The sequence below is a fragment of the Brachyhypopomus gauderio genome, chromosome 20, assembly GCF_052324685.1.
Source record: "Brachyhypopomus gauderio isolate BG-103 chromosome 20, BGAUD_0.2, whole genome shotgun sequence".
Taxonomy (NCBI): domain Eukaryota; kingdom Metazoa; phylum Chordata; class Actinopteri; order Gymnotiformes; family Hypopomidae; genus Brachyhypopomus; species Brachyhypopomus gauderio.
In genome coordinates, this window is record NC_135230.1 from 6,774,686 (window position 1) to 6,845,875 (window position 71,190).

The window sequence follows — 71,190 nt, forward strand, 5'->3', positions numbered from 1 at the left end:
AGGGTTTGGAGCAGGCCGTGGAATTGATGATCAGATGTTTGAAGAGAGGCTATTGTGTCTCCGATAGCTTTAGATAGTTTGCTACATTCGTCACTGCATGACACTTTAAAGGTGTGGTCTACTCCACTCAGGAAACTGGTTATGTCCCATGATTTAGCAATTACTGCATTTGATCTCTTGATTTCTCAAAAAATGTATCAGTGCTCTGCGGTTTCTGTGCGGGCCAGAACACAGTCCTTCTGAAAACCAGGCTGACCTGAAGACCCGGCTGACCTCAAGACCCGGCTGACCTCCAAACCCCAAGCCGTAGTTTCATGCCGCCATGGCCGTCCACAGAGTCGCGGTCCATGGTGGCATGAAACGATGGCTTCGCACTGTGTCCGCTTTAGACATGTGGGATGCCTGGTTGGGCCGGGGGCGTCGTCGGTGTGGAGGGTGGAGTTGCCAGGCGACGGCCCACTGGCCACGAAGGGTAACAGAGGGGAGCTGTCAAGATGAACGCAGCGGAGAGAGGCTCTCAGTAAGGAGCTCACCCAGCGCTGGCTATTCAGACGCAGGGATGTTATTATCCAAAAGGCTGTTGCAGTTGGAGGTACGTGTGAAGTTGAATGACTCATATTGTGGCTTTTATTTCCAGTGGAAGGCATGTGGGAGGACGTTTATGAACACCTGCGTTTGTTAGTCTGGTCTGAGACGCGCAGTGTTATGGACTAAGTTGTTAGGGCCACCTCTGTAGAGGTAGATAGATTCATTATTGCTGGATATTGTTTTCTACATGGTTCTGCCATTCGAGCACTTCCGCGGTCTAATGACTCGGTCATTAGAACAGCCGTCATCAACGACAGCAGGAGAGGGCAAACACTCAGCCTTGATGCACACCTCCAGACAGACAATTACATGCAGTGTCACAAAACATCTCGTATTTGTCCAGACATCATCCAGAGATCGATTCATCGGTTGGCGTAAAGCCAGTTGGGAAAGAGTTAGGATGAAGAGTTTGGGTTGTTATGAACTAAGCTGGACACACAATGGATCCTGGCAAATGTGATGTATGAATGGAGTCCAGAGGTTTTATTACCTTATGAAGATGCGTTTTAATGCATCCACAACAGAGTGATTTATGTAGCGAAATTTAAAACTTTCAGAGGTTGTAATAATCAATCATGTGAGGTCAGCTGGCTTATAGCCATGGCAAGAAGATTTTTGACCCTTTAAAATATCTATATAAAATATAGTAGGAAAGGCTGAGGTAAGGGGATGAGGGGGAGACTGTGGTTAGGGGATGAGGGGGTGTCTGTGGTTAGGGGATGAGGGGGTGTCTGTGGTTAGGGGATGAGGGGGAGACTGTGGTAAGGGGATGAGGGGGAGACTGTGGTTAGGGGATGAGGGGGTGACTGTGGTTAGGGGATGAGGGGGAGACTGTGGTTAGGGGATAAGGGGGAGACTGTGGTTAGGGGATGAGGGGGAGACTGTGGTTAGGGGATGAGGGGGAGACTGTGGTTAAGGGATGAGGGGGTGTCTGTGGTTAGGGGATGAGGGGGTGACCGTGGTTAGGGGATGAGGGGGAGACCGTGGTTAGGGGATGAGGGGGAGACCGTGGTAAGGGGATGAGGGGGTGACTGTGGTTAGGGGATGAGGGGGAGACTGTGGTTAGGGGATGAGGGGGAGACCGTGGTAAGGGGATGAGGGGGAGACTGTGGTTAGGGGATGAGGGGGAGACTGTGGTTAGGGGATGAGGGGGTGACCGTGGTTAGGGGATGAGGGGGAGACCGTGGTTAGGGGATGAGGGGGTGACTGTGGTTAGGGGATGAGGGGGAGACTGTGGTTAGGGGATGAGGGGGAGACTGTGGTTAGGGGATGAGGGGGAGACTGTGGTAAGGGGATGAGGGGGAGACTGTGGTAAGGGGATGAGGGGGAGACTGTGGTTAGGGGATGAGGGGGAGACTGTGGTAAGGGGATGAGGGGGTGACTGTGGTTAGGGGATGAGGGGGAGACTGTGGTTAGGGGATGAGGGGGAGACTGTGGTTAGGGGATGAGGGGGAGACTGTGGTTAGGGGATGAGGGGGAGACTGTGGTTAGGGGATGAGGGGGAGACTGTGGTTAGGGGATGAGGGGGTGACCGTGGTTAGGGGATGAGGGGGTGACCGTGGTTAGGGGATGAGGGGGAGACTGTGGTTAGGGGATGAGGGGGAGACTGTGGTTAGGGGATGAGGGGGAGACTGTGGTTAGGGGATGAGGGGGAGACTGTGGTTAGGGGATGAGGGGGAGACTGTGGTTAGGGGATGAGGGGGAGACTGTGGTTAGGGGATGAGGGGGAGAATGTGGTTAGGGGATGAGGGGGTGACTGTGGTTAGGGGATGAGGGGGAGACTGTGGTAAGGGGATGAGGGGGAGACTGTGGTTAGGGGATGAGGGGGTGACTGTGGTAAGGGGATGAGGGGGAGACTGTGGTTAGGGGATGAGGGGGTGACTGTGGTTAGGGGATGAGGGGGAGAATGTGGTTAGGGGATGAGGGGGTGTCTGTGGTAAGGGGATGAGGGGGAGACTGTGGAGTCTATGCAGGAGCTACATGGAGTTGCTCCTCCTCTCATTCCCAGTTCCAGAAGAGCTTGTGAACCTCTCCGGTAAATCAGACCACCACCACCCCAGCCCCCCCCCCCCCCCCCCCCCCCCCCAAACTGTGGTGCCAGTGCTAGCACACTTAACTCCAGCACTATTACATCCAGCACACTTAACTCCAGCACTATTACATCCAGCACACTCAACTCCAGCACTATTACATCCAGCACACTTAAATCCAGCACTATTACATCCAGCACACTTAACTCCAGCACTATTACATCCAGCACACTTAAATCCAGCACTATTACATCCAGCACACTTAACTCCAGCACTATTACATCCAGCACACTTAACTCCAGCACTATTACATCCAGCACACTTAACTCCAGCACTATTACATCCAGCACACTTAAATCCAGCACTATTACATCCAGCACACTTAACTCCAGCACTATTACATCCAGCACACTTAAATCCAGCACTATTACATCCAGCACACTTAACTCCAGCACTATTACATCCAGCACACTTAACTCCAGCACTATTACATCCAGCACACTTAAATCCAGCACTATTACATCCAGCACACTTAACTCCAGCACTATTACATCCAGCACACTTAACTCCAGCACTATTACATCCAGCACACTTAATTCTAAGTCAGATAAAACCAAAGAAAAAAAAACAAGTTGCTATGCAAAACAGAACATTTAATTTGAACCTGACATTGATAGATTAAAAAGCATTTTTAAAATATATTTAGTTTACTTAGTTCTCTCACTGTGGTTGCATATTTAATTTGTAACCTTTAGGTATAATGTAGAGTTGATCACCTTTGGATTAGTGAGACAGTGTTTCAATAGCTATTATATCGTGATAAAATAGTTTGACTTTCAAGTGCGCACAGGTGTTCTGGGAAAGAATTCAAGACCGATGTGTTTACTCTATTGTGGTCAGTCTCTTGTGTTCGCTCTCTTGGGAGTTCCCTGAAAGACACAAGGTAAAGAAACAAATCAAATCCTCAGATCTGTCTGTATCAATTATCTTCTTTCTCACACCCTCTCTAATTTTGTTCCACAACTGTCACTTTGTTTCAACTAAAAATTGTCCACAAGCTCCACTCTGGCAGTCACATCACGTTAGATATGTCACAACTTGATCGGGTTCCTCACAAAAGCCTCCCTGGAGAAAAGTCCTAAATTCGACTCTGTGTTCATCCTGTTCTTGCTTGAAAAGAATATTTTTTTGTTCATGCATTCATACATTTCTAATTTTTAGCACATCCATTGCGCAGACACACACACACACACACACACACACACAGAATGAGATTACGCTGTGTTTGTGTAATGCATAACATTTGTGATATGCATAATCACCTGATGTGTTGCATATATAACAGGACATGAATCAACGTGCTGTTTTCCTCCCTGGAGAGAGAGGACAAAAACGCTTAAGCCGTCAGGCACCTTGTCAGGGACTCTGGGAATCTTGTTAAGATGAGGGAGGTGGCAGTCTGGTCCACTCCTCAACACACCTCCTCAAAGACACACAGGACCCGTCCACTGCTTACAGGCAGATACACACTCATTTACAAATCAGCACATCCCTCTCTCTGGTTCTCTCTCTCTCTCTGTGTGTGTATGTGTGTGTGTGTGTGTGTGTGTGTGTGTGTGTGTGTGTGTGTGTGTGTGTGTGCAATTTGAAATTCAGCCAGAAATTGAAAAATAGAAGACAGGAGTGTGGAGGAACGATTCACACTCAGCGCCCAAAGCCCATCTCTGCTCTTCCAACTGGAAATGACTGCAGGCCACATCATCTTACAGAATCTCTCAACAAAGGCACATGCGACACTCCGCAGACGTTTGACTGACTGCGCATGCGTACGAGAGGTTGAACGTGCACCGTGAATCCTGATTAACGCAGGCACGGGTCGCTTCCATCTCCATCCAGAGAAGATGCCCCGTAGCACTTGAGACTCTTTGAGAAACCTGACTAGCCTTCTGACTCAGTTTCTGCGGCGCAGTGCACGTGTGACATGGCAGCACTGTGAATAAGTCCGTGGCCATGGCTCACCCTACACGGGCGGGCTCTCTCAGGATATAAATCTCAGAAAACGGGCTGTCCGCTGCCATGTGAATTTCTCCACTGCCGAGTGTGGAACGATGGATCCTGTGCCTCGCTGAAAATATGCGGACATTAAATAAATAAATTGTGTCGTCTCGGGGTAAATGATTCTCTCTCGTTCGTTTTACGGTCTCCGCTGGGCCTGACTCGGCCCTGGAGGTGCTGACTGCGCTCGGCGCGAGTGGTAATGTGCTGTGATTTGGCTCAGACATGATTTAGCACAGACGAGAGCTAAACCGGCTTTTTATATGTTCCTATATAACGGGGGGGGTGGTGGACGTATTCTGTGCACTCGATACAGAAAAGCACACTGCTGCATGATAAATAACTGTCCTCGAAACACAGCGGGAAGAAATCAAAGCATGGCAGAGATCAGCCAGATGCACCGTGTTCTGTGCAACGTGCATAATGATTTGGTGAGGGAGTTTAGTCCAGCCCCAGGCTTGCCCTGATGGCCATTAAACATGCACTACATAATCACGATAATGGGGCTGTGCTTCAAGCACCTCTCGCAGCCTTATCATCACATTATTACGAACAGACCGCAATGAAAAAAACGGCAATCTGATAAAGCACATCGAGATGAGAAATCCGCTAGGCCGCTAATCCGGACCGCAAATGACGTTGGGCTTAGGCGGTTTGTCATCACTCATTTGCCAGATGAAATGTTTCTTCTGTCAAAAGCGGGTTGTTTGTAGAACCAGCACCTTGTCGTGAAGTGGATCAGGGTGGGACAGGGACAGTGTTTTGTTGCAGTACTGAGCAAGGGCTCGTGTGAAGAACTGGTGAAACTGAAGACCAGTCTGAAGATGCAATTTTACGCGAGGAGTCCACAAAGAAAAAAGCAAACTATTTACCACTAACTGCTCAGTTTCTGTTATCTGATGAGATACAGTATAGGTTGTTGGTTTAAAGTAGGAAGTGATCCAGTGCTAGTCTCTCGTGGACTGCTTCTGGGGACGTGGGGAATGCTTGATGGACTACGGTGCTTATCTCTGTTGCTAGCACGCTAATCCATTGTCTTCGCAGGTGACAGTGTCCCGAGAGTTGCTTCTTAACGATCGTGGCAGTGTGCACTTTGCCCGAGGCACTGTTGTAGTGCTCTCGTTAGATCATTGTGCTGCTCAGCTGGTAAGTCCACTAGTGCTTGGAGCTTTTTCTCTTCTAGGACCAAACGCAGTTGTAGCACTGTCTCTGCGGTTGACCGTTTGCAGAATCCCGCCACCACACATGTGGTATGGTGCCCATACAGTTTTGCCGTCGTAGCGAGGAATCCGGATCGTTATGACCCGGCTTGCAGCGATGTTGATGGCGGTTGCTCTCTCAAAGGAGGGGCTAGCAGAGCGCCTCGCTTTGCTGAAGCTGTCGAAGTGTAGCTTGTTCTTCTGTTTTTCTCTGCCTTTTATCCAGTCTTCCTTTTTAAGGGTTCGGACATCTTCAATCAGATCTTGGAATTCACATTCTGGACATCCCACTGCAGACACGGAACAGTGAGTTGGGGGTTATGAGAATAAGCCATTTCCACAACAACAACTCCTTTGAACCACTTTTATTTAGGAAGTCATGCCAACAAGGAGATGAATATATGGAGGCAAAAGGAGTTTCTGAAGTGAGAGAGAAGACCTGGGGGGGGGGGGGGGGGGGGGGGAGGAGCAGCAACAAGTACACTTTTCACCTTGAGGGTAACACAACTGCAGAAACCCCACCCAGAGGTTGTTCAGTGGCAGACACCACAGTATCATGTTTTTCTGTCTAGCTTTGCCTCATGTATCCAAAGGAAAAAATGGCTACTTTTGAGAATTTCTCTTGACATATCAAATGTGTGCATACCTCTGTTTGCTTATGTTTCACTCTAACATTACACAGGTGTGGATTATACTGCTACAGGAACATTTACCCCATCTAGAATCCAACTGCTCCTTCGACGTCTTCAGAGACGTGCTCACATAGGCGGGGCACTGACTCATGTCTGACTGGTAACTCATTGACCTTCTGACAACTTAGAACATCTTGTTTTGCCTGAGACCTTTTTCGGTTTTTGTCTGACCTGAGTAAGTATCGACTGTTGGAACTCTTCTTGAAGATCAGTGTCTTCAAGCAGACTCCAAGGGTCTTCATGTAGTCTCCAATAGGCAAAAACAGTGCCTTTGTAACCCCAAGCCTGAATGACATGTTCCAGTAGATCTTTTAAATAAGCTCCATTTTGTCCATAATGGAGAAGATAGAGAGATGTTCCATCGACTAGTCTGGCAATATTAGTCTAACATGGTGATGGCTAGGAGTGTATTACAAAAATACCATTTCAGTTTTACTCCTACCTCAAAATACCATTCAGTATTGGTGGGGGCTCGTAAGCTACAATGCGGATACTTCAATCACAAAAGACAGACTCATTACCAGACCTTATTATTATTAAGATACAGGGACTTATGACATATCCAGTGCATTTTCTGTAGGGTGACAAATGGACTAAACAGTACAACTGTACAACATCATTCCAGTGTTTAGGACTTGGACAGGCAAGATACAAACCTCTGATCCTGATAAAGAATGGTAGCTATACGTGTGATATCGGAACAGTTGGTATGAACCGTTTGTTGATGTTTTGGGAATTGAAACATACGGATCTGTTATCAAATCAAATCAAATATATTATCCGTCGTTCATGAAAGACCAACTGGTAATTCGCGGGAAGTAAGAAAAAAAATCATCCATGCATGGTTTATTGTGAGAAATATTGAGAGAGAAAAAACCTATTAAAAACCTTGTAAAAGAAATTACAGGATAAACAACAGTTACACAGTGTGATGGTGTGACATTGATGGTGGTGTGATTGACCATGACACACAACATTGTCTTCCTAAAGCAATAATAATAACACATATAATAAATTTAGTACATTTTAATGATCATCCCAAGATGATTCACAGTCATAAGTTAAACAGATGATAAAAATAATAATAAAAAAGTCAAATGAATTCAATAAAAAACACTGAGGTGAACAAGGCCAATAAAATCCAATAAACACAATGAAAAAAAATAATAATAAGTGTGATAAATAATGAAATGTCAAATAACACTGTAACTAAAATTAGAATCCACTCACTGTAGAAAGAGTCACTTATTGGATTGTCTTTCGTAAAAGTGTTGTCTTGTTTATATACTCAGTCCAAGGCCAGGGCCATGATGCCAAGTCTTAGTGTAAACAAGTAAGAAGATTTTCAGAATTGGGTGAACTATTTTCATTGAGCTCTTGCAAGGCTTGGGAAGTCCAGACATAATAGTAATTTAACCCAATGTAATGGACGCAAATGTAAACGTTTCTGCGTGAGGAAAGAAGACAGATCACATCATCATATCAGCAGCACACGAATAGCACAACAACAATGTAGCAGGTCAGTGACTAATTTTTTAAAACAATATAATTCTATGTTCGATAGTATCAAAGCAGCACTCAAGTCAAAGAGCACAGGAAGAATAACCAGTCAGCTGCCTTGCAAACAATATTCTCCAAATCCCATTTAGCTCATTATCTATATCGAAGGAATAACAGGAAGACACAGAAAGTTTGTCCATTGCCGTCAACTTTAGCTTTTGAAAAGTCCCGATAATGACAGCCAAGGTCCACAGAAGGTCCACTCTTGAGTTCATTTGGTTCTGAGCCTATGACTGTGTGGCAGAAATGCACCATATCTATATCATCACTGTTTCTCTCAGTCAGTGAGTAATCATATCTCAATTTAGCCTCTGGCAATATTTTTTGACTTCCTATAAACTTGCTGATGACCAATTACGTGAGCCCATTACCTCCTCAACTCCGCCTCCACCAAACCCCTCCTACAGCTCCCCTGCCCCCCCCCCCCCCTCTCCTCTCAAGCCTTTATTACCTGTTCTCAGTCATGGACTTATTTTCTTACCCATATAAATCTCGCTCTGTCTTCGCTTTGCTTCTTGCTAATGGCCGCTATAATCTCCCTGGACGTTCTCTGTTTCTAAGCCTATATGTTTTATCTATGATCTGTTTATGCCTCATGCCTCATTTTATCTTATGGTTTTGCCATTTTGCACCATTTGCCAAAGGCTGTCATGTCATGTCATTGTATAGAATGGCAAATCCATATGGGCTGAGTATTTACTGAGGACACATTAACATCACCAGCAGGGCTGGACACAGCCGTAGTCACTGGAGAGGCCAATATGGATTTTACAAGTTAGAAAGTGATTGGCTGTGTGTGAGTAGCACAGTCAGTAAATATCGGGTTCTTATCTCAGTGTTTGCTGTTGGTGTAGTGCGTAAAGCCCTTCTGGAACCCGGTGGCATTATCAGTGTCAATGAGGATGGATATGGCCTTAGTCATTAGGGAGGTCGATGCGGGTTTATGTCTAAAGAGGTTTTTATGTCTTTGGTTTAAAAATGGTCTTTGAAGGCAGTGAGTTCTGGGACGAAGGACCTCACTGCACCTCTGGAGGTGTTGTGTGGTTAGCACAGATGAGGGGAGGAGCCCACCTGGCGACCCCTGTGAAGAGTTGTGGTTTCAGGATGAAGTGACTCGGCTGGGGCTTACGTGAAACTATAACGGTTAAGCACAGCATAGATGACATCTGGTCCTATGCACATTTACATTTGACTGATGGTGTGAGAGTGTTGTGTGTGCGATATACATTTGCAGTAACGTTTGAAACAACATCTGCTACCAGTTCCTCCAGGCCACAGTGGCCTCTCACAAACATTGATCCACCTCAGATTGCAGGTCAACCAGCCAACCATGAAGGTCATGAGTCCACTTCTTTTTACAGTGTTTGTAAGTAACTTTCTTTTTCACTATAACGTCATCACTGTGATATCATGGCCCACTCAAGCATAAAACACACAAAGTTTGACAGAACCAGCCAAAATATAAAAAAGATTACAAAACAGTCCAGATGGAGGACGAGGACAAGGACAAAAACAGACAGATGGAGTAAATGAACTGAGGAAGGAGACAGATAGAGAAACAAAAGCAACAGATTAGAGATTTGAAGTTAGATCAGTTATGTCTTTGTTTTCATGTTCCATGTGCTTTTGTTATTTTTTCAGTTGTCATGCCTCATTGTTTGTAACTCTTCCCTTCGTTATTGGTCAGTTCTTAGATTATCTGTGTATTTAAACCCTGTATGTTTCAGTTCATGCTTTTTGTGTTTGCATTAGATCATTATGTCTCTTTGTTTCGGTTACGTGTCTGTCTCAAATTGCCCTCAAAAAATGAACCTGGACTGTGACCTTGAGTGTGACCTTGAGTGTGGATTTTGCCCTTAATAAATCCCACTCTTCTCAACACATGCGTCCGCCTCACAATTGCTCCAAAACACTCTCGCCGTTACAAGTGGAGGTTAGAAGATGGTTAGAAGATAACACACTAGCCAAGGAGGACCCAAGAACACAGTTTGGTGTGCAAAGTGTGTGTGTGTGGAGTGTGTGTGTGTGTCTGTGTGTGGAGTGTGTGTGTGTGTGTGTGTGTGTGTGTGTGTGTGTGTGTGTGTGTGTGTATTTATATATATACAGTATATATATATATATATATATATATATATATATATATATATATATATATATATATATATATATATATATATATATATATATATGTTGGCTATTGCCATAAATGAAACATAAATTTAGCTCTTAATGAAAATATATACGCTTACTAGAACATGTACATTCCCTTTTTTACTAGTGTTGTACATGGTGGTGCATGTAGAGCTCCTACAGGTCTTTTCTGTAGGAAGTCACATTTATTCAACTATTCCACCACCATCTGCCTGCACATGCTCTTTGGGGAAATAGGAGCTGCAGGGCTCTGTTCTCTTTGTAAGTATGGTGTGCTAACACTTACACAGCATGACTGGAGCCTTTCTGGGCATTAGGGGACCCTGGACAGATGAAAAGAAGCCCTCTGCTGATTTACCCGCAGGACATCCGTGAGATGGAGGAGATGCCACTATAGCACTGACACCCTCTTCTGAAGCAAGACCAAACCAATGCTCCAAACATGGAGTCTGTTGTCCAGGCTGATGAATATTACCCAGTGTCATTGACATGGGATATTAATATGCACAGCCATGTTCTGATTGGCAGGAGCTAGAACACATAGTTAGGACAGCTAGGAGAACAACAACAACAATATCAGAACAATGCAGTTGAGTTTTTGGTTTGTGTCGGATCTGCTCTCTGTGATGATAGTCACATTTGCAATATGCCTCTGATGTCATCTACAGAATAGGTAAGAACAGCTGGCAGTGTGTGTCGAGAAGTAAATGTGCCATATTTTGTCAATTGTGATTTTTTTCACCACAATCGAAATTTGTCCTCCGCTTTTTACCCATCTGTGCATTTAGAACACACACACACACACATACATACACATACACATACACACTAGTGACTACTATGGGGCTGTGGTGCATACATGCCCAGAGCGGTGGGCAGCCCTAGCCCGGCACCCGGGGAGCAGTTGGTGTTAGGTGCCTTGCTCAAGGGCGTCTCAGTCATCCTCAATCTCACGGCCTGGGAATCGAACACACAACCGTTTGGTCACAAGACCAGTTCTCTAACCACCCGACCATGACTGCCCCAAGTAGTTTTCCCTGCTGTGATTCCCTGGATCGTGAACTGAGATCCTACAAAAGATGAACTTTGTATGGTCAGTCTTCATGCACCTCGGCCTGTCCTGCAACATCAGGTAAAATTATTCACTTAAATCAGGAATTATTCGATTATATATATATATATATTATATGTAGGCCTATACGTCCAAAGAGGATTCCATGTGAGTAACTTTAGTGAAGTCAAAAATAAATGAGCAATTATGTCTTATATTACGGGGGGCTATGAAGTGAATAATTGTTAACGGACGGTGCAGAGAATTAGTGCTGGATGGCTTGTTAGGGAAAATAACTCTATGAATAACTCTTTTTACTTATTTTAACCACATTTCTTTGAATCACTTCCTCGCATCACTTTGCACGTTACTGAGTCATTATCATATTAATCGAATCGTGTTTTAGGAAATCCTGAAAACATATTCGTAAACAGCTCTCCTAAATTACAAAAGGAGAAGCTATATTGAGTTTTTGCGTTTCCACAACGCTCTAAGGCACAGGTAGCGGGTCTTTGTTACAGCATCACAGAGCAATTCGCTCCCAATAATCAATGCACGGACGCGCGCCGTTGCACTGCGCCAATCAGCGGACGTGTGACCGCGAGCCATTAAAACAACATTACGCAACAATGGGCGAACCCGCGGGGCATCCTGCGCTGTTGCTAGGCCACCACAGAGAGCGCGAGCGCGCGGGTGAACGGCCGCGTGTCGCGCAGGGAATCGTGAATCAATAATCAGCGGCGTCGCCGCAGAACACGGCGAATGATATCAGCCTGACCCCCTCACACCGATATGTTGCCCTTTACGGAGTCTGGCACAGGCAATAACCGCGTGATCTGTGTTTGCTGTGGTGTTTGTCACACCAGGCTGCTCTAAACCCATATTCAAACACACCAGCCACTGTGGGACTATTATAACCCTCCACATTATAAATCAATGGGGGTATTTTTTCTGACAGAATGTAACTGATCAGCATCGAAATAGGGCCAATGTTTTGTTTGACCCAAGGATCAAGCTGATAAATTGCAGTACTGCTTAATTAACTGTCTGGTTCACTGTGTTGTTTCTGCTGAACTATGAAACACATCCCCAGTCATTTTTAGCTATAATGTGGCCAGAAACACTGACCAGAAGCAGGAGAGATTTATTGGCAGCATCACATATTGCAGGTGGAAATATTTATATCTCTTCACTCTTTTGTGTGACAAGGAGGCCGTTAGGATGGTTGGCCTTTGTCTGGATCCTTGAGTGGATATGAGCTAGCAGTTTGTATTCCTTAAGGTGCTTTCAGCTGCCTTTAACTTCATGGTGCTCAGCACCCAGAGAAAGCCTTTCATACGATGAAGCAAATCATAGTGGTGGAGAAGTAGAGGAACATAAGAAGACACACACACACACACACACACACACACACCAACGCACACACACAAACAAACCAAACATACTAGAGGGAATATCTTATATGTATATGTAGTGTGTGTGTGTGTGTGTGTGTGTGTGTGTTGGTGTGGTACTGGAGATCCAACTTTGAAGTTCTTGCTGTCATCTGCATCTCTACTGATAGGAGAAGGCACACAGGTACAGTCAGCTTTCGTTGTAGAATTCGGCCTTGGAAGACCTGGGAGATATGAAGAAAAACATATGGTCAGTTATTATAGACATAAATCAAAACATTCTTACCAGCAGCACAGCCAAACCTACTGTGTTGGGTGTGTTTGATGCAGTCTGGAGGTGTATTAATCCGCTTCCATTTTCAAAAAGCTGCACTCTGGACTGTGAAATCTGGCTCAGACAGATAATTAGATCTGGAACCATTGGGCAGGCATAACAGCAACTCTCTGCCCGATTTAGCTGATTTAGCTTAGCGCTGGAGCCAAAATCTTTTTTTAAAATTTTTTAAGATAAGCATTTTGTGTTTACCTTAAACTGCAAAGTTTGTAGTTACCCAGTTTATATGCAAACACGGCATTAGGATAAGATCTAATGAAAACAGACCTCAGCTTTCTAGTGAGGGTGGTACTGATATACATGAAGATAAAACATGATTTGATTGAAAAATGTACTTTTAACCGATGTCATTTAGCTTATCACGGGTTTTATTGAGAAATCAGGACACTGTTTAAATGAGATTTGCACAAAGTGAATGTGTACACGTGTGCTGTTTGATACAGGTTACATTTCAGAGGATGGGCTGCAGTTCATCTTGAAATGATACTGAGGAAACTGGATTTTTTTTATATTTAAATGTAATTTGACAAACACGTTAACGTGTTTGAAAGACAACGTGAGTTTCCTGTTTTTGTAAAACCCCTTTAGACTATGGACTGTTAAATGAGCACCTGTCTGTTAACATATGAAGAATCCTGTGATTATTTTTATATGCATTCAGAAAAATATCAGTTATACAGTATAAGTTCAACATCAAAGCAATGCAACTTTGGTGTATATATATATATATATATATATATATATATATATATATATATATATATATATATATATATATATATTATATTTATATATATATATATATATATACATATATATATATATATATATTTATATATATATATATATATATATATATATATATATATATATATATATATATATATATATATATATATATATATATATATATATATATATATACACACACACACACACACACACACACAAACACACACACATACTTTTGTACTAATGAAGCACTGTCTGTGGTCACTTGCGTAGGCTTGACTCACACTGCCATCTACTGGTTGCGTCTTTCCAGCAAGTTTAGTTCACACCTATAGGGTCTGACACCAAAATAAATGTGAATATTTCAAATCCATCTGTTTATTTAAGCACAAACATTATACACTTGCAGATAAGTCCCTTTAAAACACATCAGCAGTAGTTTTTGATTATTTCAGTTTCTTTAAACCTATTTTATTACTTGTGCTGTGGTTTCAAGCTTTGTGATAGTGCCAAGGACGTTCTTGCAGTTCAGACTGGGCCCTGATACAGTTCAGTATCTGTTATACTGATGTCACCCAGACAATTTTGACAGAGACAAGATCTTGATAAACATTTACCTCAGAGTCATTGCCTATTTCAGACCTAATCTTTGTTGCATTAAATCTTTCCTTGCTAAGGAGGCTAAGATTCACAGTATATTTACCTGTATAATAATAATTAACCAAATGTTTGAATACAGATGGGGCAGCAATACGGATCCGGGCAGTGTGGACTGGGTAATGGCCGCAGGCAAGGGCCTTCATCTTCAGATAAATAGTATGTAAATTCGTTTGAAAGCAGTCGGTGGTGTTATAAGTATTCATTTTGATGTGATGTGAAATCCATTTTAATGTGTTATTCATTTTGCATGCATGTCATGTTTGTGTGTATACTGTTCACACTTATAAAACATGTGTTTATAGTCACATAGTCACACAGATAATACTAAAATGTTTATCAGAGTTGTTGCTTCATGTTTAATATTAGTATTTTAAAACAAAGAAAATACATCCTATATCTTATGACATATTGGGAAGTTATTATGATGAAGACATGCGTCTACAGACATGTCTTCTAGACATGCATTCATTTCTTAACATGCCTCAAGAAGCATTAATATGTCTTCATGAATACATCTTCAGAAATGTCTTAAGACATGGTTATCTCTGGCTATGTTATTGTCTGTTCATCCATGGGCTTATTTCTTTATTCTCTTTTATTCATGTATGTATGTATGTACATTATCACAACACTAATTATCACACACTACGGAGAGCGGCCACTGTGGGGCAGTAGTGAGGACGGTCCGCTGCTTCTATGGTACATGGCAACAGAGTCACGTTTCCTCTTCTAAAGATGGCGGTCCACGGCCCGTTTGTGAAGATCCACCCGGTGGTTCTAGCTTCTATTGCTGACTCCTACGAACGAAGAAACGAAGGAGCGAGTCGCGTGATCGGCACGTTATTAGGTGAAGTATTTAAATATGTGTTGAAACTATAGAAGAATTAAGTCCCGTAAAGTGAACGGAGCGGTGTTCCCGTGACGCACGCGTTACCGGCCACTGTAAACGCTCTTCTCGTGGCGAGCACATCAGTGAGCCGAGTTGATCCTACACACACACTTGTTTAGATTCATTTTTCTGTCCACAGGAACGATAGATAAACATTCTGTGGAGGTCACCAACTGTTTCTCTGTCCCTCACAACGAATCTGAAGATGAGGTAAGGAGATTGGGTTACGGGCTAGACTCGCATGTTGGTGGTTTGACTGCTGGATGATCTCCACTCTGTTCATAATGTCTCAATTCACTTCAAGTGCACTTCATAATTACACCAGCGTGTTAGACAAGACGCTAAAACGACAAACTAGAACATAATGACTGCTGTGTGATGCTGTTTCTGCCTTGTCAATATGTCCTAGGTGGCTGTGGATATGGAATTTGCGAAGAACATGTATGAGCTTCATAAGAAGGTGTCCCCCAGTGAAGTCATCATCGGCTGGTGGGCGACCTAACAGCTCTTGACCTTTACCTCATTGACATTAACTTCTTGTATCGTTCAGTGCTGCATCTTGCTTGACCTTTCTTCATACCTGCAGGTATGCTACAGGATATGACATCACGGAGCATTCTGTTCTGATCCATGAGTACTACAGTCGGGAGGCCCAGAACCCGATTCACCTCACCGTGGACACGGCGCTGCAGAGTAACAAAATGAGCATCCGTGCTTATGCTAGGTCAGCCTGCCGGTCCTCAGCTGAGCCGCAGGGCACTAACATACCGCATATTAACAGTTATAAAAGCATCGTAAACGCGTTTCATATGTCTTTTTCAGTGACGTCTTTTGCTTAACGCTTGTTTTTGCTCGTGTGTTGGTTTGATCTTTCAGTGCACAGATGGGAGTTCCAGGAAAGACAGTTGGCGTGATGTTCACCCCTTTAACGGTGAAGTACATTTATTATGACACAGAGCGCATTGGAGGCAAGTCACTGCTTCATCTTCAGTGAGAGTTTATGATTCAAACACACCATGTGTAATCATGGACAGTAGGGTGTTTACCTTTAGCAGATGCTTCAAGATCTGATAGTTTTTCACATTTAGCTAATAAGATGGAACAGAACTAAAAGACATCTGAGTCTAATCAGTTTTTCTTTGTTCATTTGTTTTCTCCTGATATATAATTCATTATGTATGGTAACCCATTTGCCTCAAAAACATTAACTTAAACAAAATGTAGCTCCTACTTTTTAAGGCATTACATGTTTAAAATTAGCGATTAGATAGCTTGGATGACTGCATGGGCGCAGATGGAAATTCTGAAGTGAGGGGGACCAAGCTGTACAATATATACGTTTATGCTTGTAGATGCTAGATTTCGGGTGGGGTCAATATAAATCTGGAGGGGACATGTCCCCCCCCCCCTTGTCCCCAGTGCCATCTGCGCCCCTGGATGGCTGGGATGGTGTTTGGGTGACTGAGATAACCGAGGTGGTGGTTTGATGATAACAGTTTAGGTCATTGGTTTATTTACTTATAATTATTATGCCCAGACTACAGATTGTTTTTAAATAGTAAAGCCAGACCAACAATCTAACAACCTTGATACTAGGTCAACCTGCCAGTCCTCCACTGAGCCCCAGGGCACTAACATACCGCATATTAATGCTTATAAAAGCATCGTAAAGGCGTTTCACATGCGTGTCATGACACACAAGCCAAATGCATTCACATTTGAGGAAAGTGGTTGCAGTAAAGGTTTGCCTCATCACATGGGCTGTGTTTCTCTCTAGTTGATCTCCTACAAAGGACTCGTGCATCGCCCAACCGCACCAACGGACTCACCTCAGACTTGGCCCAGGTGGGCTGTGCAGCAGGACGCATACAGGACATGCTGACCACAGTGCTCTCGTACATAGAGGACGTGCTGGTGAGTGTCTCGTCTGTTCTCATGTTTACTTGGTGCTCTACGGAAATGAATTTACAGAAGAAATGTACATTTTGATCAGTGACCATCAAAGTTTTGCAGATTTCTATTGTAACCTTAAGGATCGTTGGAGTGCATCACTGCTAATGTAATTATTACTGAAGAATTACCTCTTAAAAGTCATTTATCCCTCGTCTGTATCTACGTCCAGTCTGGGAAAGTGGTGGCGGATAACCACGTTGGACGATTCCTGATGGATCTCGTCAACAAAGTGCCCAAGATCTCCGCGGAGGACTTTGAAAGCATGCTGAACTCCAACATCAATGTGAGGAACCCGGCACACTCACCGACCCCTTGCCTCTTTGTTGGTGTGTTTTGGCGTGTCGACTTTGCTAACGCTACATCATCTTTGTCTGGTTTCCTGCAGGATCTCCTGATGGTGACGTACCTGGCCAACCTCACTCAGGCTCAGATCGCTCTTAACGAGAAGCTTGTTGTTCTGTAATTGACAAATAAAAGTCATGTTTATCATTCCACCAGAGGGCCTGTGTGTGGATTAAGCAACATCCTCTACTGATTTGTTGAACACTTCACTGTTACAAAAGAAAAAGTGCAAAAGAAACAATGTATGTGTTGATTTTATAAGTAGTTGGCACAGAGTTGTTTCATTTTACACTTCTGTTAACCCTAAAGTAAAAAAATTAGGAATTAAGATATTCAGTATGTAAGGAAAACCGTGCGTTTACCATTACATTAATCAAAAGCTTGAGGAAAAACTGTTTTGGTAATTATTATTTCTGTTTGAAACTTTGTTTTGATAAATATGTAATGAAATCTTTACATACAATTGCAAAGACCAATTTTAAACAGTGATTAGCACAATCTAATGACACTGTTACCTAATCATTAATTAATCTCGCTAATGTGCCAAATTGTTACTACAGACACCATTTCCATTGTTGGTCCAACGGAAAGTTTGGGTTAGATAATGAAGTATGAACATGGCTCATTGGTTTTCTTTCAGTTGCTGAAGAAAGTCCGTTACAACGCTATTTCTAATCTTTAAATGTAATTTTTAATAGTGTTTCAAGAAAGAAAATGGTCACTGGCTTTGCTGCGAAATGCCGGTTGTTTCTGTGTTAAGAGCGCCTCCTTCTGGTGTATTGTGTTAAACGTGAGACTATATGAGTGAATTACCGGGTTAGTTAGTACACGCCTGCATAAGGTGCCGCGCATCTAAAAGGCACCGTTCCCTAGAAACTGATAGCGGATATACTACCAGTCAAAAGTTTAGACAAACATTGTTTATCTTTAATATTGTTTGCATTTAATAAAAACTGAAGTTATCACAATAATGAAATTACACATGACTGCAATTTTAAACCAAAATAGATGGTTTAATGGATAATGCTCTCTGGAAGTTAACCAACTTCATGAGGCAGCACCTGCGATGCCCTGAACACATTCTCATGTACGCTGAGCACTTGTAGGATGAGGAGATACATTTTTTTTTGAGGAGGCAATAAAATTCAATTGAAATATTATTATTATATACTGTACACTACATTTTGGGGGAAAATCATATATAGGCTTTTGACAATAATTCATGTAAGTGTAGTGTATGTGAAACACGGTATCTATCTATCTATCTATCTATCTATCTATCCATCCATCCATCCATCCATCCAGACCTCCAACATCAGGTCTTTCCTCCACGAATATGGTTGGGCGACATAATTGCGTCACGCTGCCAGTTCTCCAGTGACGTCGTGCGGAAGGTCGGAGATCCTAAGATGGCTTCACTTCGCTGTCGGCGGGATCCGTGCGGTTTTATCTGTATTATTCTGACCTATTTCAGCGTCTTTTACGCCGACTACGTGGTTATTCAGTATGTGCTGATCCCCGCATACTCAGGAAGGTAAGGGAATGTGTTGCTACGTTGTAGCTCATGAAAACCCGAGATTAAGTGCGGTGGCCCTAGGATGTTGTAACCTGTGGTTATAATCAGTGCAGTATCGCATCACTTCACTGTTCTTTAGAAACAGTCATTTCTCCGAGTGTTCGGTCAGGTATTTGTGATAAACGTATTTCTCGTTTGTGGAATAAACCAGACTTTGTTTCAGTCTTGTTGCAAAATGACCCACAACTAATGTAATATTTCCCGACGTCAACAAATTAGAATATCATAATCATGCGTTTCTGTAAGCAGTCGTGTAATGCTGAAGTGTATTTTTTCCACTTTATTTCAGTGTATGGTGCTCTCTTCATGGGTCTGTATTTAACGTCATATTGCTGCTGTTACTGGCATGTCATTCAAAAGCGGTGTTCTCTGACCCTGGTGAGTCTCTCATACACACCGACCTCGTCAATGTAAACAAAGCCAAATACGTAAATGCCTTAATGTGAAATTAACTATTTCAACGGACTGAAATGCAACAAAGTCAATGCACATCAACTCTGACACACACGTCTGTGGCGTGCACGCGCTTATTTAGCAGCGAAGAGTCACGGAATGCGAAGGCACGAGCGCTTGTGTCATCCTTGTTTATTGTTGCTCACACACATTAGTGACTGACTCTTAACATTAGTAACTCACTCTTAACATTAGTGACTGACTCTTATTAGTAACCGACTCTTAACATTAGTGACTGACTCTTATTAGTAACTGACTCTTAACATTAGTAACTGACTCTTAACATTAGTGACTGACTTATTAGTAACTGACTCTTAACATTAGTAACCGACACTTATTAGTAACTGACTCTTAACATTAGTGACTGACTCTTAACATTAGTAACTGACTCTTAACATTAGTAACTGACTCTTAACATTAGTGACTGACTCTTAACATTAGTGACTGACTCTTAACATTAGTGACCGATTCTTAACATTAGTGACTGACTCAGCATTGGTGAGTGACTCGTAACCAGCCTCAGACTGACACAGCCTACAGTCAACATGTACGCAGGCAGAAGAAACACTTTAATTTGCCTGGAGCTTTCAGAAACCTGATCGACTCCTTTATCACACATGAACTTCTCGAGAGAAGCGAGGCCTCCTGTCAGATCTTGTCCACACAGAGATTCTTCTGAACCCTAACATGCATGAAACAACCGCAGTAGATTATTGGTGCGCTAATAAACAGATAAAAGATAAGCAGATCAAGAGGAATAGACTAAAATAAAAAAAATTGTTTCACTATTAAAAATCCAAAAAACAAAGTAAAAGCAGGTGGCTGCAGTAATAGTTTTTGTGTGTTTGTTGTTCTCTGATGTAAACAACAAGCCATAGCAAAGTGTGTTTATCTCAGGCATGGTGCCCCTACCTGAGACGGCCATCGACTTTTCAGACCTGAGGTCTCAGACGAGTCGCATGAACGACAGGGTGAGCTCACAGCACACGGTGTCGTGTTTATGGCAGTGATCTTCATGAATTCTGCGGCGGTTAGTGTGTGTTAAGGGGTTTCAAACGCGCTGGTGGTGTTTGCAGGGCTGCGAGGGCTGGACGGTGTGTAGCCGCTGTGAAACGTATCGACCGCCCCGCGCACATCACTGCCGTGTGTGTCAACGCTGCATCAGACGCATGGACCACCACTGTCCGTGGTTAGTGACACACTCACACACACACACACATACTCACACCTTGAAAAGCTTCTGTTCTGTCTTGGGTCAAGCGTTTGTGTGCTTTAGTGAATTATTGTTGTATTTATTCGTTTAGGATCAATAATTGTGTCGGGGAGCTCAATCAGAAATACTTCATACAGTTTCTCTTCTACACTGGTGAGTAAACCCGTTGAATATTTACATACATTTATTCAGCCAAAAAAGATACCACTGCTTCCTTTTCCTCCTGTACTTTAGCAATGCTCAATTATAGAGAAAAATAAACATTCAGATTTAGCTTTTTTTTCTTAGAATTGTATTTAGACAAACTGTATAACTGTAACCAACACAGTTCTTTAATCAATCACTTGTTTGTAGGTGCTGATGAATGTATTTGATCATTCTATCATGCAAACTGTGGGCTATGGGGACTGTAAATAGGAAACTGAGTTTTACCCTAAAGACATCTTATTCAGTTTCACAGTGGAGAGAGATGTGGTGTCTGTAAAAGATCTGACATTTCACTGTTAACTGAGCACAGCAGTGCTGCTGAATGTGGATGCAATATTATCCTCTCTCTCTCTCTCTCTCTCTCTCTCTCTCTCTCTCTCTCTCTCTCTCCCCACCCCTCCCCCTCTCCACCCTCTCTCTCTCTCCTCTCCCCTCCCTCTCACCCATCCCCCTCCCTGTCTCTTCCCCCCCCCCCCCCCCCCCCCCACCCCCCCCTCTCTCTAGGTATGGCCAGTCTGTACTCCATGGCTCTGGTGGTGTCTGCATGGGTGTGGAGGATACAGAGTGAGCGAGAAGGTCATGGAGATAAAGAAGGAGAGGAATCTCCTAACAAACATCTGATTGTGTACGTATGAGCCAGAGGTCTGCAGCAGAAAATGCATTACGTGGCCAAAAGTATGTGGACACCCTTCCTAATGATTGAGTTCAGGTGTTTCAGCCACACCCATTGTGACCAGGTGTATAAAATAGAGAACCCAGCAGTCTCATTTGCACAGACCTACAGCAGCAGTAGTATGGATGGTACCGAAAGGCTTGGAGACTTTAAACTGGGCTCTGTCATAGGATTAGACTAGTTCGTGAAACTTCTGCTCTGCCTGGTCCAGTCCAAGTGTAAGTGTTGTGTAAATGGAAGAGTCTATGAGCAGGAACATCTCAAGTTCGAAGCAGAAGACCTTGCAAACGGACGTGGCGAGCACTGAATCGTGCGTCCTGAAAATGGGCTGTCCTTTCCCCAATCTCTCTCTGCAGAGGTCCGTCCTGTATCTGGAAAGCAATAAGCAACGAGGTGCAAGAACTGGGAGTTTCAGGAGGTGGGCTTCCACGGCTGAGCAGCTGCACGCCAGCCCAAGATCACCATGTGCGGTGTAAAAATGCCACCACTGGAATCTAAACATGTTCTCTGGAGCTATGAGTGAAAGTTTGATAGACACAGAGCCAGAGCAACTCTACTGTGATCCATGGGGCCTGCAGGAAGGTTTGGTGTAGAAGAGATAGCGGTCTAGGGCAGCAGGGACTCAACTCTGCTGGGGCTCACAGCCCACAACTTTGACTCGGGTGTTCAGAAAGCTCCATTTAGGTGTGGTGGTCAGTTGTCCACATACTTTTGGGCATACATTGTGGTAAATTTAATACCACTACCTTGACATTTGAAATGAAAGAAAAATACAAGGTGTATAGAGCACATCATTTGTAATAATAAAAAAGGTCCTTTCTCCTTTTTTTTGGTTCTCACAGTGCCTAATGTTTTTCCTTTATGACAGGGCACACTACATCATTTTGTTAGTGGAGTCCATTGTGTTTGGCGTTTTTGTCTTGGTGATATTTTATGACCAGGTATGTACCTATAGAATTTTGTGGTATGGGCAAGGCAAAAGGCGGTTCACCACCCTATCACACACCCATAAGTTCACCGAAGATAACGGCAGGTAGGTTTTCACGTAGTTGTTTTTTGCTCCTTCCTCCAGCTGGTGTCCATCATAACAGACGAGACCCCCATAGAGCAGATGAGAAACAGGCTGATGATGGACCGAAATAGTGGCGGGCAGCCCGTGGCCCCACCCCACACACGGAAACCCAAAATCGCCCTGCTCCGGGAAGTATTCGGGCGAGGTGAGTACGTCTCCGGGAGTCAGTTCTGGAGGTTTGCCATCCTACAGCTGACAAGGGCTCGCTCGTTCAACCCCTCCCACTTTTGCAGGCTCCGTACTGTGTTGGCTATTCCCTCTCCACTCCTCTCCCCCCTCCGCCGGAGGGATCAGTTACTCGGCCGTTCCGGACTACGACGTATAGACCTGGTGGAAGGATGACGACCTTAACAGTGGTTTACATTGACTACAGATGGGCGGGTGTATGAAGACCGCTATGAAGCTTCATCATCTTCGCTGCACTAAACACTTGAACACATCACGTACCGTATTCTGTGTACTCGGCACTTCTGAGCGTGCAATGTTCTCGCAGGTCCTACGAGCCACTAAGCAGCAAATTTGTTACTTGTTGCACTTTCCTTTCTCTCTTCCTCTATCTCTGAGTGATTTGACTTCATTTACCCCATCAAGTTGGGATACTGTCGATTAATTATTTCTGCAAGCAGCAATTTTAATGCACCAGTTTAGGCTGTGCAGTGCAGATTCCGATCTACATGTATTTTAAATTATTCAATAGGTGAGGCGACAGCTGTTCTAATCAGGCTGTTCTGGGCAGGCTACAGTTCTACGTTGGCCTGAGACGCAGCGACACCATCTAGGGTGAGCAGCTCTGACCTGAACTCAGGATTTGGGACTGAGTAAAGCTGTTTCTGTTTGGTTCACGTCGCACCAGGTGCAGCAGGTAGTGCCTTCTCATTTTCCCACGCTTAACTGGTGTTGCTAACAGAGAATGCTCTGCCACACGCTTCTGCTTTTGCTGCGTTCACACTTGGAAAATGAACCTGAAGTATCTCTGTAGTTAAAAGTGCTGCTGACAAGAAAACCAGAGAGAGTTTGTGAATACAGATGCTGCTGTGTCTTCAAGAGCTTTTCCCCGAGGAAGCTTTAACCAAGTACAAAGCATAAACAGCAGTATAACACCATTAACTACACTATCACAGTATGAAAAAGTATGAAAATGATCAGTCATTAAGCTTTCCGTGACAGCAGGTATTGTGTAAACCGCATATCCTCTAACCAATGTGCAGCTCTTTACCTGAATACCTGTTGTTTTTTCTCTTGATTAACTGGTTGGGGTGGCTGTGGCCATTTTTGTAATTCCTGTTTGATTCCTTTGAAGACCTTACGAGGCCGATGTTGTACACCCACATGGACAACACTTCTGGAATAATGTCTGGCTTTCAGTTAAGGTGTTTTTCTTTCCAAATAATCATACCACTTTTTTTTTCATTGTATTTATTTTTTGACGTTGTCTCATTGTTGTTGTTTTTTTGTTTAATTTTCTAATGCAAAGATTTTGTATAGTATTGTATATAAACATGTATTTTATAGCTTTCATTTCAGAAGAAGTATTGCAGCATTTTGGGGTACAGGGTTAATTTCACAGACGTTTTTTTGTGTAAAATATATGTTTGGCTGCTCATTCATTCATAGCTTGAAGGATGTGTGTACATATGTTTTATGATGTTTACATCTATATTTATTGTACTTTTCCGTGAAACTGCTGCTCAGATTCGTGAAGTAAAGGACGTCTTTTAACACGACTGCGTTCTGTTGGAGTTGTGTTAATGTTTGGATAATACCTATATTGTTTTGTACTGAGGCCAAGCGCAGCAGTGAAACTCTCTCTCTCTATATATATATATCACCAAAGCAAAAGTTATAGTTATACAATTATTAACTGAATGTTAAACGAATGAACGTGTTTTCGGGCACTAAAGTCTATGACATGAGAAGCGAGAGTGGGTTGGACGCACCATTGAGATCATTGGGACGCACCGGTCCAGTCCGCAGAGCCCCGTCACATGACCGTGTTGATATTGTTGTTTTGCACTTCCTGGTGTTTCAATTCATGTGATCTTGTGACGCTTCCTGGAGTATTTCGTGTTATGAATCAGTTGAGTCCTCGGTGAAAATACTTGGTAGAAAGGCCAGGACGACATCGCAACTTTGTCCACGCCGCGCAGTGCAGGGTATGGCGGACGGAGAGAGATCCCCGTTACTGTCGGATAATAAGGGGGCGAGTGGGCTGTCAGCTGGAGATGAGCCCTACAGCGCACCCAAAACACACGGTAAGACGATAATGTTGGTCATTTTATAACTTCTCCCGGGGAGAAATGAGTAGTCCAGTAAGTATATGTGGAGCGCGTCTAACAAAACAATATTTATTTTATTTTAGCAATATTTATTCAGCCGCATGTGCCATCACGCCGCACCTTTGTCGTCATGCCCAACACACACAGCTCACCTCACTCTTGGACTTGTTCCGCATTTTCAGATGTGACTAGTTCAAGCTCCTGTGAAATCTGAATCTCTGCAGTGATCCGTCATACAAGACGCTAGTAACTATTTTTTCAACAGTGTATTGCGAAATCTGGCAACTACTTTGCTCTTATATTGTCTTTGTCACTATTTCTCCCACACCCACTCTCTTCCCGCTCTCTGCCCTACTCTCTCATTCCTTTATTTCTCCCCTTCCTCTTTCCTCCCTCACTTTCTCTTTCTCCTCTCTCTCTCCCTCCCTCCCTCACCCATCCCCAAGGCTTCTCTGACTTCTCCAGTCCTCCGGAGCCACCCGGGTTCCTGGGCGAGGCTCCCCCACCGTACTCCCTTCTGGTGTCCTCAGAGACCAGCAGCGCCCCGGTCATCAGCTGTCGGGTCTGTCAGTCCCTCATCAGCGTGGAGGGCAAGTTGCACCAGCACGTGGTCAAGTGTGGCGTCTGCAGCGAGGCCACGGTAGATAACCACATCACCCCACCCTCCCACCCTGAGTAACAAAACAATAAACTTGTACGTCAACTTATACCCCCCCCCCCACCTGAAAACATACAGTATGTCTGCCTGAGTCACAGGTCACACACAGTGAACGATGTCTGTCTCTCGTCAGCCCATAAAGAACGCTCCGGCTGGGAAGAAGTATGTGCGCTGTCCCTGTAACTGCCTCCTGATCTGTAAGGTCACCTCACGGAGGATCGCCTGTCCTCGTCCCGTGTGGTGAGACATGTGGGAGGAGCTCCGAGGAGGAGGGCGGGGCTACGGCAGAATGTGTCCTCTGATTTCACTGATGCTGAATCTGTCTAACTAAAGCTGCGCTTAAGCTGGCACTTTCTACGCTTCTTGTGCACTGAACGGAGCTTCACGTTGCAAGATCATCTCGGTATACTATGCAAAGCGTGCAAATCTACGACTACCGTTTCTATGGAGATCTCGCCTCCAGTCACAACTTCTCTGGTGGTCTTCGCTGATGCATCTTGAAGTTCTGTGTTGAGCTTGAGTTCTGCTTGATTGTTTAATGGAGTCTGTGGTCTAAAACTGAAAATGTGTTGCCTGTACTCACACATTGGTGTGTGTGTGTGTGTGTGTATCAGTAAGCGTGTTATTAATTTAGGTCCGGTGAATCCTGGTGTATTGAGTCCAGCCCCACAGCCTGTTGGAGCCAGAGTGTCCTGTGGCCACTGTGGAAATACCTTTCTGGTAATTCTGTTCATGTGATCCTCTTTATTGTTTTAATCTTTAACAATGGACATCACCACTGCTGTTGCTTGCATAATTATTTGCTGCTGATTGCTTAATTTTGTCTAAATATGTGCATTCACACTAAAATGTGGGTTTTGCATTCCAAGTTGTTTTTGTCACATGAAGATGTTCAGAATATATCAAAACAATTTAAAGCAAATAAACTAGATATCTGGCAATAAGAATATACGTAGATATTAAGGTGACAACAAACAGAATCACATATTGCATGGTTATTGTCAATCATAAAAAATTATCCATGTGCACACAGAGATCTAAAATAATTTTTCATTGTGAAGCTAGTAGGCTTGAGTGAGACGTGGTTGGACACTGTGCTAGATACTCCTGTTTAAAAACAAAAGAAAAGAATGAATGAAAACAAGATTGTCCTTGTTGTAGTGGACAGAGATAACAAGCCGGATGTTGGCCTGCTGTCCACACTGCAGAAAAGTGTAAGTCTATTGAACATGTCCGTTCGTCTGTCTTCTAGACACTCTTAAAATTAGGCGGATGCTTGTCCTTGTGTTACCTGCAACCTTGTGTTACCTGCAGGGCCTGTAATAACACAAACTTTTATTATGTATTCATACATAATAAAAGTCATTTTACAATGTATTTTATGATATTATGTGGAACAAAATATGAAAGACTTACCCACTCCATGTCCCTTCTCTTATCCACTCTTCACAGTTCATCAATTGGTCAGAGGTACTCAAGGAGGCGGAGCTTGATATGGTTTGTCATGTGTTTGGTTTTCACCATTGCAGCAGCTGGATTAATGGTAAGCACTCTAGGAAGAAACTAGTCCAGTCTTTGTGTTGCAAACGCCAGGGTACAGCGGATCAGACTTAGCAATGAGTCAGCTTTGTCTCTGTTAACACTGTACAATTATATGGAAGATTACTGGTAAGATATCATTGTGTTAATTCAGACCAACATGATTGTGCCGATACCTAAAATGTGAAATATACAGTTGCATCATTTGCGGAGTATATGTACTTTAGACTCATGTATTATCTGAACCTGATTCTAAGCATGGTATTTAGTGGATGTTTTTTGGGTCCTCCATTAAACCAGTCTATGAGAATAGACTGTTTTACCATGTGCCTTTATTTAGTGTGTATAGCGCTGTTTAAACAGTATCATTTGCGTCTGTAGCCTGCAGCTGCGTCTGTGGTCTGTCTGTGCTGTATCATTTGCGTCTGTAGCCTGCAGCTGTGTCTGTGGTCTGTCTGTGCTGTATCATTTGCGTCTGTAGCCTGCAGCTGTGTCTGTGGTCTGTCTGTGCTGTATCATTTGCGTCTGTAGCCTGCAGCTGCGTCTGTGGTCTGTCTGTGCTGTATCGTTTGCGTCTGTAGCCTGCAGCCACGTCTGTGGTCTGTCTGTGCAGTTTCGTTTGCGTCTGTAGCCTGCAGCCGCGTCTGTGGTCCGTCTGTGCTGCCGTTCTGCCCCAGCCCTCCAGGATGTTGACCACGCTGTTCCGTGTTTCCAGGCTGGTACGTGGCGGACGGCGCGGGAGTACAAGAGGCTCTACGTGTTCTGGGCCCTGTCCGTCCTCCTGGTTCTGATCTGTCTGGTCAGGGCTTTACACTGGGCCTGCGTCAAGATCAGCGAGCCGTTGCACAACTACACTTGAGAGGAGACGAAGATGGGTGAAAATACGAGCACAACGCAGAATGTACGATTTTATGACCAAGGATGAACGTTCGATTGTTTGAGTAGCACTTTGTTGTACTCAGCAACCCACCTGTTAAAATGACTTCAATTCAGTGACACACTGCTACAGTCTTCTCATATTCATTTTAAATGTTATATGCCAAAGCCTTTTAACCTACAGAGTTGACCAACTAATGTCATATGTTGTTTTAGGTGAGATTCATAGTATGTAGAACTACGTCCCTCGTGAATGGAGTTCTTCACACCTCTGGTAGGTCTGGTAACCCTGAACACAAGTTCCAGTGGTTCTCAGCCAACAGCATCATTTGCCTGTTAAGTTTACTTGTGCTTTGACTTTCTCTGTACTCCAGTAGTATGTCAGCACATTATTTATTCAAATTATTTTTAACTTAAATCATTCATTTCACAGACAAACTGCTTGTTTACTTTAATAGATATTTTTTTTAAGTCGTCTTGTTCGTGTGTGCTGGTCGTATATTTATGTTGGACATGTCTCTCTTGCGCATTGCACATTACTCCAAAATGAATGTCAGGTCTTCTGACCGTTGGTTTGTTTTTTTTTCCACCCCATTTTTGTGGCTTTCGGCTAACTTTCGGTTTGAGACTTCTGAAGACCTATGTACTCGCAAATTTTAGTACATTTTTATCTTTGCAAACAAGGATGGTTCTAACTGTATCTTCACTTGTTTATGTACCTTTGGAAGATATTATAATACTTTTAACACATTATCACACATACTACAGGGGCAGAAATATGATCAACGTTATTACTTAAAATGTTAAATAGGAAAATCTCTAATAAAGAAATGGAAAGATCACAATGCATAAACATAAGGACATAGAATACTGGAAGGAGATAATTATTTTACGTGAACTTATTCAAAATGTAGTGAGATCCAGATTTTCTGAAAACCTGATTAATTTAAGATTAACCTGATTAACTTAAGATTATCTCACTGTCATTAGCTGTGGTCACAGTCCAGGCTCTAATGATTCTGATTCTAATGTTACATTTTGGGGGTATATGGATCCTGTACTTTCTTAGCATTTTTAACTTATTGCTCTGCCCATAATTGTCCTTTTGTTTCTCACTTCTTTAATATGACACTTTTCCCGATCACTCTGATCAAATAGTGCCTCTGTGTAAGCACAGTGTCCTGCTGTACTGTCAGGCATTCCTTCCCAGTAGTGCAGCAGTGGCACAGACTAAGGTAATATTAATACTTGCTGCAGAATGTGTAATTGGCTAATGAACATATGCTAATCAGCTAATCACTTATGCTAATGTGGCACAGAATGTACTGTAATTCAATGCTACTGAAACATAAATGTCATTGGGTCTTATGACCTGCCACTGGTAAGTCACAATTTCCACATCAACTGGGCAGCGCTTTGTTTCAACTGGAACTTCGTATTGCAGACACTACAGCCTCAGACACTCACATAAAGATCTATACCTGTACATTGTGAATGAAAACAGATTTGGTTTTAGCCATTGTGATTTGTTTACATGCTGTGCAGCTGTACTGTGCAGTTTTATTTCAGTTCCGGTGTTTTATGTTGGAATCACAATGATGTTTTTGCTAACGCTTATTTGACAGATTTTTTGTAAATTCCTTTGTGATTAAAAGGTTTTAATAAACCCAAACTTCAATTCCAAGAAATAAGTACAGGGTACGTTTTTACTTTTATGTAATTAAATATTTATAAAAAAATATGAGATGGAAACTGATCACCAATCTAATTTATTAACAATAAATTCACATGTGCAGGAAAAGAGTATAAACCTATCACTACAGACTAATGTGAACAAATTAATTCCTTATTTAATTAATTCCATAATTAATTTTCATCTTTTCTTTAAATTACTGTACATGATAATTACTGGTTCAGTGTTGCAAGAGGTACTAAATTTACTATATTTAGTGTTCTGAAAGGAACCCTTTTTAAAACTTAGAATTATAGATAATTAAGAACTGAATTTTCAACAACAATCTTTTGAACTTCATTAAATTGTGGACATTTATACACTATATTGCCAAAAGTATTTGCTCACCTTCCTTGACTCACATATGAGCTTAAGTGACATCCCATTCCTAATCCATAGGGTTCAATATGACGTTGGTTCACCCTTTGCAGCTAGAATGGCTTCAACTCTTCTGGGAAGGCTGTCCACAAGGTTTATGAGTGTGACCATTCTTCCAAAAGTGTATTTGTGAGGTCACATACTGATGTTGGACGAGAAGGTATGGCTCTCAGTCTCCGCTCTAATTCATCACAAAGGTGTTCTATCAGGTTGAGGTCAGGACTCTGTGCAGGCTAGTCAAGTTCATTCACAACAGACTCTGCCATCCATGTCTTTATGGACCTTGCTTTATGTCATATTTGAGGAGGAAGGGCCAGCTCCAAACTGTTCCCACAAAGTTGGGAGCATGGAATTGTGAAAGCATTCAGCACTCATGGAAAAGTTGGGAGCATTCAGAATTCCTTTCACTCAAACTAAGGGGCCAAGCCCAGATCCTGAAAAACAACCCCACACCATAATCCCCCCTCCACCAAACTTTACACTTGGCACAATGCAGTCAGATAAGTACTGTTCTCCTGGCAACCGCCAAACCCAGACTCGTCCATCAGATTGCCAGATGGAGAAGTGAGATTCGTCACTCCAGAGAACACACCTCCACTGCTCTAGAGTCCAGTGGCGGCGTGCTTTACACCACTGCATCTGACGCTTTGCATTGCACTTGGTGATGTATGGCTTGGATGGCTCTGTACACAGTTCTTGAGCTAATTTGAAGGCCACGTGAAGTTTGGATATCTGTAGTGGCTGACTGAGAGAAACTATGCGCTTCAGCATACGCTGACCCTGCTCCATCAGTTTATGTGACCTTCCATTTTCTTATAATGCAGCTGAGAGTTGACTGTGGAATATTTAGGACTGAGGAAATTTCACGATTGGATTTGTTGCACTGGTGGAATCCTATCACAGTTCCACACTGGAATTCACTGAGCTCCTGAGAATGACCCATTCTTTCACAAATTTTTGTAAAAACAGTCTGCATGACTAGGTGCTTAAATTATACACCTGTGGCCATGGAAGGGATTGGAACACCTGATTCCGATAATTTGGATGGGTGAACGAATACTTTTGGCAATATAGTGTATCTGAGCAATGAAATATCGAGACATTTCACATCTATCAACCTGTTTCTGAGTCGAGGGCAAACATAAATCATAAATGTCAGCCATTATTTTTTGCAATCAAATAACCATTAATGCAATGCAAGTGTGAAGTGATTTTTCTTTCATCTCTGAGCACCTCCACCTGACAGTTACAGTTTCATGACCCTGACTGAGGTGAGAGCACTGCTCTCCCCGTCACTTTCATTGAATGCATCTTCTTCGTCTTCCCCCTCTTCCTCATCTAGTTGCAGGCTTCCAGAAGAAAAGCGCATACGTGCTAGAGGGCCAGAATGTACCACTTTCCCCAAATTAGGGCAGTAGTAAGGATAAAAAGGGTCCGAATCCGAATCGCTGTAAGTCCCTGTACCAAGTACACACAAAGATGTAGGTCGTTCTGGCAAGGGGACGGGGCTTAGAGGGAGATAGGTGGGCCTCGGAGGAACCTGGTAACGTGACAGGTGGGGATAATACCCCAGAGGTCGAAACTCCGAGGCAAAGGCCGCAGCCGAGGACGCCAGTGTAGGTTTCTGGAACTTCACATCTGGTTGACTTGAGGCTCGGCGAGGTAGCCCCGTCTGAAAGGTGGAGTCATCGCTGTAGTGCCCGGCCTCGGTCCTGCCCACGTTGAGCCTTCTGTTCAAGCCTGCTCCCAGCCCACCTCCTGATAGCGGGTGGGGTCTTCGTCCAGACAATTCGATTCTGGAGAGGCGGAGCCTCTCTAGGTGCTGCTGCCGTCGCGGTGGTGACAAAGAGGACGTTGGCGAGGAGGAGATGCCGGTTTGCCCGGACAAACACTTCAACGGGGTAGTACCTGGATGGTCTTGTGTGAGGCGGTCCAGAGAATAAGAGGTGTGGTCTTGAAGCACATATGGGTAAGCTGAGAGCGGGAAGGTTGGCAACACTGGGTGGAACTGGAGGTGGGGGCTGTTGGGATACAGGAGCACCAGGTGCTGTCCAATGGGAGACCTGTGTCTTCTCGCCACTGGCCTATGACAAGCTCTTCCTCGACGCTCCACCCCTGACGTGGACATCGAGCGTGGCTTTGGAAAGACGGACTTGCTTGAAAAGGCAGGGCTTCTTGCCAAGGGGCGGGGTCTCTGAAAGTCATCCATAGATCCATCTGTATGTTGCTCATAAGCAGCAAGGGGAGGGAAGAGATGAGCTTGTTCGTACAGCTGCACAAAAACACACAATGCTTTTAGAGAACTGGAGACAAGTATATAAATGAAAGTTAATCCACAGTTTCCATGCAATACCTGTTTAGAGACATCAGTAAGTAAATCAGGGGATGATTTGCACTGCCAAGAGTTATGGTCAGATTTGCACTGTGTCCTGACAAAACAGACATTAAGAAGAGACGTATTAATGACAGCTTCACTTAAAGGTTTTTAATTGATATGCTAAAATCAAACAGAACCACTTTGCTTACGTCTCAAATGGTAGTTTGTGTTCTCCAGATCTCACACACTTGAGGAGTTGCTTCTGTGTTCTGCCACTGAAAAAAACAAACATCCTTCAGAAGATACACAGAAGCTCACTCCTCATGTGTTTTAACAGACAAAAAATAATACATGTGCAATGTATGCTACACTATATTGTCAAAAGTATTCGCTCACCTTCCTTGAATCACATATCAGCTTAAGTGACATCCCATTCCTAATCCATAGGGTTCAACATGACATTGGCCCACCCCTTGCAGATACAACAGCTTCATCTCTTCTGGGAAGGCTGTTCACAAGGTTTAGGAGTGTGTTTATGGGAAATTTTGACCATTCTTCCAGAAGTGCATTTGTGAGATCACATACTGGTGTTGGACGAGAAGGCCTGGCTCTCAGTCTCCACTCTAATTAATCCCAAAGGTGTTCTATGGAACAACCATGGAAGTGATTGGAACACCAGATTACGATCATTTGGATGGGTGAGCGAATACTTTTGGCAATACAGTGTATGTACTATATTTTTCTCCATCTCTCTCATTCTCTTTGACCTGTATCTGAAACTGGATCCCCTGCTGGAGAGGAGAGACTTCTGTTGTGGTTTGGGCTCTTCTGCCAGTCTGAAGAAGGCGTGGTACTCCACGCACATCTTCCAGAATGTCTTGCACACATCTCTGGACGCCATGGTGAACTCTACCGTGTCCCGCCGTGAAGGCTGTCACATCAAGACGATTCCACACATCATACATAGTGACTGATGTACTACAGGGGGAATGTTCTTAGGATAACATAACTGCTAATGGGCACTTTTCTACGAGGACCATTGGTGGCTGGCCAATTGCGGAAAATAGGTTATTTTAGATTTGAAAATATTCAATAACTACTTATTTTAAGTATGCGTATACCAAAATGCACAATAATGTGTAATCTATAAAATATTCTGGGGGAAATTTCTCTTCCTGATTCAATCCCTCTCAATATTGCTTCATCAGAGTACCAGTACTACCACAAGTTGCTGAGCTTTGCTGACATAAGATGAGCATGAGATAGCAACATTCAGCCAATCAGCGTTTGCACTGGTGTTAGTTAATGGAGTTTAGCTAACGTTAACTGGTTAACAGCGTTTTGTGTAGCTAATTTAGTGGTTGTTTTGGTTGAATTGAGCTAAAGCTAGGTGGCGTTCGCTGTTACCTAGCTAGCTAACTTGATTAGGTATTAGCTTGCTAATATGCCTTCGCTTTACAGGCAGTTGTAATGCGTGAGTAAGATCTTTTCTAAAACCCAAATTATAGCTATTATATAGCATGCTATTTGTTTTCAAATGTTTTCCATTAGTTGACTTTTTAAAAAACTGAACGTTATTAAAACATCAAAAACTAAATTTTAAAGAACAAGCTAAAGTTAGTAACTTTCAAGGACTTTGAAGTTGCTCTAACAAATATCATTTGTCATTTGTCTAGAACTAGAACTTGGTTTTCCTAGGAAAAACTACATTAGGTCACAGCACCACAGGGTTACTGTAAATAATTTTCAAGGGAATGCTGTCAGAGAATGCTATCATAGTAAGATTTCATGTTCTTTACTAACGGATTCATACCTACCACCAACAGTTCATACTTACTTAGTCTTAAGATATCATTCATAGCTTAATTTAGACATTTGAGGTCAGAATTACTTCCTCAACAATCTGGTTTCATGGGTGAGTGAAACTGTGAGCACATGAGACTCTGAGAAGACCTTCTCTTTGACCCTCACCCCAGCCTCAGTGTGGAGTTTGATGAGGAAGTGTCTCCTCTTGAAGCTCAGTTTACGGATCTTGGCCCAGCTGAAGGTGTTGATCTTTGTGTTGCCCTGGAAATGAGGAAGACCCATGTAGTACCAAACCACGGTAAAAGTACACTATGCATTTGGGGAGCAATGCACCAACCTTCATCATGTTGATTGGTTTATCCCTGTTACCTGAAATACGAGGATACCCATGTGGGTCACCGCTAGATTGATCCTCATGCCCTCCCCGTCGTTCGCAGGATGTGGGCGAATGCCATACATATCCAGCTTCCGGGCGACCTCCAACAGATGGATGTCTGACTGGGCAGGACTGTGACCTCTGATCATGAATAAAGAGAATTATATCAATTTATATACTTATTAATCCTCAATTTACATCATAATCTTAACTTGCTGCTTTTTATTTTCATTAAATTGAGTGTTTACTTTTCATGTAATCCGTTTGTTTATAGTGATCCTCTAGATGGTCACAAAGGTTTCAGTGGGCTATAAATTTTCCTTTACATGATCGGAATATCTGTTCGAATCCTACTGTGGTAAATTTAACCCACCCCCAGTTTTGGTTGCAAATTTTTATTCTTCGTAATATATCTTAAGGAGTTTTAAACCACCTTCATCCTGCTCATCTGGAGGGTTTCTGAAACTCTTTTGAGACATTATTAATTGTAAAAAGCAATGGATAAAACTATTTAATACTGACATGACACATTAATACTGCGAAACTGATATGACAATGGCATGCCAATGGTTCTGAGCATACCAGTCGTATCATAAGTAATGAGAACAAAACCTGGTATTTTTAATAATTTATCATAACCTCCACGCCCAATAATATTTTATGGTAAATTATCTCACAAAACATTGAATCCAATCACCACTTTTTAACTAGTGTATTTATGGGGCAAACATTTTCTATGGCAAACAAAGTTCCAAATCAGATTCTTTGCAAGTTCAAAATGTTCCTGTACATAATTTTCCATCCTTTGTCGTGTCCACAATACAGCGCACACCACTGTACTCCTTCAGGTTGGAACATTACGATGCATCGATGGACCATTTCACCGTGAAGCTGGAAGTATAGTGTCAAGGAGAACAGTGTCACTAAAATCACTATGGTGCTTGTTTAAAGTTTTCAAAGTATCGTGGTTTAAACAAGCACCATAGTGAGTGGTTTAAACAACTTTAAACAAGCACCATAGTGAGTTCAGTGACGGTGTTCTCCATGTCACCACTTTCACAGGATTCACAGAATGTAAAAGAGAACAGCTTGGCTGTGTGTGTGTGTGTGTGTGTGTGTGTGTGTGTGTGTGTGTGTGTGTGTGTGTGTGTGTGTCGGGGGGTGCATACTTGTGTTTCTTATGAAAGCAAATGATCTTGTGGTCCAGGTACTCCTGGTTTGGCACATACTGTTTATTCTCTAGGTGATGAGCATCTAACTCTTCATCGTAATCCCCAAGTTCCGCTGTGACACATAAGAGCAAGAGAACCTGAGGATGCCATACAACAGTCTGCAGTCACCACATCCTTCTGATGAGCGCTAAGTAAAATATCTTCACATGCTTTTATTACGAGATAGGTAAATTATGCTTTCAGTTCCTTGGGATCGTGAGATGACATTGCCTGGTGACAACATGCTTACTGTCGATTTGCTTGGGGAGAGGAGAGATCCTCAGAGCTTCTCAAATGTATAATTTTGGGTTATCATGAGTAGACCAAGTCCAAATTTGGCCTCATGTGAACACTCACCCTGCAGTATGTGAGAGACCAGCAGGGCAGCACTGTTGTCATGACAGGTCAGACTTCCATTGGACAAATCCTGTTTTATCTGCAGGGCAAATAAATACCTAAAAAAGTGGTGCAGAAATTAGTGAGCAACTAGTAGTCTAGAAATAGTACACAAATAGTACTACTAACTATTTGGAAACTATCAGGAAAGTGACAATGTATTTGTGTATCTATCTAGAAATCATTCAGCACCTTTGAGTATTTCACTACAAATATTTCAATTACTATATATCTCTTTATATATAAATATGGTAAAAGAACAGATTGTATATGGTCTAACAGCACATACAGTACACACACACACATACACACACACACACACACACACACACATATATATATATATATATATATATATATATATATATATATATATATATATATATATATATATATATATATATATAGTTTGACCTTCTGACCTGGTCAGGCTCCTCTGCAGGAGGCCAGGGTCTGGAGGGAAAAACTTCACAATGAAACGGAAGGCCACATCACTGGCATCTAACAGGAAAGAAAACACAGACTGATCAGTACCAAACTTGATTAGACACCATGAAAGCAATGTTAAAATAGCAGAATCAAACTGAAGATGAGTTCCGGAGTAATGACCTCACAATGGTAAGTAATGGCATGAGGTCCGTGATTGGTCACCGAGAGATAAAAGGTCGGTTGTAGGTTTTAATTGTGACAGAGGACAGGTAGTTGCACCTGAGATTTGAGCTTCGTAAAGTAAGACATGCAGATGTGTTTGTGGAAATGCAATACAGCCTCATATGTAGGTGAAGAAACTTTATCACAGGTTCAGTATAGGTGGTAACCTAGCAACTTGGTACCTTAGCAACAAGGTTACGTTCAATGGCTTTTTAATTTATTTTTTTTAGATTTTGTACTCAAATAATGTATAGAGTAAGTATTAAGACTGCTACATCCTCCAGATCTGCCAGAGATACAGGGATAATTAGTCTCTGGATGGGCCAAACATAGCACAGTAACTGAGAACTCTGTGCAGTGGTGCACAGATATAAAATGGAAATTCAATATTACAAATACAAGAGTGATGAGCTGCAAACTGTCCCATCACCCAACGTCTGTATTCATTAAAACTGCCATAAATTACGTTGTTCTCACTTACAACCATCTTCAGACAATTATTGACAAAAAGATAACCTTTAACACAAATCTTGATATAATTTGTACACAGGTACAACAGAGACTGTGCTTATTAGAGAAGCTGAATAGGTAGACAGGAAATCTGGAGTAATTTATTACATCTGTCTTAACTTAATCCATGGTTGCTAGGTTTGGGAACTTGTCCATAATAACATTAAGTTGGCTCAATATTATCATAGGCAATATATTTATCCCAGTTAGATTTCTCGTGTTGTTCAGACTCTCTTCCATTCCATTTACTTAAAAAAACAAAATGAATACTTAAGATACCGATACCACAGGTCAATTTTGAATTTCAGCTCCTTCTTTACAAACACAGATTGAAGCTCTCTGTGGTAAAAAACATAATAGAAGTAAAAAAAAGTAATAGAATATTATTGCAGAAATTCACTTGAATGGCATTGGCTTCCCTCTTAAATGTATATTGTAATATTAATGGTAGATTTTTTAAATGAATTTAGTATTCTTTATTCAGCCCGAAGGACCATGTTAAATTTTAAAGCACACAAAATATACAGCATACTTACTTTTGATCTGTTTAACCAGTGGTTTTAGAAGTTCCAGCCATACCTGGAAGGTAAAAAAAGTTCAATGTCTAATTCTGCTTCTCTTCCAGCACAAAGTTGGCAGTTGATTAGTATCTAAAACAATTTTATTAACTATAAGCTTTTGTTAATAAATAATAAAAATAAAAAATAATAAAAATTAAGCTTTTGTGTAAATGTAATCTACAAGCAATACATAGGAACGGTAATAATTACATTCTGTGATTCCAAAATAATAAATATGATACATCTAACAGCTCTATTATCTTAGACCAATCATGATCTTCCATCAGTTTTTTAAATGACAGTAAAGTTAACAGAAATAATATTAATAAAGCTACAAATGTGGCCTTTGACCACATATGAGTGTAGGTTAAAAGTAATGAAAGGTGGAAGGTTTATTTGTCAGTCTGCCCATTTGTTTTGTTTTTTTGTTTTTTTTATTCTGATGAGATTTATCTTATTACTGATTGTCATTAAAAATGGAAAAACTCGATGTAAGTGTAAATGAATAGGCTGAGTCAAAGGGCACTTTTTGTCTTTCAGTGACGCAGCTAAATTAATTCTGGAAAGGTCTGACTCACATAACTACCACTGTGGTGACGAAATTCCAAGCCAAAGTATTCTTTCTCCAGGACCTTCAGATGACCACACACCTTATTGAAGAAGTCACATCCTAGGGTCTTCTGCTGTAGGAGAAATAAAAAATAAGAATGGCTGAATGTACATTTATAAAATATATTTAAAAAAATTAATATGAATCTGAAAAAGTAAAGATAAAAAAAGAAAAATCTTAAATTAGCTGGATTCATTTTTTTTTTTGCATATGTAAAACCTATGAAAGAAGAATGAATTTAAATGGACTTTTGTCTTGCTGATGAGAAAAATCCCTTGAACCCTAGAGGCCGGCTAATCGGCTGCGTAGTGACAATATATTAATCCACTTTTGTGCAAGTAACAGCCACAGCTAGTAATTAATGGCTAACATGGAGTACCTTGAATTTTCTGTGTATTCACATTTCAGCAATAGGTACATGTTCATAATTAAAGACCCTGGCAGTAACCTTGACAGATAAGAACAGGCAATTGGTGACTAATCTACTGATCATTCATGTTAATAATTGTGACTGTTAGCAGCAAAAAATGTATCCTGGGCAAGACAGATGTCTTCAGCTAGATTAATAATATGAGCTGTAACATTATCATGTTTCTCACATTGCAAGCCAGCTACTTTCCTATTTACAGGATTACGTTAACAATGATGCAAAAAGGTGGTTATTGCAGGCAATCACTGCAACCCACTTTGTGTACTGCTAATTTAGCTAGATAACTAGCTTCCTAAAGTTGAGATGTGCTAAGCACTGCACAAATATGCATTTTAACAAAGGGGAGTGCATCTTCAAAGCCCAGTCAGATGTTGTGTGAATGTGGAATGAATTAAGTAAATCTTGAAATAATATTTACAGCATAATATAGGTTTTTTTCTTAGGCTTTAGTTTTTGGGTTTTTTAAACATGTATATTTTTGGACATTAAGCTTGTTCATAAACCCCATATAAAACCATTTGATAACACATATATTAAAGACCAAATAGTAAAAAAAAAAAAAAAAAGATTAAAATGCTTGATCTCAAAATTCTGATATTATCCAAGTGGCTTTCGTCTTGTATTTCTCATATAACCAAGTCGGCAGTTACCACCCACACAAGCACAAGGGTGCAACGGTGACGCTCGGCCCTCATTTAGACACCATTAAATACAGGGTTGTGATCTGATGGGTGTTTGTGTGTTCGCATGTGAGTGCGGAAGAGAGACAGAGAGAGAGAGAGACACACCAAGCATCCCTGAAACCTGCATTTACTGTGACAGAAGGGACCAGAATATTGTCATTATCTTTTCAGAGGCCAAATTAGAGACAAGGATGGAAGCAAAGAGTTCAGATGGGGAGGGATCGTGAGAGACTCGGAGGACCTCAGCACTGGCTAACTGAAGCCAGTAGACTTCACTGAAGTCATATACGGGCACTCGCAGTAACTTGGCATGTGTAATTCTGACTGGAAGTGGATTTCATTGCTCAACACCCTTTCCAGTGAGACCGTGTTATCACAAAGGAAAACAGAAACAACCTGAACTGTTTAACTTGCACAATTGTCAGTAAGTTGCTAGTGCAACGTTTACAACTGATTTTAGGTCATCTTGTAACGTCTGCCATACCATTAAACACGATGAGTCAGAGCGTAAATATCTAGAGGACTGTGGGCAGTCATGAGTCTTGCCAGGCACGGAGCCATGAAAAGAACTTACATAACCGAACATGGAAAATTATCCATGTACTCAAATACCTGGTTCGCCCATTTCCTGTTCTGTTTGCCCAGTTTGTAAATGGTTTGATTATTAGCTGATCTGCTGAATCTAAATGTGTAGAGAAAATCACAAACTGGAGTTACTGCTCAAAAATAATTAAGTCTAACACACAACGTACTGCCTTATTGTAAGTAGTGATAACCACAGCTGTGCTAACTGATGTGCTGACCTCCATACACCTCCACGCAATTAACCCTGAACTTGAAGATGTCCCTGACTGATGGCTGCATATCTTTGAGACTACCTACAATGGCAGGATGGTTCATGCACACACTCATGATCCTGTACTGTGGATGAGCTGCACGTATAAGTACGTAAGTCTCTCTCCTCTCCCTCTTACCTCGTCCTAAATGTAGAAGGTAGCAACAACATCCACATTTGTCAGGCAGTGAACAAAGATTCCTCATACTGTATTTTATTTCATTTTTAACATAGAGCCCAAGAGCCCTGAGGGGAGATACACAAGTCCTTTATCCTCCCTCTCTCTCTGCTTCCAACATCTCTGGCTAATTGCCTCTTTTGCCTGGGGAGGGTTGAGGGGGCCAAGCATTCTCATGTCCAACATGGGCATAGCTTACTATTCAAGCATAAGCCCAATGGCGACTCTCTCTCTCTCTCTCTCTCTCTCTTTCTCTCTCTCTCTCTCTCTCTGCTGCTTTACCTGCTTTCAAACCTTGTATCCTCTCTAACAATGACTGTATACAGTATGTCTGTATATCTACTATATATACTACTTTAAATACCATATAAACTTATTATTATTATTATTATTATTATTATTGACCTACAATATTTATTTTTTATGTCAGGTCTGTTCCTGTGTATAGATGCAACAAATACCCACGGCACCATGAAACATGCACGCACGTGCACACACACACACACACACACACACACGCACACACACGCACACACCCTGTGCCTAATGGTAAACTTAATGCTACAATATAGCATATTCAAAACAGCTCACCAACACACTGACTAACTTTCCGAGTTTCCTTAAAGATACTTTAAAGTCAATTTTATTAAAATTAATATAATTATTACTAACGTGATAATGTATACTTCACATTAGAAAATGCAGTACAAGTATTTGGTTTAAATGTATTTACAACATTCATGATTAAAGAAAAATAATATATTTATGTACAAAAAAGAGCAATAATATCAGTAAACAGAAAGGCAATACATTATTTTAAATTTACCTCGACCTCGAAAACGCATTCGCTGTCGTCCAGGAAGACAACGCGTAATCGCAGTTTGCCCTCTTTGGGTTTGTTACGCTGTGAGCTGGCTTTGACAGGTGTCTTCAGGAGCTCAAACTTGTCTCCCATATCTCACGCTTCGTCGGCAGCGCACGCAGCTGAGCCGTTCGTTTATCCAACAGTGAATCGTTGATGTTGAGCTTATCTCACGTTATCTCACGTTAGATCCGCGTAGGAGTGTTTGGACGCATCACGAGGAAGATCCCCACGTCCCCCCGGTTAAAGCTAATCCACTTATTGTTTAGTGAGATTTACAAGCGGCTAAACTTTCCATTCATGAATTCCTGCAAGGTTGGGCAGTTACGTTTGTTCAAAAGCATCTCGTACTTAATTTAAATTTCATATTTTAGCAGCTGAACCTTATCCCGGAATGTGTGTATTTATGAAGTCGTGCGCATGTGGCGCTTGGCGGTCAACGTGCCCGAGGCGACAGTGATGACACCATCAGGGTTTCATTTCTTTCAGATACTTTTCTTTGTAGAGGAAAAGACCAAGCAAGAGTATGAACGATACAAATGACCGTATGACTATAAGCGTAAAACGATTGAATACGTTTGTCTTTTGGTCTATACTTAGATTTAGGGTATTTAACCAATAGTAGACTCTCAGACAAATATAATATGCATTCGTTGTTAGTTTTTTATTTATCAGCTGTGTAAGAAAAGCGCTTCTGAAGTTTCAAGTGGTGAACTTTACTTTTTCAGAACAGTGGATGTTTAAATCATAACATTAATTCTATGGAGTGTTAATGAGGTCTTTTTTCTTTAAGTCTCCTAACTTCACTGCATGACGTTTTCCCGGTGTTGTTATTCTATGTTGTAGTGGAGTTGATCTTCTTGGCTTTGATCAAGAGTGCAAATCTCTCCCAGAACTTCAGAACCTCCACATTTTTCACAGATGAAAGATATTGTCATAGCAAGGATGCATAGGCAGTTTGCTTCTAAAATTGTTTCACTTCTCCCAGACACTGTCTAGAAAAGGCCATCCCTTGAAATTAGCATCAGAGCAAGAATGGTACTTATGACAGAAACCACTGACAGGTGCAGAGGTGCAGATTTTAGTAGCTGAGAGTGAAGTGAAGACACACCAGTCATCGATATCAAGAGCTCCGTGGAAAGGTGGCAAGAAAGAAACCATGAGTTAACTATTTTCAGATGAGAACAGACAGATTTTGGTCCAAGTGACGTGTGGTAAAAACCTAATACTGCCCTTTCCTCTCCAAACCCCATCTTACAGCTGTATCGTTTGTTTGGTCTTATTTTTTCCTTCTCTCAGATGACAGTGATGTTCATCGCATGTAGACCTGTGAAGAAGCTTGTACCTGATTGATGTTCAATGTATGTAGAGTTGAATAGAGTGAAGAAGGTGGTACCTGATTGGCTGAGCTGTGGAGCCTCTACTCTGTGATGGCTCTGGAGTGGTTCTTTCTTCTGACTTGTGGGTAGTGCTCTGTTGTGCAACTAGCCGCTTTGTTTGTGTTTTTTTTAACTGGCTAGTAAACTTGCCAAACTTGTGTTATTAATGCTGGCTAACTAACATGGGGCTTTGTCAGTCATGCTGTAGAAATGGCTGCTGTTTTAAAATAGTTGTAGGTTGTACCAATGCCATCACTGAACAGTGGGATTTGTAGCATTATGCTGGGAGACAGTTCCTCGGTGTGGACTGGGATTTGGGTTAAAACTGAAGGAGAGATGGCACAAAATACACAAGCTGATTCTACAAATCATCACAAGGGGGTGAATATACGTCAGGGTGTGCCCACTTACACACAGTACAAACGTCAACTGGCTAGATATGAAATGACACTTTAAAGATGTCATATTTTATTTTTAAAGGGTGACATACTAAGTGAAAAATGCTGTTTGAATGAGTATTCAACCACTGTAGCTCAGAAGCGTGAAAGGCCCGTATGAACAGTGAGAGCCAAAATGACAGCAAGCAGTTGACTACAAATATAAAACTATTTTAAAAGCAGAATAATTGATCAGTCAATACATGCAACAATAACGATTCTAACGTTTGGACAAATTTGTTTGCAGCTATTCACCTCAAGGTGGTGGCATTTTATAAGAGCTGGCCATGAACTTCAACACATGATACCTGTTTATACTTGGTCTGGTCTTTTCATTGAACACAAAGCCTTTTACACTTGTCAGAATAAAGGCTTTGGTACATATGAGATAGTTCTTTACTGTGAACTATGGGTAGAGATTCTTAATAACGTGCATTGCCTGCATTAGCTGTTCATCTGTTACATCTGTTACAGTGGAAGTGGGTATTTCAGTTGTGTAGAGTAAGAGTGGCATTGCTTTGTTTGTAAGGTCACCAAATAACAATAAAAATAATAATAACAACATTGTCTTTAATCCTATTTGAACTCCATCATCCTAAACACTGAAGAAAGAAGCTATAATATACTAAACTAGCTATACTATATGTCTGCAGTATTTATCACAGACTAGAGTGCAAATATATACAATGTTTTAAAATGAACATGAATGTGACATGAATTAACAGGAATTGACTGCATCTCTCTCTCTCTCTCTCTCTCTCTCTCTCTCTCTCTCTCTCTCTCTCTCTCTCTCTCCTTTTCTCCATTTTCACCTTTTATGTTCATGCCATTTTCCTCAGCAGGTGAATAATCTCTTGCTTTGTTACGGAGGCACGTCGTCTGTGGTTATGGGAGGAGGTGGATTCTCTGCTCAGCAGATGCAGTTCCATCACGTGTCATCACGCCTGTTTGATTTTCCGTGCGCAGAATTGCTTGCACCTGTCCAGGGTGTTTTTTTTACCTCTTCTTTTCCCCAATGTGTGGTTGTATGCCAGAGCCATGTGTATACATCTCTATATATACTGTATATGAGCGCAGGTGTAACCTGTGCGTAGCGAATAATAATAGCAACATGATTTGTGGCTCAAAATTTTAACTTGACTACTAGGTTATAATCTCAGCTAAGCACACAAGGGCTTTTCTAACAAAAGAGAGTTCATAGAATACAATTCTGTGTGTGTGTGTGTGTGTGTGTGTGTGTGTGTGTGTGTGTGTGTGTGTGTGTGTGTGTGTGTGTGTGCCGGTGAGAGTTAAATGTTCCTTTAGGGTAGAAACCTAGAAAAGATTCAGCAAGGCCCAGGAAAAAGTCTTTAACACATCAAACAGAGTGAGATGTTCACAAGGCAGCAGTAGTGCAGTATATAAAGAATCCAACACTTAAATGTGTGTGTGTGTGTGTGTGTGTGTGTGTGTGTGTGTGTGTGTGTGTGTGTGTGTGTGTGTGTGTGTGTACAAATCAGTTCATTCCTGCTTAACTCCTGTAGTGTCCATCTGGTTTAGTGACCAAATTTGGAGTCATGTCACAGTTAACATGAGGGTGAATGCCTGAAGAAAGAGGTGTGCTCAATTCAGCACGGTCCAGTGGGGACTGGGTCAAATGCTACTGGTCTGCTCATTTTATTACTCTAAAACACCACTGAGCATATATATAACGTGTGTGTGTGTGTGTGTGTGTGTGCGTGTGTGTGTGTGTGTGTGTGTGTGTGTGTGTGTGTGTGTGTGTGTGTGTGTGTGTGTGTGTGTGTGTGTGAGAGAGAGAGAGAGAGAGAGAGACATCTGTTCTTCTTCACTTGTCTCTACCAACTCTTTTCATTAGTCTTTTATTGCCAGCAGACCAAATAACACCCAAAAGTGCCACTTCAAATTGTCAAGGCTGTGATTAAGAAAGTGAACATGTGAAATTGTTGTGTTGTAAATGAGCGGCTATGTGGTCCCACTGTTGCCATCAGACTGAGCGTAGAAGAGAAGGGAACGCCATCCGCCCACACCAGCTCTCGGACCAGCCCACACCAGCTCTCGGACCAGCCCACACCAGCTCTCGGACCAGCTGCAAACCTTCCCCGCATCCTGGACTGCATTCTCCGGGAGTTCCCTCACTTATCAAATACATGTGTAGAGCATAAATATGTGGGTGAAACGTGCTAGCGCGAGTTTTCCTTCAAATGAAGTGGAACAAATCACAGCCGTTCACAGAATAACCATAGCAACAGTTTCAGTTGAAAACAGACCTTTTATCTCTTTTTGTTGTTGTGACTACAGTTTTCATTGTTATTGATAATACTAATTATTCCTTAATGACTTATACTTATGATATACGTATGATACACTTTTGTATTGAAAGCAAATACATCTGAGATGAGTTCCTGTGGGTGTAATAAGCTCTTACACTGTAGCCGTGACTTGCTTCTGGGTAAATCTTACAGGAAGATCTTACATCTCGGACCTTTCACTCTCTCAGCCTGTAAATCCCTGCCTCTTTTAATATTTGTCCACTACAATTCATGTATGACACAATCTCTGGCAGGCGTCGTCTCTGTGAGGTTCACTCTAACAGCGTAAGGCTGTTAAAAGGCGTAATAACCTTTCCACAGGTTTAGAGGGGCAGCATTGCTTGTCTCCTCCCTGAGCTGATTAGGCTCAGCTGCCGTTTCCAGACCAATGTCACGAACAAGGGCGAACCTATGGCTTATTAAAAGCAAAAGCAATATTAAATTAAATTCCGCCTTTGGGTATGAAGGAAGTGGGTTGGTGTGGGGGACAGGGAGGATTTCCCATTATACACCAAATTATCTTCAAGAGCCATTTCATTCTGTGGAACATCCATACTTATGAAATTTTCATCCTTTTTAAAAACTATTTTAAGCTCTTCGTTCTATTGTGTTTGAAACACTATAGGATTTCATGGTGCGCACACACGCACATACACACACACACACACACACACACACACACAAAGTGTCAAAAGTGTGTTTAACCTTGAGGCATTAAAACAAATGAGACATGTTAAGGTTGATGACACACTTGGTCCTGAACTTCATGTAAAAATAAGTTTTTGCATCTAACCTGGGCTTACATGACTAGACTTTATCTAAGTTATTAACGTGTGGAGAGACACTTGAGACATGATTAATGACTTTGCTTATGATTTCATTATATTAGTTCTATTAATAACTCTTGAAGGGCAACAACAACATAAGGGTCATGCATGAATATCTCTAGATGTTTTCAACCCCTCATATCAACCTTTAGCTTCTGACATAGGTCAGAAGTGGGAACCTAAATAGGTCAGAGAAGCATAGTACATGATTTAAGTGTTTTTTAAAGCTTGAAAGTTTGCATGCTATGTCATTTAATTTAATTATATATTTAAAAAATTACAGTTTAGTTGATTCCTGAACCAAGCACTTTTGAATTTTCTAGTAATAGAAATAGTCTCTTAAGCAGGCTGGCAAGCATACCTAATCTTCATCATATACATATATAGAGAGATTTTATTTTAAACCAAAGAGTTGCAACAATGATTATTAGCTATTAATGTATGCAAATGTCAACAATAAATTACTATATACCAGCAAAAACCTCCTTTCATGCTTCTGACAGTGAAATGTTTCAGTATGCAGTGAACTCTGACCCTGCCGTGTGTTATGAGACCACTTTTGCATCAAGACCACTCTGTTGTTTTAATGTTACATTAATTTTGAAATCCTTATTAACGTGTTAAACAAAAATATGTAAAAACAATGAACTATTAAGTATTAATGTTGTCAAATACAAACAAATAAACAAATACAAACAAACAAATACAGCCCAACTGAAGCAATACACATGTTTGTTTATAAAGCTTGAGAAATCTATATTTTAAGAATAAGGTAGAATTATTTTTGAATAAGTTTGCATGAACCCACATATAACTCAGCCAACATCTATACGTCCTTGCCCTCTTTTGAAAAATGATCATGCCCAGCTACAAGCTCATACTGTATTTGCTGTGGAACAAGTGAACAGACCATAATGTAAGTAGGAGAACAATGTGACAAAATATATAGCTTTTTAATACAAAAAGAAATAATTAAAAAACAATTCAAAAGGAAAAGTCTAAAATAAAATTTATGTTAGAAACCTAGCATAAATGCATCTAAAATAGACTCTAAAGGTTCTAAATGTGCCTAATAATGCAAAGAAATCTCCTTGCACCTTGACCACATGCAGTGATTTCCAACATAGATAATGTTGAGCTCTTTGTGAATATTTTCCTCTATCACCATGGAGAGTAAATGGAAAGTCAAAAGAACAAGTGCCAGGACTTACCTGCCCATCTCATCCTTGTGAATACAAAACACACACACACGCACACACACACACACACACACACACACACACACACACACACACACACACACACACACACACACGCACACGCACACATCACAACACATCTCGCCAGGAAAACCAGAGAGATGGAAGAATAAACTGAAGGAATGATTTGTCTAACATTAAAGGATAAAGGAGAGAATTAAACACAGTGGAAAAATTGCAGTGGAAAACCAGTGAGAGCCAATAACACATGGATGATCTCCTGGAAAAATGGACACAGTGGAAAACAAACATTTAAAGGTACCTCGCATTTTTGTGTTTTTCCCCAAATGCCTGCAAATATACTTTATCTTGTGTGAAGGTTGAACAGTGTATATGGCTGGTGCATGTTCAGTGAGGAATGTCCGTCTCACTGAAGCAGGGGTCATTTGCAGTGATGTGAGATTTTATGTCCGTCTCACTGAAGCAGGGGTCATTTGCAGTGGTGTGAGATTTTCTTGCCATGCTCAGAAAATTAAAAAAGTGCAAATATCACAGATATGCTTAAGTCCTAGACAGACTTACCCCCTTCATAACATCAGGGTAAAACAGTACAAAGCCAGGATAGAAATGAAGGAAGCAACAGAGGACCAGAAGATTGAGGCGTGACCAGGAATACAGCACACTGGACATGGAGAAATGGCCCTCATAGAGTGAACACAGGTGTAGAGAGTCAGAACAACATTAGGGTGCAGAGGGGGCAGTAACAGACCCAGGGCAGCTGGTCACCCCGGCCCCTTCACCACAGAGATGGTGCTGTCTCCACAAACATGAGTAATGTGATGCTCTGTAAGACCAGTATGAGCTGGTTGCACCTGACCAGCAGAATGTCAGACACCATATATGCTGTGAACAGTTAGCAGGTAGCTATCAACGGGCAAGAGGCACTGAATTAATGGAGACTGGGATGCCCCAAAGCGCTGTAGATGTTGCTGTGCCTTAGATCTACAGGATGGGACTGTCATGGGCAAGAGAACCTGAACTCAATGTCAGAATCTTCCAAGAAGGACAGAGAGGATCGAGACAGAAATAGAGATCAAGAGATAAAGAGAATCATGCCATCAGACAGTGTATGGTCTGCTCAGACCACAATGCAACAGTTTCAGCTGCCAGTCTGGGTTAACATCATGCTCCAAGATCCCTGAAGACACGGCTGGCACTAGCAGTGATCTGGTGCACACTCTGGGACTTTAAGCAAAGGAGAGCAGGATTGGCAACAGCAGACTGCCAGTCTCAAGCACACAGGGTGATGCCTCATCATCTTATTGGTGCTGCCTCAGAAAGTATCAGAGGACAGTGGCAGCAGGTGAGAATGAACCTGAGGTCATTACAACAAGACTGGAGACACAGACCTGATTAATTACAGTACTGAGTAGTAAACAATTTAAGATAGAAGTTTGGTGGTCTGGATTAATTGCCAGGATAGGATCAGAGATCAGCTACGGCTCAACAGTGGTGACTAGAGATGTTGGGTGAATGAAGAAATGGAATCAACTAGATCACAGGAGCAGAAAAAGAGGTCACAACAAGATCTGAAGCAAAGAAAGAGAGAAAAGAAAGTGGAGACGGGGAGTGTGCTCAACCATCTTTAGCCAGAACTGATTTTGCTGGGGCTGGTACCAGAACTGGAGAAGATCTGGAAGACAGAGGCGCTGTGGTCAGACATCTGCAGCCAGGGAAACAGCTGAGGCCCAGTCCAGAGGAACCACAGCAAGAGCAACATCACGGGGGCGAGGCTGTGGAGACACAGGAACCACCAAGACAGCAAACTAACCAGCAAATTCCTGGTGAGGACTTTTACTTTCTGAACCTGGATTATACAACTCTGCAATTCAGGGCCATAAAGTCCACAGAAAATGAGAGAGGACCTGAACCACAAGCAAACAGAAGAATAGAGAGAAAAGAAAGAAGAGGACCACACTGCGCCATTGACGGGAATGGACACTGAAGTTAGCATAGGAACCCCAGGAAGTCAGGCTGGACAACAGCATTCCTCCTCCACATGGACACCCATGTCAGGATCCCTCGGGACCAGGATGCAAGACCTTCCACTCTCAGCTGCTTATTAGAAGCCTGAGAGGGAAACAAAGTTGGAGAAGCTTCATTCTTAACAGTCCCATGTTCCTAATGAGAACACTTAATTAGTTAACATCGCAACAGTTTTATTAGGGGATGTTCTGGTTCTACCTCGCACCACAAAACATGCTGTCCCTGTTTGTCACAGTGATCCCCCTTGTTTACCTGTGTCTGTCTTGGTTTAGTGCTTCTTTGGTCCATGTGTGCCATGTGCTTTTGTTTTAGTTCCATCTCCACTCTGTTGTCATAGCACATGAGTTTTATCTTAATCACCCCCCCCCCCCCATTGATTGCCCCCAGGTGTTCCAGATCGGTGTCAAGTTCTAGTCATGTTTGTTCATATCATTGCTCTTATTGTGTAGCTTCCCTGTAGCCTCAGTTTCTTGGTTTGGTCATATGTCTGTTGTTTAGTCTTCTCTGCATGTTCAACATTGGATACAATAAAAGCCACTCACACTTGTATCCTCCTCTGTTGCTTCCCACCACCTTGTCCCATTAACCAAAAGTCTATCCAAAAGTCTGCCCAAAGGTCTACCCAAAGGTCTACCCAAAAGTCTGCCCAAAAGTCTGCCCAAAGGTCTGCCCAAAGGTCTGCCCAAAGGTCTGCCCGTGAGCTACTGTTCCAGACTTATTTATTGCATCCTAGGTTAGCAAAGTAATCTGTAACATCCAAGAGTTGGAGGCAAGAGGCTACTAGGGCTGGGCAGTGTTAGGTTTTGATATTTTTTGTCAGTCTTAGGTTTTGATTCCCCTTCCCAACCCAAAAGAAAAAAACAGAATTCTGAAATCATACGAAAGCAGTGGTGATGTAAGTAAGAAAACACAGGTGCAGGTGATGAAGGGAAGAGTGCCAGGAAAGAGCAGGAATAGGTACAAGATTTAATATATGCACACATACAGTATATCAGTTCATATGACGCCTAATATTGTTTTTACTTAACGGACAGAGCTGCATTCTACATATAGCCTTTCTTATATAATCTCTGGTGTAGGCTGGTTGTCTGGTTATGATCTCACAGACCTGCATCAGAAGGCTAAATCTGGTATGTGTTAAGTACAACAGAGCTAAGCATGGAATGGAAGAGTCATACGATGGCCTGAAGATCCAAGACTCATGTTGCTGGATTACAAGTGCTCAGCCCTAATGTATAAACACAATCGTTTGGTTTCCCAGTCTTAAATGAACTGGCTCTTTGCTTAGTGCCTTGTCAAATAGTATTATATAACAGAAAGAGTGGGCTAGAGAAACGCTGAACGTAGGTTGTTAAACATACAGAGTCCTGTGCGGCATTCTTCTGAAAATCACAGAAAATCCATATAGATACCAAAATAGAACTTTTGTATCATTTTCACTGCTGAATTAATTTTTTTCTGTCTCTTATCTTCAACTAGTCTTTTCTCACTTTAGACATAAATTACACAGCAGGACAGCAGAGAAGAAATGAGGGGAAGAAGCAGTTGAAAGGATGCTGGGCAAATTTCACATCTCATTAGGGTCTCTAGTTTGCTTAATTTAGTGAAGAGGAAAAGTACATGTTCTTATTTACAGTGTTGAACAGATGGATACACATGCGTCATCACATACAAATACTGACAGTCCTGCTGAAAGATATTGCTGGTGTGTGTGTGTTTGTATTGTTTTTTTTTTTTTTTTTTTTTAAGTGATCCACAATGTTAAATAATCTCCTAGATTAAGTTACTCACCGATGGACAACACGTTATTGCTGATAGTAATGTTTTGTCTGTGTGTAAAACAGTAGCATTTAATAATGAATCTAGAAAATTATTACTAACAAATTAATCCAAACCCAAGAAAGTACTCATAGTATATCACACCTCTCGGTAACACAGTGCCTGCTTCTCAGACACATAGCACGTCAGGGAGAAATGAGTGATCTAGTTAAGCAGTATAAATTGGATTATTGTGGATTAGACCCTTGTCTTGTTATCCAATATGTCTTTTTATAATTACATTTCATAGGCAAATGTGAATTTAGGTCACGCTGTCCTTAAAATCATCCCCATCCTTCCGACACCCCACCCTCCTGTCTTTCTCCTTCCTCTATACTGTACGGACTTGTAACCCTCTGGGACCACAGTTGCAGATTTTCTATTCTCTCTATATGTGTTTCATTGCTTAAACAAGGAAAGGGGAAAAGACTGCGTTGAGTAATGCTGCTCGTGCTGAAGGTCTTGCTCGAGGGAGACGGACCACAGCGGCGGTCTTTACAGCATGATGTCTCTTACACCAAGTCACCTGGTTTGTAACTAGGACACAAATGGAGAGTCTTTTCGCTCTTGCACTGTACTGTTGGCCAAAACCCACTGGGTCATTTCACACAGAGACATCTGACTTTAAGGCAAAGAAAAATAATTTATATTCTACTGTACATTCGAAGGCCGAACTATGAATCACACAAAGAAATAGTACGCCTGCTATGACATCCGGCATGCTCTTCTTTAACAAACCACGGCAATAAAAAGATATCAGTCTGTTCAGAAGACGGAGGGCCTCGTCTTTAATTCATGGCAGTTTAAATGCACAGCGTCGTTTACAGGCCGTGTGATGACTTCTTTTTTCACTAGAACAAAAGAGAGTATTTTTCCAGTTAGTATTTTCCTTTGAAATGAAGCCTTACTGAGTGAAGCCCGTTTTGTGGCCGAACCTGTATAAATAAGCCCTGACTGATTATTTACTCTAGCAGCTGTACCTATAGTGTCATATATAAGTTGTAATCTTACTTCTTTCACCACTATTGTACTTTGATGTCGGGTGATTGTACTATTGAGCTGTGCCATGTGCAAGCTGTGTCAACTGTTGAGTGGCCTGTTTTATGCGTATCCTGGTTTATATCAATGGAATGGCTTTAGTAAGACTCTTAATATAAATTTATATTATACATAAATATGCACACTTGTAAACACTGTTTAAGCAAACAGAAGTACACCATAAACTGATCACACACACACACACACACACACACACACACACACGTTTCATTAGACATCACCTGCCCTTTTCAAACAGATCCTTTATAAAAGAGGACATTAGGATTATGGTAAGTGTGTGCAAAGAAGAAGACGGCACGTTCCCATCAGTCAAATAACTTTTGAGTACATAGAGCTGACCGAAAGGAATTCGCATCGTTTAGATACAGCTATGGAGCAGATGTGCCTTATAAATAGAGTAGCCTACATAGAATTATACATGTTGCTCAATATATACAAAAGAAATGGTTAAACGTTTAGATTTTCTTTAATATACTTTATACTTGTTGGTTCCTGTATGACACATCGGAGGTTTTTGTTACTGCCAGATAGTCATAAAAAAACCGACAACTGCTGGCAATGTTGTTAGTAGAATGTGACGGTCTATAGTTATGAAACATAAATTGAATTGTATCACGATGATTTTAAATATTTAAAAATGGCGTGAAAACAGATATTATTTACCGTGAGAACGTCTTTGTACCGACTTGACGTCTTTCTTTCTAAAAGGCAATTTAGGGATATATAAAGCGATTGTCGCGCAGGTATGGCCCCTTATATAATATTTTTTATACGCTCTTTATGGCACTTATGAGATTAAATGCGCAGCGTAGAGCAGCAACTCGCAGACAGCATTAAGGCACGCTGTAGTGATGTAGATGGGCGGGGGAGAGACCGTGAACGCACCTTAAGCATAGAAACGAAAGATCTCCACGTCTCATATTGCTCTTGGAGATCGCGAGATGAATACAGACACAAATGGGACAGGTGGAGCATCATAAAAGGTTCCTGAAGAACTTAGTGTAGGCCTAATGACGACCATGGACGTACCCGCGTCTCCGTCGATCGTCTCGCCGCCCTCCGCGCATTTCGGGAAACTGTTTGGGACAGACTCTTTCTACTTTTGTCCGTCTGTTTCTCCGCGACTGTCTGGGGGCAAGACCAACTCTTCAAATGGCAAGACGAATGCAAACGAATGCAAAATGGTGGAAGTCCACGGATTAAAAGTTGCTTCTTTTAGTATGGATGGGCAGGAGTTGATCTGCCTTCCGCAGGTGTTCGACCTCTTTCTGAAACACTTGGTCGGTGGCTTGCACACTGTGTACACTAAGCTGAAGCGTTTGGATATATGCCCGGTGGTGTGCACCGTTGAGCAGGTGCGCATCCTGCGCGGAATTGGGGCTATCCAGCCCGGGGTGAACCGCTGCAAACTTATCTCTCGGAGGGATTTCGAGGCACTATATAACGACTGCACCTCCGCAAGGTTAGTATTTTCATCGCAGTGGCTCAATTGTTGCACTAAATACAATATACGTGCACAAGACAATTGTAAAACTTTTAACATGCGTCAATTTAAATACTCAATTATAAATAAAAGACTCGCGTGCTTCATGTTTCCCGATCACAAATTCATACATTGCGCGAGACACGTCCATAATAAAGACAGCAGCTCAGGTCTACACATAGCAGCTCAGGTCTAACCTACACATAGCAGCTCAGGTCTGGTCTAACCTACACATAGCAGCTCAGGTCTGGTCTAACCTACACATAGCAGCTCAGGTCTAACCTACGAACGAGTGGATCATTCTGCTAAGAATTAAGACTCTCATCGTCCACGTGTCCACAATGGTTCCCGTTGAACAGACGGTCTTCTGAAATCAAAGGAAATAGAAGTTATCCTTATCACGATTAATCTGGCTAGAAACCATGTGTACGGGCTCTTTTATCAGGTACGTTACAATTAACTTTTTAATGGGTTATAAATGATACACTATATAGCCTACCTAGATGTAGTCGTTTTAGTGTAATAGTAAGACATGAAAACTAACAGTGCATGTGACTGAAGCAAGAATGACTTTATTTCTGCCTTTGCAAACATGACAAACAGTTATACCAAAATGTTTAATATTTTTGTCTATGTCTTCGCGAAAGCAACTTAATTATTTGATCTTTGATGGGAAAAATAGTCGAGAAAAATTACATATTTCTGAAAGGGTTTCGACATGGGCATCTGTCCCAGCCTTCCTCTCTGAACAGTCACACGTTACGTGGTTGGAAGTGAGCGGTTTCTTTAATTCTTGTAAGTGTGCCGTAGGCACTTCTGTTTACGCATTCTGCCGGTGTTGCTCAGTTCGCAGGTGTCATCCCCGACTGTGCAGACGCAGCACTTTCGTCGCCTCTGCTTCTGCTTGTTTATTGGATTGCCACTGTGTCCTCTGGGTTTATTTATTTCTGAAGGAGGACACGGAGAGGAAGGGAGGCCTAAAACGTGTTGTCATGCGGGAGGGAGCACATGCAGCCCCCTGGTTTCTTGTGGGGACAGCAGGGAGAGCAGGCGGTGGTCCGTCACCGTTACCAGTGCGTACCTGCGCATCTCAACGAGACTGCCTTCACGTTACCGGACACCCTGCTTCAGACCCAGTTACTGCTCATAAATCATCTGTACCTCTCATAAGAATAGAGAGCTGGGTTTCCCCAAAGATCATACAGCACAGATAATCTTTAAGAGGTGGAGCAAGTATGATATTATAATGATTACTCTCACTTAAGATTATATTAATAATGCGATGAGTTTGTCAAACGGGGCGCAGACCAATTTTCGCAAAAAAACAGTATGCGGGCATTTTACAAAACACGAACTTAAGTGACTGCTGACGATATTTCGAGAAGGACATAAAGGTAAAGATTAGACCTGCGGAGAGAGAGAGAGGTTGGTGGTGCGTATGTTGCTATTTTAGCAGCTAATGCAGAGACGTAGGCAGAGACGGCGCTTGTGTGTGGAGAGACGTGCAGGAGACCAGCTGCAGTAAAGTGCGACTGCACCGTAAAGCACTGACAACACGTCGACGATGTGGACGGAAGCCACGTGAAAGTGTTTCGAAACACTCTTGCTTTCCTTATTTAAAAATATTCTAAGCTCTCGCGTGAAGAGGGGGAAACATTTGCTCTCTGCATCAGGTGAACACTCAGGTAATTAGTTGCATTGTCGCAAGTCTCATTTTTACGTGATTTGTGTCTTATTCAGTGTGTTCACGTGGTCTCAAGTTCCTCAGTCCACTTAACTATCTCCTGACCTCTGAGAAGAGGCTACGGGACAGGGAGTGTTTACTCGTTATGTTCGTATCATCTGCTTTCATATGTGGAGTGATTGAAGCCATTGTGTTGTATCTAAATTTCCATAGTATACCTTAGAAACATTTTTTCCAAGTTTTGGTCTACTCGCACCCCTTCAAGCTCAAGACAGGTTTGAACCTTTTCTTCTAAACGTTTTGTTAATGCTCTTAGTGTATTGTGTTCGCAGGAGACACAGTCCTGGGTTTATAACATGTAAGGCAGCATTTAGTCAGTCTTGAGGTGTTCACACTGTTGTTTTGAAAAGGCTGAGTTGTTTGCAGTGCCATCGTGAACATCTACGTTTGCCCCCTGTCACAGTTCCCGCCCAGGCCGGCCTCCGAAACGCTCCTACAGGACAAACATGCAGGACGGCTCCCGCCTTTTGCAGTACGGAGGCCAGACTCTTCTCCAGCCGGGCCTGCTGTCACCAACAGGTAATTCCACTCACGCCTAATGTATCCATGGTTCTGTGTGCCTTTCACCCTTTAATTATGTAAAAGGGATTTAGTCCGTTTTTGCACACACACAAACACACACACATTGCTTTTTTTAAGCACAATTAGTGTATTTAGTTCAAATCCCCTGGGCCGATATCAACAGGCCTGCGCTGACATCAGCGTTTCCGACTTCTTTGTTTTGGCTCTTCGAGTCCTCAATGGCACACTCGATATCTATTTGAGTGTGTGAAAGACACTTAGGGACATCTCCGCTGTCGGGTACGGCTTGGCTTGGGCTGAAATATTCCAGCTCAGTACAGTTGTTGTGATACAATCATGGTTCCCCAGGCCAGATAGCTGAGCCCAGAGACAGATGGTAGAAGATGCATTGTCCCAGAGCCTCCTGATGATCTTATTTCCTCATGCCAGCGTCTGTCTTCTTCAGTACAGCGCACACCGCAGGGCCGTTCACAATACCACCGCAAAGCACTCGATAAGGAGGGTGTCACACGCAGACCTGAGATCTTCTCCCAGCTGCACTCAGCATGACTGATTACGCTTTATAATAAGCTCTATTATACTAAGCGTTAGGAGGAAACCGTGCATGGGAAAGGCACACCTAATTATCAACAATTGTCAACTGTCTATGGCATTCCGATGTCACTCTGTATGTAGCATTATGTTACACTTTATTGAACATCCATCTTTAGGCAGTGTTTCCAAACCACTGCCCAGTGTGGTCATTCTGTTCTCTCCTATTCTTTGCTCTTCCGTCTCATATTCAACGTTAAACACGTCCGTCCCACATAACAACAGCCCTCATGATGAATCCTGACATTTGGCACGTCACCGTACCAGTCCAGCCCATAAGTGAAGTTTCCTAGCTGACGTCTCATAATCCAGTGCACACTGAACAGTGGCCGTGTGTGTGTGTGTGTGTGTGTGTGTGAAGAGGGGTGTGTGGTAACGTGAGTGTGGTAACTGCATTGTCAGATGGGTTGTCCACCCTGCTGAGCGGCATGGGTGCACACGTTGGTGGCCCTTTAATAACGATCTAAATGCTGTGATTGGCATTTTAAATGACATTATTTTAGTAATAGAACAGAATTAAGCCGCACTGACTATTTGTAAAAATCAACAAATAAATAAATAAAAATCAAACAAATCCAAGACAGACTGGCAACTATAAATACCGCTTGCCAACTGTGACTGTTTAATAACCAAATGATTTTTGTCTTGGCATAGATAACAGAATGCAGCATCTTGTTGCACAGAATATTCCAGCCATTCCCATATGTTGTACCATGATAAGATGATCCCTGATGAATGTTAAACTGGTGGTAAGAAAAACGTTGCTGCTGCTACTGATGATGATGATGATAATGAATATGATACTCAATATAACTACACCCCCTATTGTTTAATATTATGTACAGGTCCATTTAATAAAAAAACATTACATAACATTCACCCCGGAATACAGATGAGTCTCTGCCTAACTCCAAGCTTACCTGTCAGGGGTTTGCTTGTCTACTGTAAATTTAAGTTTAAACTATCATTCTGTTACTGAAATCATTTCAGTTTGAATTGATTCTGCATTTTAAACAATGAGATGTGTTGTGTGTTGTGATCCCCCTTCCCAGCAGGCTTCATGGGCGGGGCTTGGGGTCATCTCAGGGCGGGCCTAGCCTGCATTTATTTTAGCCAAATCAGAGAAACACTTTGATGGTGTGGGCGGTAGAGCTTGGCGAAACGTGCGGTAACCAGCTCACAGAGTGCGGTAACCAGCTCACAGAGTGCGGTAACCAGCTCACAGAGTGCGGTAACCAGCGGCGGTGGGGTGACTGCAGTTAGGTTGGCAACACTTGAAGAAGAACAAGTAGGAATGAAAGCGGATGCTTTCTGGGGGAGTCTAGTTTTGTGTAGTGCATAGACACACGTGTTCGTATCTGCGTGTGTGGGTGTGTGAGTGGTGGAGGGTGAGTGAATACCATCCTCCGAACAAACCTGGCCAATGGCAAAGTCTCCAGTACCACTTCTCAAATGAAACACACAGGAAATAGGAATTTGGTCCACAATATCTGCATTATGTGTCAAAATGTGTTTAAAAGAGCTAATGCCCTTGCTTATCTCATGGAGGGTTTATATGGTGATGGCATCATTGTGTCCAAAGGGGCTAAGAGTCAATGAGAGCTCATCTTTCAGCTCTTCATCTCCACCATGTAGATGCTATCATGTGCACTTTTCTTTCCTGGATGAATACATTGGCATCGGGTGATGGGGGGAAGGTGACCTTGTCAAAACTAATCAGTCAGCAGGTAGATGCCGCTGAACTTTCAGCGAGCTATTCCTCAGAGATGGAGAAGGAGAGGCTCTTCGGGTCCATCATTGAGCTCCTGTCACTAATCAATACCACTGTGATGGTATCCAAGGCAACCAAGGGCAGAGCTCTGGGTTTGCCTAAGTGTGCCTGTGCTATCGGAGTGTGAAGGTATTGACTGACAGATGGTTCGTGGGGGTGTGTGATAATAATAAGACTGTATGCAATAACGGGCGCACACACACACACACACACACACACACACACACACACACACATTTGCACCAACAAGCAAAGTTTGAAGAACAACAAAGAAAATCAATTAGGCTGTCAGCACAGTTTGGTGAATTTGTAATGTGTGATAAAAGGAACGTATATGTGTCTGTGCATGATTATTGCCCAGTTGTAATTAATTAGCTTGTCTTCAGCTCGGCCATCTAAGGGGCCTGTTTGTACAAATGTTAAAACCCAGAGTGGGACTGTATTGCTGTGTCCTGCTGTGTCCTGCTGGGTCCTGAGCAGTTCTTGACAGCGACACTCACACCAAAATGAGATTGTTGGCCATTTCAAAACCACTGACATAAATACAGAGTTCCCCTCCCCCCACAGTATAGCAGCCTGCAGTCTTCTGGCAAGGCTTTCCATGAGATTTTGTAAAAAGAGCATTTGTGGGGTCAGGCGCTGAACTTAGGTAAAAAATAAAAATAAAAAAGATGACAGTTGATGTTCCAGTTCATTCTAAAAGTGCTCAGTGGGGTTGAGGTCAGAGTGTAGTTCAGGCCACTAGAGTTTCATTTGCCCCTAATTCATCCCTCAGATCACGGATGTCACTTGCTCCAACACAAAGGGCTGTCCCCAGACTGATACCACTTTCCCCTATCTAATACATTACATTGCTGTTAACACCAGCCCTTGTTGATTGGCATATGGTGATCTTGGACTTGCCTAAAGAAGCCCATCCCATAATGCTCTCAACCCACAGCCCTCGTGCTCACGTGGCTTCCAGAGGCAGTTTGGAACACTGCCGTGAGTGATGCAACAATGGAGATTGAAAACAACTTTCACACATTTTGTGCTAGAGGTGTATGCAACTAAGGATTTTCATAGTCGAATCTGATTCGTCGGATTTTCCCTTTAGTCGACTAATAGTCAAATCTGGGTTTTTTTTTTATCTAGAGCACCTTAAACGGGATCCCGTTCTCATTCAGGACTTTTTTCCACTTCAAAGTAAAAAAAAACACTCAGATAAATGAATAAACATGGTAGTTTGGCTTTATTCAGCTTTTATTTATTTATTTATTTATTTATTAATGAAACGTTAGAGAACATTAACTGTCAGTGCGCAGTGCACATATCGAACTATCAGACAGGCACTGTGCAAAATATGCCTGCCTGAAAATATAAAAAAATTTAAAAATTGCCACACAACAGCAAGAAAATGTTAAGTAAAAGTTCAAGTAACGGGGTTTAAAAAGCAAACAACAACAAAAAATGTTTATATGCCTACTTGCCGAGACGCACCGCGACAAGTCGAGACGACACGACCGAAACGACAAACAGCTGAACTGTTTTTTTTTTTTCCGCCTTACGCGTTTTAAATGGTATGCCATGGTAGTTGTCATGCGAAATGAAAGATGTTGATGACATAGCTTGCACTTTGTTTGATTCATTATAGTAGCCATTATAATCTTGGCAGATACTGACTATCCTGTAGCGTGTTCAGCTCCGCTCGTTTGGATTGTGCAACTGCAGGGTGTGATTTATTAATGTGTAGTAAGGAAGATGCCTATTGTTAATGCTCACACATCATTTAAAAATATTTATTAACAGAAATTAGGATGATTTTATTTGACAAAAGGCTATATATAATGTAAACAAAGACGTAAATTTCATGTAACAACTAATTCTTAGCAGCATCCTTGCAGTTGCACCCCCATGCAGTTAGAATGGTACATTCGACTATGACGTTCATAGTCGACTAGGGGGTATAGTCGACTATAGTCGAATCAGCGACTATTGCAGGTCACCCCTATTTTGTGCTTTAGCTACCGTCTGATTTTTGTGGTCTTACTGCTTCATGGCTGAGCTGTGCTTGCTCCCATTTCACAAGAACAGCATTTACAAATGAGTGGAGTAGATTTTACATTCTGTGTGTGTGTGTGTGTGTGTGTGGAGATGTTATTCACTTCACCTGTCCATGTGCTTCATGCTACTGTTACGCCTTCCCGAGTCCCCTGTGACACAGAGGGCATATATCAACACGGCCTGGTTTGAGCCCACAATGGATCCCAAAGCAGATGATTTCATCTGGGTGGAGTGACCCAGGATGCAGGGCCTGGGAAGCGTTATTCAGAAACGCACATACTGGCTGGACAACACCAAGACGTAAAGGGACCAAAGAGCGGTTCATGTTCCGTTTCTGTATCTGAAATAAGGGCAGAAAGAATGTCTGCAACCACCAAACGTGCCACCTTGTTTTCTTAAGTATGAAGTGTTGACCTGTGTTGGTGAGTTTGGAGTGCAATGCACTCTGCTAGTGTGCAACTGTGGCACCATTAACTCTTTTCTTTGTGAGTTGCCAGTGGTGTTCACTGCATGATTTTAACCCTCTGCTGTTTTTTCCCCCAAACAACTGCAGAATTTCAGTTAAAAACCAGTTTAGTACAGTACAAAATGCAGTTAAATGGATACAGTAGAACATGTAACTGCACATGTAAGTGTACCTCAGTTGTATTTTGTATAAGGTTTTCTAATGTTAAAGGGTCTATGGCAAATAGCTTCCTGATGATGCATAAACATCTAATCACAAACGAGTTTCTTGTCACTTGGAAAAACGTTACGCCATGTTTAACATAAAACAGTTCTTGTCTGTGTCTCGTTTGGTCACTGAGATGTGTCAATAGTCAGCTCGCTGTATGGAAGAGGGATGTGTCAGTGTCAGATAAGCAAATGGAGAATTCCTCGTCTTTTAAATAGCAATTCCACTCTAGGTGGATGTCGGTGTACCATAGCGTTTGCAGATTTAGGCGTATACATTTCTATATTGTCATGTCCCTCTGTGTGCTCCACAGTGTGCGTTTAACCCATATGTGTGTATATGTAGGCCTTACAGCAGCAGCGATGGCTGAGGCATTGAGGATGAAGAGGATGAAGATCACTATGAACTTACACAACAATAAACATGACGGTGGGGTCGAATGTGACTCACAGGAGCAGAGCCCCAAAACAGGTACGTGCCACATGCCAAAATGGTGTTACACACTGTCTGGGGTATAAATACACACACCTCCATATACATTCATGGCATGGAGGACTTGAACCGTCAACCTTCTGGTTACCAGCTGAGAACGTTAACCACTGAGATATTCAACAGATATTCAGAATTGTAATGTGCACAAGGTTTCCAGAGAAGTTGAATGTTTTGGGACCTTCATCTTATTGTAGCTAATCCTCAATGTGGCGATATTTATCTTCCCCCTGAAGTTCTCCAGGAGAATGCTTCTGGAGGTCATGTTGTGTCTGCTTGTTCCTGTCCGACAGAAATAACATCTCAGTTTCTGCATTACGTTTTTTCTGCGAACATATGTTTAAGACTCTTCACACTTTCTTCAAATCTTTCTTTGATAGAACAAACACTTGCTACCAACTCCTTGATTTGCACCTGTAATATCACTGCAGTAATAGCATGATGTAGCATGATGAGGATTTGGTGATGACCGTTGATCCTTTAGGGCTGATTATGTTAGAGACTGTTAATAAATGTACATGTGGTACATTTAGGTTGGTTTCAGGCTACAGTGTCATACTGTGTTACTTGCAAGAGGTGCAATCAGAGCAACCAAGAGAAGCCTTGCTGATCAGTTTGCTGAACAACTTTTGGGCCACCACAGTGTCATTTACAGAAGCAAGCAATGTTGATGCTGCTGTTATTGACATATCTGGCTGCATTGCCAGTTGATATTATGACAACAATGAAACTGAGAAGCTCAAAGAAAAAAAAAAAATACTGGTTTGTGCAGAAGTTTTGGGCAGATCTCTAAAGTAAGAACGGTTTCAAAAATAGAAGTGTTAATAGTTTTTGTCAATGAACAAAATTCAAAGCAATGAACAAAAGAGAAATCTAAATTATATCAGTATTTGTTGTGATCACCCTTCAAAACCGCATCAGTTCCTCGAGCTGTATTTGTGCAGTTTTTGAAAGAACTCTCATAGAAGTTTTTCTCTTCATCCCAGACAGACTCGATGATGTTGAGCAGGGCTCTGTGATTTTTTTATGCTGAAGATAGTTCTCAATGACATTGGCTGTGTGTTTTGGGTCATTGTCCTGGTGCACAATAAATTTGGAACCAGTCAGGTGCCCCCACAATAGCGAGATGGATAAGTGTCTGTTTGTATATCTAAGCACTGCGGACACCATTAATCCTGACCAAACCCCCATCTCCATTTACTGATATGCAGCCCCAAATTAGCAAGAAACCTTCACCATGCTTTACTATTGCCTGCAGACACTCATTTTTGTACCACTCTCCAGGCCTTCTGGGAATATACCGCCTTCTTTTGCTGCCAAAACCTTTGACTAATCACCCCAGAACACCTGTTTCCATTTTTCTGCACCCTGGTTTCTACGTTTTTGTACATCAGTCATTTGTTTCCACATTGAAAACAAGGCTTTTTGTCTTCAGTTCTTCCACAAAGATCATGTCTGTCCAGACTCCTCTGAACAGTAGAATGGTGTACCTTGGTCCCACTGGGTTCTGAGCTGATCTTCCTGATCTTCTGAGTTTGAAGAGAAGTAAGCATGATGTGTCTTACACCTGCTGCACTACGTTTTCTTGGCTGGCCGCATTGCCGGTTTCTTTGTTCTTCATCAGAAGAGCTTGTGCAGCACATCTTGAAACCCCAGACTTTGTGCAAGTACCAAGAAGAATTGATACTGTTTTAAAGGCAAAGGGTGATAGAATTTATATATAAATAATATATATTAATTACATCACTGTATATACATATGCATAACTTTGCAATATATTTAGCTCCCACCACGTCTACTTTATTTTCTTTTACACGTAAAGTTGCTGAATTTTAGACACAATTGTGCTGCTTCTAAACTAAGCGTCAGAAAATGCTCTCTGTGAAACCTCGACTAGCCCTATGTCCTCCACCATTGAAACTGGACTACAGCCCATAGATATCCATTTTGCAGTTGAGTTTGTAAGATCGTCACTGGTAGGCTTGTGTAGTCTGCGTTTGAAGGCCTGATCCATGTAGCTCGACGACGTTGGCTGGTATCTGTCGCATATGACACTGTGCTGGCTTGGACCTCTGGGTTCGTGCTTCCATCCAGGTGTTAAAAGGTGAATGTGGCATTAAGGGGGGCAAGTGCAGTTTTATTTGCCTCCATCACGTTATAGTGACCGGAACTGTTAAAGATACCCCGGGTACTAAAGAAGTAATTCATCAGAGTTGAGTCAGTGTGCTATTTTTTCTGTAATTAATCGATATTTACGCTTTAATTTGACCGCTCTAATGCCACATTTATCATGTTTATCACACAAAAGCGGCTTGCCCTCTCTACACCCCCACCGGCGTAGTTGAGACTTCAGCACCTGTACTGTGTGGACTATACAAGATGCAATACAGTGTGGACTGTTTATTATCTGGACTGTCCGAAGAGGATGGAGTCCCTCTTGGTCCTTTTCTTCCTCAATCCCAGCAGGGAGTTTGTCCATACCACTGTCTCTGATTAGGGATCCAGTCCCCTCACAAGCGCTTTATGTTGGTAAAAGCAGCAAAATAATATTTTTGACTTGATTTGATTTGATGATAAAATAATGTATTGCAATCAACTAACCAGCCATCATGTTTAAAGCTGATTTAAACAATTAAATTGTAAATATCATCAAAGTCATCAAAGGACAAATTTGATCAAAGGTAAGTAAATCTCATTAGACACTTGGATAAGCATTTGGTACAGTGAGTGTAAGGGCAGGGTCATGCCATGTGGGACTGATCACTGGTTTGTTTATGTTGCTACTCTTGTTAAGTTGCTCTAAAGCTAAAACATTTAAAACAGTAGTCCTGTACTTTACACTGGACAACTTCTTCCTTTCTTTGATCACTGTACTCAGGATCTCTTGCTATCAATATTAATGTATATGAACTTAATGGATATGAACTTAATGTATATGAACTTAATGTATATGAACTTTCATGTGTTCATTTGCAAAAGTGTGCAGTATGAGATTTGAAGTAAAGACATTTTACAATTACAGTTCTTTCAATTGTAAGAATTGTATTATTTTTCTAATGCTTTGTTAATTTTTTTCTTCAGTTATAGCATTGGCATAGCAACATGCACTGTGTTTTTTGAAGGTGTAGTACTGTCATCATGCACAAATGTACTGTGTGGGTGCAGCATCCATATTAATAACTAATGTTGTAGTTAGTATGAGAGTATTTACAACGTTACGCAATTCAAAATGCATCGTTTTTTTCTGCAAGCAGAAGATAACAGATGCTGCAGAACAAACAAACAGCGTAAGAGAAGCGTAAGAGAACAAACAAACAGCGTAAGAGAAGGCAGAGTCTGCTTTGTGGAATCTGCACGTGGATGCTATCAAATATGGTTCTGTTTCTTTCTCCTCTTATTTTTAATCTTTTGTGATGTTGTACTAACCTTTGAGCTCCCTGTTACTGCTGTCAAAAGGTTCCGTGTTTTGTGTGTGTGTGTGTGTGTGTGTGTGTGTGTGTGTGTGTGTGTCTATATTAGGAGACTAATACATCTGGAAAATTCATCTCTGTTCAGCTGCAAATCCCAAGTCCTTTGCCAAGTAATTAATAAATGGACAGATAAATAAATATTAATAAAAAAGCAATAAGAACAAGTTCTTTGGATCTTCAAATTAAATAAATCATAAGGAACTGCAGCACCCATATTAAAAGTAAAGAAGACATCTGTGTGTAATGTGTGTACGACTCCAATAACATCATGATTTTTATATAACATTCATCGTGGTATAGAGGACTATGTTACGTTTTCTCTACACCATCATCATTGTTTTAAAATGTTGCTTTTATTTTCATAATGTTCTTGGTGTAACACTTGATGTTGGGCATTCATAAGACATGATGTAATTCTGAGAAGCTAGTACATACTTTCAAAATTTGTTGATTCGAGTACAGTATTGCTAGAATACGGATTCCGTCTCCAACTGTATTTACGTTGGTTTAGAACACTTTTGGAATTAATTAGTAACTGTAACTTTTAGAATTTGAACTTTAGAATTAGAATTACAATTTGAATTAGCAGAAAACCTTAGAATGCATCACATTGGAATTTGTTCAATTTCATCAAGCTTCCTATTAAGTTCCACATTGACTGCAAAGTCGACAGAGGAGGACTTACCACCTATACCCCCATACTCAAATAGCGGCCCGCGAGCAGTTTTGAAAAGTGTTTTTTTTTAGGAATCTTTTTTTTCTATCGCGCTATCCGCTCTTATTTTGAAATCGGGCACCGCGATCTCATCTCAAGACGTTGCCGGGGATTGCCTTTATGGCAACAACAAACACGTAGCAGACGCCCAAATGCGTTCGCCACCCCCGTAACCGGCCCCTTCAGTGATTGAAAAAATAAAATGTGGCTGTAAGGAATGCCACCTGATCTCCACCTAACCAGCCTCACCTGACGCTCATCACCACACCCCCTGTATCTCTACTTAAACGCCCACATTCCACTTCCTAGTCGCGAAGTATTGCCGACTCATGCCGCGTACCAAGCCTTTCTATTACCTGTCTGCTTTCCTGTGTTCCGACCCTCGCTTACGTCCCCGACTTTGTCTCCTGCCTAGTCCCTCTGTACCTCCTGACTTCGGCTCCCCCGGTATGACCCTGGACCGTCCTGACCACGCCAAGACAACGCAGTTGTTACTAGTCATAGTGCTCGTGATACACCTGCCTGTGTTTGTACCAGCGTTTCATTTCAATAAAAGCGGTGTTCTTCCGCATTTGGATCCCTCTCTGCCTGTTCAATACGTTACAGAAATACTTCGCCCAACCATGGATCCAGCAGAAGATACACTAAAGACACTCACCGAGACGGTCCAACAACTCGTGGGAATAATTCGAGATCAAGGACTCCAAGTGGCAGCACTCCAGGAAGCCGTTCGTCTCGTCACAACGACAACCCCCACACCCGTGAGCGTCCCCGTAGCCGTACCCGAACGTTACGACGGGTCTCCCGACCGATGCCGTAACTTCCTCATGCAGTGTTCAATATACTTCACGTACCACCACGCTCGATTCCAAGCAGAGTTGCCAAGGGTCCACTTCATTCTCTCGTTTCTCACTGGTACAGCAGGTGCTTGGGGCACCGCTTTGTGGGACACCAAAGACCCAGCCCTCCAGTCGGAGAACCAGTTCACAGCGCTGCTCCGAGCAGTCTTCGATCACCCTGCTGACGGTCGCGACATCGGAGACCGACTCTACGACATCCAGCAAGGACAACGGAGCACAGCAGATTATGCTAGGGAGTTCCGCACACTGGCAGCAGGGAGCGGTTGGAGCGACTCAGCCTTGAGGACCGTGTTTCGTCGGGGTCTGAGGACCGACGTGCAGGTCGAACTCGCCTGTCGGGGAGAAGCATTCTCTTTAGCTGAGTTCGTTCAGGCAGCGATACGAGTAGACAAATTGTTGGGGCCCTACCGTTCCGAAATAGAGGACACTCCCATTCCCATGTCCTGTGCACCATCTCCCCGCGTATGTGAACAGAACCCCCATGAATCTGATGAGTCCATGCGGCTAGGCAGGTCCCCACTCACCTACCAACCCTTACTGGTTACCCAGAGGAAGAACCAAGTTAACCTACCAGTACTAGTATCTTGGGGGGGGGGCATAGACACGAACCTGTCGGCTTTAGCGGATTCAGGAGCGGCTGGCGATTTCATAGACCGGGACCTAGCCTATCACCTCCACCTTCCCACCGTACCTATGGATCCTCCCCTGAAAATTAACTCGCTAAACGGACAGCCTTTGGGTGAGGGTGTAATTTCACTTCGTACCTGCCCCGTAGAGCTACGAGTGGGCCTGTTCCACAGCGAGATGCGGGAGTTTTTCTTGATATCCACGCCCCGGGATCCTCTCATACTAGGCTTTCCCTGGCTATCGGCTCACGACCCGGAAATCTCCTGGAAGAGACGAGAGCTAGTACGGTGGAAAACCCGCTGTCTCGAAAATTGTATTCACTTACCACTCCGGTCCTCCTCAGTAGAAAGTCCTGATACACCCCTGTCTGATGTCATCCCCGTACAGTATCGTGGATTCGCTGACGTGTTCGACAAGGACAGTGCCTGTCGTCTGCCTCCCCATCGGCCATGTGATTGCGCAATCGACCTCCTCCCAGGAGCCCCCTTACCTCGTAGGACGAAACCTTACCCTCTCTCACGTCCCGAGGATCAGGCGATGGAGTCCTACGTCACCGAAGCCTTACAGAAGGGATTTATCCGACCATCCACTTCTCCTGTCGCAGCTGGCTTCTTCTTCATCGAAAAGAAAGGAGGGGGATTACGTCCTTGTATTGATTACCGTGCCCTTAACGCAGTCACATCGAAGTACGCTTACCCTCTTCCCTTTATCACCGCCTCACAAGAACGTCTGATGGGGGCGAACCTCTTTACGAAGTTGGATCTACGGAGTGCGTACAACTTGATTCGAATCCGAGAGGGCGATGAGTGGAAAACCGCCTTTATCACCGCCAGGGGGCACTATGAGTACCTCGTAATGCCATATGGACTGACGAATAGTCCCTCCGTGTTCCAGGCATTTATGGATGACATCTTCCGTGATATGATTGATGATTTCGTGTTTCTCTATATTGACGATATCCTAATTTATTCCCCGTCTGTCTCTGAACATGTCCGACACGTCTCAGCAGTGTTGCAGCGCCTGCGGGAACACCACCTGTATGTAAAGGCTGAGAAATGTGAGTTTCATCGTTCCACAGTGACCTTCCTCGGATGTACGCTCTCTCCTGGTCAGGTCTCCATGGATACAGATAAAGTCAAGGCAGTCACGGACTGGCCAACCCCCCGTTCTACTAAAGAACTGCTGCGATTCCTGGGTTTCGCCAACTTCTGTTGCCGTTTCATCCGCGGCTTTGGTGAGTTGGCAGCTCCTCTTACCAATCTCCTTAAAGGGGGAAAGTCACGGGAGTTTATCTGGACTGCCGAGGAAGACAGAGCGTTTTCACTCCTTAAACGGGCTTTCACGTCGGCTCCTGTACTGCATCTCCCTGACCCCCTGCTCCAGTTCATCGTGGAGGTCGACGCCTCGGAGGTGGGAGTAGGCGCTGTTCTCTCGCAGCGTCAGGGAAACCCGCCGAAGTTATATCCCTGTGCCTATTACTCAAAGAAACTGTCAGCCGCCGAGATGAATTACGACGTCGGTGACCGAGAGCTCCTAGCCATTAAACTCGCCCTCAAACAGTGGCGTCATTGGTTGGAGGGAGCGACACACCCCTTCTTAGTCTATACAGACCACAAGAATTTAGAATATCTGAAATCTGCCAAGCGACTGAACCCGCGGCAAGCCAGATGGGCGTTATTCTTCTCTCGGTTTCGCTTCACTGTAACTTACTGACCCGGATCAAAGAACGTCAAAGCGGATGCCCTTTCTCGACTGTATGAAAAGGACACTGTTGTTAAGGAACCCGAGTATATTCTGCAGGATTCCTGTTTCCTTGCTGTCATCAGGTGGGAGATTCAGGAGGAGTTGGATGAAGCCCTGCGTACCGATCCAGGTCCCGTGGAATGCCCCGAGGGTAAACAGTACGTCCCCGTACCCCTTAGGGGGCGTGTCCTCCAACTCGCTCACGACACGGCAGACACGGGTCACCCAGGTATTACACGTACACGACACCTCATCTCACAACGTTATTGGTGGCCGTCCTGGGAAGATGACATCAGGGATTACGTGTTAGCGTGCTCGGTCTGCGCCCAATCCCGCACTCCCCGTACTCTCCCAGCAGGAAAACTCCTTCCTCTACCTGTTCCTCTCCGGCCCTGGACTCACCTCGCTGTGGATTTTGTCACGGATCTACCCACTTCTGGAGGTAACACAGTTGTTATGGTTATCGTAGACCGATTCTCTAAAATGTGCCGCTTGATTCCTCGCCCCAAACTACCTACTGCTATGGAATCCGTGCTGGATCTGTTTAATTATGTCTTTCGCATATACGGCTTACCTGAAGATATCGTCTCAGACCGAGGAGCACAATTCACATCTCGGGTCTGGAGGCAGTTCTGCAAGCTTCTAGGCATAACTGTTAGTCTGACTTCGGGTTACCACCCCCAATCTAACGGAGAGGTAGAACGATACAACCAAGAATTAGGGAGGTTTCTCCGTCAGTATTGTGCCTCCCAACATGACTGGCACAAATACCTCCCATAGGCAGAATATGCCCGCAACTCCATCATACACTCCGCAACTAAACTCACACCCTTCCAATGTGTCTATGGTTATCAACCTGCATTCTTCCCGTGGGACAAGACACCTGCTGACGTCCCGGCCCTGGATGAGTGGCTCAAGCGCAGTGCCCGCACCTGGGAGATGGCACATGTCCATTTACGCCGCGCCCTACACACACGCCGGCTCAACGCGGATCGCCGTCGTCTTCCAGCCCTAATCTATCATCCGGGACAGAGGGTATGGCTATCGACACAAAACCTGCATTTGAAACAGCGTAGTAAAAAGCTTAGCCCACGGTACATCGGGCCATTCAAGATACTCAGCAGAGTCAACGCTGTCTCGTATAAGCTCCTTATGCCTGCTCATTATCGTGTCAATCCTGTCTTCCATGTCTCTCTCCTTAAGCCAGTTTACTATAGTCCGTTCACCACTCCCCCTGTGCCCACTAGCCCTCCGGATCCCCTGGAAATCGACGGTCGACCGGCATACATCGTCCGAGAGCTTCTGGAGTCTCGGCGCCGAAGGAACGGACTCCAGTACCTCGTGGACTGGGAAGGATATGGTCCCGAGGAGCGGGCCTGGATTCCGGCGAGGGATGTCCTCTGCCCTACCATGATCGCGGATTTCCACGCAACGCACCCCAACTTTCCCGCTCCCAGGCGCCGCGGTAGACCCCCGGCTCGTCGTAGAGCGTCGGGTGCCGCTCCTTTGAGGGGGGGTACTGTAAGGAATGCCACCTGATCTCCACCTAACCAGCCTCACCTGACGCTCATCACCACACCCCCTGTATCTCTACTTAAACGCCCACATTCCACTTCCTAGTTGCGAAGTATTGCCGACTCATGCCGCGTACCAAGCCTTTCTATTACCTGTCTGCTT

At 42.7% G+C, this 71,190-nt stretch overlaps 5 protein-coding genes across 8 annotated transcripts in view; 4 read left to right on the forward strand and 1 right to left on the reverse strand.

Moving 5' to 3' along the window:
• Positions 1-15,133: 15,133 nt before the first annotated feature.
• eif3f (eukaryotic translation initiation factor 3, subunit F) lies at positions 15,134-17,782 on the forward strand. The gene is made up of 8 exons (XM_076982664.1): positions 15,134-15,293; positions 15,475-15,545; positions 15,745-15,824; positions 15,922-16,059; positions 16,212-16,303; positions 17,113-17,249; positions 17,458-17,571; positions 17,674-17,782. Exons 1-8 carry the CDS (start codon positions 15,143-15,145, stop codon positions 17,749-17,751), a joined length of 861 nt encoding a protein of 286 aa, XP_076838779.1. The 5' UTR covers positions 15,134-15,142; the 3' UTR covers positions 17,752-17,782.
• Positions 17,783-18,980: 1,198 nt separating this feature from the next.
• Positions 18,981-24,548, forward strand: LOC143484121 (palmitoyltransferase ZDHHC3). 2 transcript variants are annotated; one of them, XM_076982662.1, is made up of 9 exons: positions 18,992-19,164; positions 19,496-19,584; positions 20,557-20,630; positions 20,736-20,848; positions 20,964-21,025; positions 21,584-21,704; positions 22,621-22,693; positions 22,825-22,969; positions 23,058-24,548. In XM_076982662.1, the coding sequence occupies exons 1-9, from the start codon at positions 19,040-19,042 to the stop codon at positions 23,147-23,149; spliced, it is 894 nt and encodes a 297-aa protein (XP_076838777.1). In that variant the 5' UTR covers positions 18,992-19,039; the 3' UTR covers positions 23,150-24,548. The 2 variants fall into 2 exon arrangements, with proteins under 2 accessions (XP_076838778.1, XP_076838777.1); XM_076982663.1 differs by lacking the exons at positions 22,621-22,693; positions 22,825-22,969; positions 23,058-24,548 and adding an exon at positions 22,109-22,609 and having other exon boundaries at positions 18,981-19,164.
• A 395-nt stretch (positions 24,549-24,943) lies between these two features.
• pip4p1b (phosphatidylinositol-4,5-bisphosphate 4-phosphatase 1b) lies at positions 24,944-29,812 on the forward strand. Its single transcript, XM_076982669.1, has 7 exons — positions 24,944-25,076; positions 25,547-25,740; positions 25,892-25,998; positions 26,373-26,478; positions 26,920-26,972; positions 27,211-27,301; positions 28,013-29,812. Exons 1-7 carry the CDS (start codon positions 24,980-24,982, stop codon positions 28,154-28,156), a joined length of 792 nt encoding a protein of 263 aa, XP_076838784.1. The 5' UTR covers positions 24,944-24,979; the 3' UTR covers positions 28,157-29,812.
• A 165-nt stretch (positions 29,813-29,977) lies between these two features.
• On the reverse strand, positions 29,978-42,082 carry LOC143484116 (FERM domain-containing protein 7). The gene is made up of 12 exons (XM_076982654.1): positions 41,673-42,082; positions 38,689-38,793; positions 38,087-38,129; positions 36,812-36,890; positions 36,351-36,448; positions 35,952-36,066; positions 34,776-34,923; positions 34,572-34,667; positions 33,368-33,531; positions 32,810-32,875; positions 32,637-32,712; positions 29,978-32,555 (listed from the first exon to the last, which is right to left on the reverse strand). The coding sequence occupies exons 1-12, from the start codon at positions 41,799-41,801 to the stop codon at positions 31,530-31,532; spliced, it is 2,145 nt and encodes a 714-aa protein (XP_076838769.1). The 5' UTR covers positions 41,802-42,082; the 3' UTR covers positions 29,978-31,529.
• An 11,526-nt stretch (positions 42,083-53,608) lies between these two features.
• dachb (dachshund b) overlaps positions 53,609-71,190 on the forward strand; it is a 25,035-nt gene continuing 7,453 nt past the window's right edge. For all 3 annotated transcript variants that reach the window (XM_076982657.1, XM_076982659.1, XM_076982658.1), the window contains exons 1-3: positions 53,609-54,244; positions 56,413-56,528; positions 61,955-62,080. In XM_076982657.1, the coding sequence (XP_076838772.1) occupies positions 53,793-54,244; positions 56,413-56,528; positions 61,955-62,080 (694 nt within the window). In that variant the 5' untranslated portion in view covers positions 53,609-53,792. The remainder of the gene's footprint in view (positions 54,245-56,412; positions 56,529-61,954; positions 62,081-71,190) is intronic.

Coding starts and splice junctions, on each gene's coding strand:
- eif3f (XM_076982664.1), top strand. CDS start 15,143: ATGGTACATGGCAACAGAGTCACGTTTCCTCTTCTAAAGATGGCGGTC. Junction 15,825..15,921: donor AGTGAAGTCATCATCGGCTG/GTGGGCGACCTA, acceptor TCATACCTGCAG/GTATGCTACAGGATATGACA. Junction 16,304..17,112: donor TGACACAGAGCGCATTGGAG/GCAAGTCACTGC, acceptor GTTTCTCTCTAG/TTGATCTCCTACAAAGGACT.
- LOC143484121 (XM_076982662.1), top strand. CDS start 19,040: ATGGCTTCACTTCGCTGTCGGCGGGATCCGTGCGGTTTTATCTGTATT. Junction 19,165..19,495: donor ATCCCCGCATACTCAGGAAG/GTAAGGGAATGT, acceptor ACTTTATTTCAG/TGTATGGTGCTCTCTTCATG. Junction 21,026..21,583: donor ACAGTTTCTCTTCTACACTG/GTGAGTAAACCC, acceptor CCCTCTCTCTAG/GTATGGCCAGTCTGTACTCC.
- pip4p1b (XM_076982669.1), top strand. CDS start 24,980: ATGGCGGACGGAGAGAGATCCCCGTTACTGTCGGATAATAAGGGGGCG. Junction 25,077..25,546: donor CAGCGCACCCAAAACACACG/GTAAGACGATAA, acceptor CCCATCCCCAAG/GCTTCTCTGACTTCTCCAGT. Junction 25,741..25,891: donor GCGTCTGCAGCGAGGCCACG/GTAGATAACCAC, acceptor GTCTCTCGTCAG/CCCATAAAGAACGCTCCGGC.
- LOC143484116 (XM_076982654.1), bottom strand. CDS start 41,801: ATGGGAGACAAGTTTGAGCTCCTGAAGACACCTGTCAAAGCCAGCTCA. Junction 34,924..35,951: donor TGCTTTCATAAGAAACACAA/GTATGCACCCCC, acceptor ATTCATGATCAG/AGGTCACAGTCCTGCCCAGT. Junction 32,876..33,367: donor GGATCCAGTTTCAGATACAG/GTCAAAGAGAAT, acceptor TGTTTTTTTCAG/TGGCAGAACACAGAAGCAAC.